At 35.2% G+C, this 72,089-nt stretch overlaps 1 protein-coding gene and 5 pseudogenes across 1 annotated transcript; all 6 read left to right on the forward strand.

Moving 5' to 3' along the window:
• Positions 1 to 36,132: 36,132 nt before the first annotated feature.
• LOC149261759 (uncharacterized) lies at positions 36,133 to 36,941 on the forward strand. The gene is made up of 2 exons (XM_089370882.1): positions 36,133 to 36,518; positions 36,682 to 36,941. Exons 1-2 carry the CDS (start codon positions 36,353 to 36,355, stop codon positions 36,939 to 36,941), a joined length of 426 nt encoding a protein of 141 aa, XP_089227008.1. The 5' UTR covers positions 36,133 to 36,352.
• A 489-nt stretch (positions 36,942 to 37,430) lies between these two features.
• Positions 37,431 to 38,637, forward strand: LOC149261760 (B2 protein pseudogene; annotated as a pseudogene).
• Positions 38,638 to 38,998: 361 nt separating this feature from the next.
• Positions 38,999 to 40,257, forward strand: LOC149261761 (B2 protein pseudogene; annotated as a pseudogene).
• Positions 40,258 to 40,860: 603 nt separating this feature from the next.
• On the forward strand, positions 40,861 to 41,671 carry LOC149261762 (B2 protein pseudogene; annotated as a pseudogene).
• A 675-nt stretch (positions 41,672 to 42,346) lies between these two features.
• Positions 42,347 to 43,234, forward strand: LOC149261763 (B2 protein pseudogene; annotated as a pseudogene).
• A 679-nt stretch (positions 43,235 to 43,913) lies between these two features.
• Positions 43,914 to 45,033, forward strand: LOC149261764 (B2 protein pseudogene; annotated as a pseudogene).
• The last annotated feature ends 27,056 nt before the right edge of the window (positions 45,034 to 72,089 follow it).

A 72,089-nucleotide genomic window follows, 5' to 3' on the forward strand; every position in this document is an offset into this window, starting at 1 on the left:
GCTGAGGATGATATGGTGAGCCTTGTTATTTTGGGACTCCCAAGAGTTGGCATAGTTATTAGGGCTCTGTCAATGGTTGGGAGAAGCTACCAAATTGGGAACGATTATGGTTGGATTTGATGCAGGAGGATATCAAGAGGAACACTAGGGATGGCTCTTCATCAAAGACTTATGATCAAGAGATATTGACTTAGCAACTAAGGCGAATAAAGGGAAAGGGAAAACTTCCCATTCCAAATCATAATCTTGCCATGGAGGTGAGAAGAAATACATGAAAAATTTAAGTGCTTTCATTGTCATGAGCTAGGCCATGTTGCTACAAATTGTCGACTCAAGAAGTCCAAGAAGAAGTCCTTAGGAGGAGCGGCGAGTGAGGCTTTGGCCTCTCAATTGAAATTGGATTTTTCCCTCATTGCATGGATGGTGTCTTCAATGATGGGAAGTGTATGTTACTTAGAATATGGAGATTCATTCTGCATGACTGGTGACAAGGAATTATTCAGTGACCTGGAGGAGAAAGATCTCCAGATGCATATATATATGGGTGACGACGACAAGTATAGTGCTACTGGATTGGGAAAGATTACTCTTTAGAGGGTGCATGGGGCTCCAATCACCTTCAAGAATATTATGTATGTGTCGGGGCTGAAGAAGAACTTGGTAACTTTTTCCATGATTGAGGATAGAGGCTATGATGTGGTCTTCTCGAAAGGAAAGAGGTTCCTTCGACACATAGCCATGGGTCAAGTGAAGAAGATATGGATTTGGGTGAAGAATCTATATAAGCTGGAGGTAGAGGATTGGTTTTCCCTAAGCATGAAAGCAGAGATGGTGCAGAGCCGAGACATTTGCGAGTTGTGACATAGGTGATTGGGCCACTTGCATCATGGGGCTTTGAGATCATGCAACAGATATCCACTAGTTTTCCCAAAGGTACGCTAGAGCAAGTTGATACATGCAAGGGGTGTAATTTGGGTAAATACACCAAGTCTTCCTTTCAAGACGAAGACAGTCAATGAGAGGCTATTCTAGAGAGAGTCCATGCAGATGTGTGTGGACCATTCTCGACAACATCCATGACCAAACATAGGTATTATGTTATATTTGTTGACGACTTTTCTCGAAAATGCTTGATACTTTTTATGCGGAAAAATGATCAAACCTTCACAAAGTTTTGTGAGTTTAAAGCATTGGTGGAGAAAGAGTCGGGCAAGAAGGTTAAATCTCTACAGAGTGATAACGATGCTGAGTATGTCTCAAACAAGTTTAATAACTTCTGTGCAACAGAAGGGATTAAATGGGAGTTGATGGCACTCGATAACCCTCAGCAGAACTAGGTGGCCGAGAGGAATAAGAAAAGAATAGTAGGGGCAGCAAGGGCGATGTTGCTTGATCAGGGTCTCCCATTATACTTGTGGGCTGAGGCATGCAACATAGTGGTTTATGTTCAAAACCATAGCTCACATCGAATACTTGGGATGCAGACACCAGAGGAGGCTTATTCCGGTAAGGGGCTAGATGTTGGTAACTTCAGGATTTTGGGGTCATCGGTATATTTTCATGTGACCAAAGATGCACAGAAGAAGCTTGCGATGGGAGAAAAGTTGGGGATATTTGTGGGGTACACTGATACAACTCAAAACTATTGGGTGTACTTGCCGACCAGTGGGATGGAAATGGTTCACAGTGATGTCATATTCGATGAAGAGAAGGCCATGCAAGTTTCCCTTGAAAGGGAGCTTCAACTACATGTGGTTGAGGAGATTTTGGTTCCTAAGGTTGAGGAGCCTTAGATTGATGTGGGGTAGCCACATGAAAAGGATCTATGAGTGGAGACATCCACTTAGGCAGAGTCTTCTAGAGATGGGAGAAAGTGCACCATAGAGGTAGATAGATTGTTTTTGGATGCTAGAGAGAATGTGGGAGCACCCACATCAAAACGCAGATAGAGGAGGTCACCTGACAAGTACATTGGATACATGGCTCTTATGAGAGGATGTGTTGTGATAGAGCCATCTTCCTTTGAGGAAGCAATGCAATAATTGATTTAGGTTGATCCCATGGTGGAGGAGTATGACTCCATAGTTCATAAAAATGTTTGAGATGTGGTCCCAAGACTAGAGGTTAAGTTTATGGTGAGCTCCCGTTGGCTTTACAAGGTAAACCTACAGATGGTGGTGTGGGGAAGTATAAGGCTAGATTTGTGTCCCATGGCTTTTCACAGGTAGAGGGGATTGTTTATGATGAGACCTTTGCTCCCGTTGCAAGGTACTCATCGATCAGATCTATATTAGCACTATCAGTACAAATGGGGTGGAAGATACATCATTTGGATATAAAGACAACCTTCCTTAATGGCACAATTGAGGAAGAAGTGTACATTGAGCAGCCTGAAGGTTTTGAAACCTTCGATCGTGAGTCACATGTGTGCCGACTCCATAGAGCGTTGTAAGGGTTGAAGCAAGCACCTTGTGCTTGGTACACCAAGATAGAAAACTACTTCACTGGGTAGGGCTTCACGAAGAGTGAAGCGGATACGAACTTGTACCACATAGTGGTGGAAGGTAGATTGTTGATCATTGTACTTTATGTTGATGATCTAATACTAACAGGTGATGATCAGTTGATCAAATCTTGCAAGGAGGACCTTGTAAGAGAGTTTGATATGCTCATGCATTGCTTTTTGGGCATGGAAGTATGATAGGGTGATGGGGAGTTGTTTTTTTCTCAAGGAAAGTATGCCAATGAGATACTCAAGAGGTTCGACATTGATAGATGCAAGCCTATGGAGACTCCTCTAACTGGTAACTGGAGGAAGGAGGATGCTACTTTGGGAGAGGTAGTGTAAGATACTGTTTATAGACAGTTTGTGGGTGCACTTGCTTACTTGCTGAACACATGACCAGATTTATGCTATATAGTTAACCAGCTTAATCAAGTGATGGTTAGGCCTACCAAATTGTATTGGAAGGCGATACAGCATGTACTGAGATACCTCAAGGGAACTACTCAATATGGATTATGGTACAGACAGAAAAAGGGAGTGAAGCTTCAAGGCTTCACCGATGCAGATTGGGCAAGGAGTCCTTCTGATAGGAAGAGCACTTCAAGAGGGATCTTTAGTATTGGGTCAGCAGTAGTTTCTTGGTACAACAGGAAACAAAGATCGGTTGCACTCATTTCGGTAGAGGCAGAGTACATGGATGCAAGTCAGGAAACATGTGAGGCCATTTGGATAAGGAAGATCTTGGTTGGTCTGTTTGGTCAGCAGATGGATCCAACAGTGTTTTACGACGATAATTAGAGTTGTATCAAACTCTCTGAAAATTCAGTTTTTCATGATTGATCCAAGCATGCTGATATTCATTATCATCATCTCATAGATTGTGTATTGTGTATAGATTGTGTATTGAGGTATATGCTACAGAGATAAGATCAGGGTAGCTGATAATCCCTTTATTGTTGAGAAGGAGTGTTGAGAAATGGAAATAAGAAATTCGAGTTTAATTTGTCCTTGAATTAAACTGTGAATTAAAATCAAATTATATTCTCATAGTAACTTGTAAATAGTTAATTAAGTTTAATTAACTTAATTGGCATAGGAATTTAGAGTTGGAAGTCTTTTAGAAGTCATGCATATGTTCTCCCTAAATTTTAGGGGTCTAGTATGAGTTTAAATTGAGTTGTAATTAGATAACTTAGTCTACCGAGTTATCGTCACTTAAATTAGTTCTAACTATTTGTGGAACTAATAGAGGACTAACAATCGGTTGGTGCATTGGTGCATCCACAAGTGTTACACCAATTAAATGAAGATTCCCTCATGAGAAACTCATGCATGTCAGTTAAGAGAAAGACCCAATTGAGACTAGATGCAGGGATAATGTACTATCAATTGTATGATTTACTGAGTTGTAAATATCATGCATGCAGTTAGGAAGAGGACCTAATTAGTATTTCACAGTTTTGGAAGCATGAATTCCATTTAAATATGGGCTATTCATCCTAGGAATTGTGCAAGGAAATAGGGGCTTGGCAGGGAGTGGAAATTGGCAGGAAATAGGGGCTTGGTAGGGAGTGGAAATTGGCTAAGTGTGGGATAATAGTGGGCTTGTGAGGTAGAGAGTTGAGAATACTTGTGTGGAATTGTTCTTGTGAGAATAAGATTTGTATCTTAACTCATATTTCTAATTTAATGCAATATAGATAGGCATGGTTTTGAGCTATGCCTTTCCCTAGGAAAAAATGTTGAGTTATGTGCCATTACTTTGTCTTCTTGTTGTTCATATTGTTTTCATCGATCTATTGGCTTCTGTTGGTTGAATGTAGAAGTAGATTCCTATTGTGTGCTTTAGTAAATTGCACGAGCTTGTGAATCTACAAGAAATTCTACAATTTAGTCCTAAAATAGTTTGTACTATGTTCCACTTCAAATATTGATACCTATCTTGTGTCATTGATGCGGGATACATCAAGGCCCTCCTGTGATAGATGACTTCCTATCAACTTCAGTACATTATCTGGGAAGTTGATTTAGAGACCATTTAATACCTTGGAACTTGCATGCCTCAATGGAAAATTTTCCTTTCTTTTGAGGACAAGTTTATATTATTGGCCTTTGATCGAATGATTCTATGAGTGATTGACTTCAAATCATTTATTTCCACTTTCTAGAATGTACTTGAGTACCTTAAGGGTCATTATCATTATTGGTGGTTCATTTTGTGTTTGTTAACAATTTTCATAATTGACTAGTAATTATATTATTTCTATCATGTTTGGCCTCAACACACTCATTCACATGGTTATATTCATATTATGGATAGATAGATATGAAGACCCAAAATCTTGTTTGTATTTCTAGGTTGTGATGGAGTTGATTATTTATTATTGTTAAATAGATCCATGATGTATGTTTGGTAGCTATGTTCATTTTGAGTCATGCAAACATGGATCCACGATGTATTTCTAGTGGCCATGATATTTTCATTCGGCGTGGACCTTTGCATGTCCCCTATTATACTTTGAGTCATTTATATTTTGACTATGGGGATGCCTATCTCATAGATGATCATATGATATTATTTTATTGTAACTGTTTGATTTTTGATGATATGTCCAACTGGTCTACTCTTTATTTCGAAACCTTTGCATGATAAAGTACTGCAGTCATCGCCCTTTTCTGACTTCATACTTTAAGGGGGAAATCTATTACACATTATTTTGTTGCAGTCATGAAAATGATGTCATATCCCTATCCTTTGCTATATGAAGCATTATTTTCATCAATCCATAAATAATATGGAAGAAACAACTTATTGTGAAAGATAATAATATTGGTTGAATACCTTAAAAAGCTATATTTTCAAAGAATGTCACATGTTACACTATAGACACCCTTTGATAAATCATAATATTACAGGTTGGATAACCAATAACATGTGATAATATCACACTTTTCTCCATTACAGGGTATGAAACTATTTTAACATGGGTATAAATAAAAAAAATCAAGAGAAGTTTCCATTTTAGAAGCCTCATAATGGTATTTACTCCAAATGGTGGGGATTTGGCTCTACAAATTTTTACAATGTTCTATGTTGGAACAATCACGTAAAAATTGTATTCTTTGAGTAGCAGTCACATTTCAAATTTATTTTTAATCGTCCAATAATAGTAAGTAATTGTAGTTAGAACGGTAAATAATATGCACAATAAAAGACAACCAAGATCAATGAGGCACAAAGATTTGGGTCAAAGACCAGGGAAAAACCCCACAAGGGGGAAACCTAACTAGATTCTTATTCTATTACATAATCAATTGTTCAAAAATGATACATAGTCCAAGTACATCCATCAACAAGTCAAAGGTAAACCCTTGACTATCCAAGTCAACAATTTAATAAACAATCAATGATGAGCAATAATGTCAAATCTGGTCAAAGTACTAGTCTACAATTTTTGGCCTTGTACAAGTAAAATTAATAGTAGTAAATGACAGTCTTAACCAGTCAAAGTCAATGTTCAACAGTGCTGAGAAAATTTCGGTCAAAGAGATAATAAATTCAGCCTCTATTATTCCGTCAAACCAAGTCAAAACAGTCAACAAATCTGCCATCAATTTCAGTCAACTCACAAAGTCAACTTGTGGTCAAACCCTAGCTTCATATTTATAGCCAAAGATGGTGAAAGTGCCTAGAACATTTTGGTCAACACCTTAGTCAATGAAGCCTTCCAAAATAGACCAAAATTTGGTCGAACCAAGTCAAAATAACCCAAGTGAACATTGGTCAAAGAAAACCCAAAAAAATACTCAATGTTAGTCAACATAGCTTCTCTCTCCCTCCTTCATACATGTGAACTCGACCCTAGAATTTCATAAGTGTATGAATCGATGGATGATTGGTGTCATGTGTGATGATGGTCTCCAAGTGAGGTCAATGAACTTGTAATTATATGGTGACTTGGATGGTCAATTTCTCTCTTTAGGCCGACTTGTACTTTTCATGTTGACTTGGACCGACAATATAATAATTATTTTCCATGTGCAAATTTGAATTTTCCCAAGTGGAAGATGGGTCTTTTTATGGTTTGTTGGGCTTCTCTAATGGGGAAATTCATCTCTATGCTTCCAATTTTCCATAGGCTTGCATCCTCTATATTGGATATAATCCCTACCTTAGTGGATCTCATCCCTTCCTTAATGGTTCTTAACTCCCATTTCTTATCCTCCACTCACCCTTCCTTGGCCTATAAATACAATGGTTTTTCATGAGGAAGGGGTTGGATTTTTTACTAAGAAATACCCATAATTTTTTATAATCTCATTGCTCAAAATATCCAGCCTATGGTCTATATTATTTTGAAGGAAAGGTTTTTGGAATGAAGGTAGCTGGAAGGAGGTCACAACATCAAGGCTTTGGTTGTAACTCACTTCCTCTTTTTGAATACAATTGCATATTTTCCTTCTCACATCCATTTGTTCAAATCTACATGGTGTTTGTTATGAGTTTCCTTGATCATTCATATAGCTTTCATTTAATCATATCAGTATTATATGCTTGTTGTTTTGTTTATTTGTGTCACTTTATATCCTTCCATCGGAGCATCAAGGACGATATCAAAGACAACAAACAACAACAAGGACAAACATCACTAAACAAGGTAAGGTCTATCCATCATTCCCTTTATATTTATGGTTTAATGATAATTAACGCTAGAGGAAGTTGTATGCTTTTGACCGTTTTGTTCTAGATATGGATTCCATATATAGGGAGATCTCTCTTGTCCATAGGAGTGATTAATTTGTTAAAACCCATTTAGAATCCTATATATACCAAGGAGGTATTGTCATTTGAATCATCGAAGAATTGTTCATTTATGTGAAGTAAAAGGATGTTGCCCCCTCGAAGTGGCTTATTATCGAGTCATTGATGTATATTTCCTTATGTTTCCACATCATTTTGATTTCGATAAATAAGGATCTAGATTATATATTTAGCATAAAGTCTTAGTATTGTAACTTTGGTTATGCTTGAGAGTTTTGGGCCTTGATGTGAAATTACTCTACTTATCAAAGTCTCATCTGACCTAGTAAAATAAACCATATTTTGAGTTGTAAGAAAAACTCATACCATGGGGCTATTAATCAATCTCAACTATGATTGAGGACCATATTTTTTTGGATAAAAAGGACAAATTTCCTTTAAAAAAATTTAAGGAAATAAATCCCACATGTAAAAGAAATCCAATTTTGAGGGCACATTTAATAGGTACAAAATGCATATGGAATAGACTAGATTTCAAGACTCCACACAACCCAATTGTGAGACTTGTTCCCCATTTAAGGGAGTAATTCATAGTTCTCAAAATGTTGCTAGAAGTCTCCACTTTCTAGGAGATACCAATTCCAAGGAGTATCCATGGAGTTAGTTGTGATCACAGGTACATTCAACAACTTGTTGAAGTTTCTAACAAGTGTATGTCTGAAAAAGGAATCATATATACAATTTAATGCCTCCAAGTGATGTCCCAAATTTGTGTCACAATGTCGGTGATGCTCAGGCATTGGCATATTTAATATATTAAATTGAACCCATGCAAAATCATGGTCAACTAGTGGTGAATTTGAATGATAAAATCATCATACCCCATTGGAAATTGGGAAAGTTATGTATACTTGGCTACTGCCAACCAACACACATTATGTTTAGGCGCAATTCCACATTGTGGTGTGCATATAGGACCCTAGATGAGTAAATCAATTTAGGCTATGATAATTGGTTCTTACAACCAAATACGTAACCCCCTCGAAGCTCGAAATTGAAGTATCCATATTGTTGGAGCTTGGGGTTGATGCTGCCTCATTTATAGAAAATTTGGTAGAAGTCATCATCTTATTGATAGATGAAACCAACACCCATGCATATTGGGAACTAAAATATTACTCTTATCTTTTTCATTACATTGACATGTGGCTTAACGTAGGAAAGTCAGGTTGATGCTCATTGATGTGAATCTTCAATGAATTAGACAATTGTCTGATGGTGTGGTTCCTCATAAGATTGGGTTGATGACCAATGGAACTAGACATCATGATTTAGCTAATAATTCCTTACATTAGACTTTAGGGCTGATGGATGATGACATGCTCTACGCAAAGAGATGAGCCATCGATGTTTTGGGAAAAAACCTAATGGAATGTTGTCAATTCTTAAGGTTTAAGAGCCCTTGCTCATTGATCTTTTGGCTAAATGAGTAAGTCTTTCGACACTTGGATGGATTCCCCTACCCTCTAGCATGTTAGGGATGAAAACACTTTGACATGGGAGACTAGGTTGAGTTCCATCATCACAAAAGTGTGGGAGTTGATAACCATTTCCATTTTCCCACATTTATCTCTCTTGATGTTTGACTTGAGTTTCACATTGATGCTTGTTGATCTATGCATTGGTCCACCTATGTTAGAAATTAATCTCACTCCTTGGCCTATCCTCACAGTATCGAAGGAGGAATAATAAATATGTGTCACTCCATAAATTCTTTATTAGAGTAAAATTTAATTATATAATAAGTAATATCATAGATAGGTTCATCGAGGAATCAAATACTGTAAAAGGAAATGTAGCTAGTTGCATAAAAGAGTGAGTGTGTGTATATATATAACTTTAAATATCCATGTGAAATGGGGTGTTAATCCTTAAGTGATGAAGTGTAGGTTGAGTCTATAGTATTAGGTTTCACTTTGTTGACCAATACCTTATCATGTTCATTGATAATGGGGGTTTTAAAATTATGAAAACTAGAGTCGATATATTGTAGGTATTGGGAGTGGGGGATGTTGGTTAGGGGGTTTTACAGATATTGCGGGGTATAAGAATCAGTATTCGGTAGAAATAGTGAATATCTATTAAAAATATGGGTTACTTTTATTAGAAATATGTATTGAGAGGGGGTACAACCAAAGGTTTTTGGGAGGTTTTCATTAATATCTAGTGAGATTAGAGGTATTCTTTAATATCCCATGAATGCAGGTGTTATGATACAAGTTAACTGTGTGGATACCCCATGGTCTATAGTCAGGTCATGCCACATCTATAATGGTAGGTGCATTAAAAGCAGAAGCCTATGGGATGGATCCTTATAATCATTTTGTCATCTAAAGTAGATGTTTCCTTGTGGGAAACTATGATAACTATATATGGGTGAGTTGGTTCCTATATTTGAACCTCATCACCTTAGTTTAAATTGTTAGAGTCATTAAATTGAATTGGAAAATGTGAAAATTTAATACCCCATATCCTGAAATCTACTAAGAAAAAATTGGGTGTGCTATGGGTGGTATTAGATATGTTACAACACTTGGAACTACATGGGCTCAAGGAAAATAAATTAAAATGGGGTGGAAACAAGCATATCCTCTTTAATTTGAGGACATTAGTTATGGTTTATAAACTTAGGCCATAAGAAGCTAGTGAAATCACAATTTATTGAATGGGGAGTTTTCCAATTTAGGAGATCAATGATGAAATCCATGACCAAGTTTATTGGGAATCAATAATATCAGTGTTTTGACACTTATTCAGGAGTATTTACCATTGATGACATAAATTAAATTATGCTTAAAATGGCATGTTTAGAAACCAAAATCCTAAAATGATCTACATGAATTTTATGACCTTGTACTTGATGTCATTCATTAGAGCTTTAATTTTTTTTGATAAGAGTCATAGTATAAATAAATGGCCACTAAATTATAATCTCAAGGTGATATTTTTTTCTTCAAAAGTCGATATACTTGAAATATACTACAGTAGTGCAAATCAAGCCTTTTTTACTATCTATGTCTATCTTTATGTTGGAAGCTTAACCTCACCTCACTTTGTGAATAGTTGGTAATAAGCATGACCCTATTACATATATTTTATTACCATTTTTCTCAATTATTCCTATAATAATATGTCTTTCTTTCAAATAGTATTGTAAGGGATATCAACCATGCTCAACAAAGTAGCTTAAGAAATGACTTCAAACTTGGATTGATTGTAGTATCCATTGATCTTGCTCACAAATTTGTTTCATCCTAGCCCTTTGCATGGAGCTAATGATGTTCAAAACATGAAAATTTTCATCAGAATATATTGGTTTTAAAACCACATGGGATTGATTTCTTGAATCAACATAAGTTACAATTATGCATGGAAGTAGATAATTTTTATCTTGCAAAATTTTTATCATACAAATATTCTAAAGAAACCAGAGTTGGGATAGAGACCCAACTTTGGATTGATATTGATCATTAAATGAATTATAAACGAAAATAATGTTGTGCAGGAATTACAATTTATTGCAAATAAAGATGATATTTTTTATTTCAACATTGACGAAGACCAAATTGAAGTGACAGGTAAGCCGAGAATTCAGCAACTAAGAAAGATGGTGCAACATACTATAGAGGAAACCTACTCTTTTAGATATGAAGAATCAAAGTAAAGGAGGAACATAGAAACTCCTTCGTATCTTGCAAAAATAATGAGGAGCCTACAGAAAGGGATTCAAAATTATTATAGGGGATATAATGAAAGGCACAAAAAGGTAGATGAAAAGAAGACATATTCAAATGTTGTGATGCTGCAGAGTCTGCGAAAGATACACCAATATTTGTAGCAAGGACCGATTTCAAAAAATGTAGAGAGAAATCAATTTAGTAATATAGACATATTGTATGAAATCCATAAGCATATACCAACTATTAATGATGTAGAGAAAATCTTTTCTAAACAAAGCCACCAAAGTACTAAGTCAAATGATTCTAGTGAAATCTCATCAATGAATTCCTTCAATGGAAGAGTAGATACCGCATATGATGTATCAAGCAATGGTAGAAAATTAGCTTCCCATAAGAATAGGAAGATGAAACATCCTAAGAATTCCTTACCAGAGGATTTTAAGAAGGCTAAACCACCTAATTTTTATGGTGGAATCAAGAAAGGTGATGAAGCCAAATTACGACTTTTGGGATTTAAGAATTACTTTTAGGTACATGATTACTTAGTAAACATGAAGGGTGGAGTTATTCAATTTGAATGAAATGGCTTCCATATGGTGGAAAGTCCTTAAAATTGACAAAGGTGTCAATGAAAGGAAGCTAACATGGAAATAGTTTAAGAAATTTTTCCAAAACAAGTACTTGTATGAAAAGTATTATGATTGTAAAATATGAGAGTTCCATGAAATCAAGTTGGGGAAATTGACCTTCGATGACCACCTAAACAAATTTATGAAGATATTGAGGTATGTAGCATATATCAAGGATGATAAAGTGAAGTTATATTGCTTTATTAATGGGCTACCACAGTCTTGTCAAGATAGGATCGAGTTTGATGAACACAAGACACTTGAAAACACCATTCAAAAGGATAAATATTTCTATGAACATTCAAAGCATAAAAAAAAGTTCCAAAAGTCTTGAAAGAAGAAAGATAAGACTATATTGAGGAGGAAAGTATTCAATTCATGGTGATATAAGAATCCAGGGAAGAGTGTAAAGGTTATTCTTCCAATTAAAAGTGTGTACTAACAGAACTATCCAACAAAGAGTGGAAATAAGCCAATATAAGTAGCAGAAAGAAGCCAAGAGATTAGAAGAAAGGACATTTAAGTGCCATGATTATGAGAAAGAGCATATAAAATGAGATTTCCCCAATAGGTAGGAATATAATAGGAGGATCTAAAATTTTTAGGATGCTACTACCATTAACAACATAATTAAAATTGTCCCTCAAATTTATTCACTTGTAGGAAACAGATAAGATGACCACGAAGCAATGTAATACATATGGAAGGTATGCTTGTGAAACTTTTTAAAATTTTGATTGACCCTTGTTCTAACCTTAGTTATTTTTCAGCATAAATTGTTGAGGCATGGGTTTTACAAAGAAATAAGCATAAGAAATCATTGTTGGTTCATCTGACCACTAGAAAAAAGAGAGGAAGGTAACTAAGATGATAAAATCAAACCCATTTGAAATGAATGGGATACACACATAAGAAACATTGATCGTATATCGCTTTGGGTCATATAATATGATACTCAACATAGGTTGGTTAGAATTGTGTATGGTCAAATTGGATTTATTTCATAAGACTTTACATTGTGAGGATGATGAAGGAAACCCTATGAAAATCAAGGGCATATCCAAATCAATTTCAATAAGGAAAATTTTACTATTACAGTTGAAGAAGTATTTTAGGAAGAGATGCCAATTATATGCAATGCATGTAATTGATTCAAGAGAAAATAAAAAAGTGAAAATTGAATTCCATCAAGTACTATATGAGTATAGGGAAGTATTTCCAGAGGAAATACTTAGACTACCTCCTAAGAGAGATATTGGCTTCTCCATAAAGCTCATGCCAGAATCTAGTGTCTGTGTCTAAAATAAATTATAGGATGAGAACACCTGTGCTGGTGAAGATAAAAATAGAGTTGGAAATGTTGGATAAGGGGTATAATAGACCCAATGAGTCTCCTTGAGGTTCACTCACAATGTTTGTTAAGAAGAAAAATGGTAGCCTTATCAAATTATTGAAAATTAACAAAATGACTAAAAGAAAGACCATTATCCAAGATCGATGATATCTTCAATCAACTAAGAGGAACCATCATGTTCTCAAAAATAGATTTCAGGTCCAAATATTGTTATCACCAAAAAACGATCACCTAGCCACTTCTAACTAGGTGGATCGAAATATACCATGTAGATTTAAATTTACCATAGTAAAATCACTTTCACTGTGGAAAATAATTTAGCGAACCAATTTCATTAAATTATTTTCTGATTTAAATAAAAAAACCAAATGAGAATAATTAGATAATTCATTATTTATTTCCTTTCTCTAGCAATCATTATTAAATAATTATTCCTTGCCACATTTGACTAAATCCCTTAGGAATATTTAAATAAATCACTATTTATTTAATTTTCCTTATTTTTGTTATTAGAAGAATTATTGAATCAATATTTAATAATTATTTTGATTTCAAACCACTCTTAATTCTCGCAAAAAAATTAATAAATCATTTTGTTTGTTAATTATTTCTAAATAAAAATATCTAACCATTTAAAATATCTTTTCCCTCTCCAATAAATATAATGAAGTATTCCAAGTGGTTAGATCTGAATTTGGTTAATATTGTTTTATTATTCTCCATTTTCAAGATTAACTCAATACTTTGTTATAAATAGGAGGGTTTTTCATTCATTCTTCACCATGATCATAATCATCGTCACCATTATCGTCTTTTTTCTTTGAGCTCCCATTTCGAGTTCTCCACATTTTGTTTGGGTTTTTCACATATTGAGAGAGAATATCATCTTCTAAAGCATCAATGACATCAAAGGACACATCCCACGGAAGTGGGATTTACAGACTAATCTGTAGATCTCCTTAACTAGGTGTTTTTAATAAAAGTGTATTCAATTAAAGTATTTCCATTTGGGTTATTGCATTGGATATTTTTACTGTTGCTTTCTATTCTGGATCGTTTATATTTTTGTTGCAGGTTTTCCATTTTTATTGCAGATCTGAATTGCAAGCAACCATAAACTTGTTGTTAGGGTCACTTGTCACCTAGTGACTTAAGTGAAGTGTTTTTGGTACACCTGCCAACAAATTTCACACTAACAACTTTCATCAGGTTAAGATCAAGGATAAGCACATTTAGAAAACTGCATTCTAGACCACGTATGGGGCATTATGAGTTTGTGGTGGTTTCAATTTAGTTTATCAATGGATCAAATAAATTTATGTGCCTAACAAATATTGTTTTTAGTGAGTACTTCGATAAATTTGTGCTGGTTTGATGACATCTTGGTTTATACAAAGACCAAGGAAGAACATAAGAATTGTGAGCTCAGGTTAGTATTGCAGGTACTAACAGAACACTAGCTATATTCTAAGTACAATATGTAGAAAATTTGATGGTAGGTTAACCCGATAATGCAATATAAATCAAAGCAGAATACTATAACCTACTTCTACTATCAATTTGCGGAAGCTTAAAGATCGAGCTGAACAATATGACTAGAAGAAGAAGAATCAATGGCATAATACACATGAAAATACTTTGGGGAAAGCCCAGCTACAAACCCCACATTATTGTATTATCATACATGGTGGAAATACATAGGAATTATACAAAGCCTTAGCTCTCACAGCTAGTCGGCTCTCAGTACAATCCTCACAGATGCTCATAGGCAATCTTGGCTTCTCTCCAGCCTTCCTCTCTACCCTCCAAGCTCCTATTTCCTTGCACTTTTCCTTGTGGATGATTTTCCTTTACCAAGTGGAAAACTCATCCTTCAAAACTCCGCAATCCTCAAGGATAAATCCTTGACAACATGCATGAGTTTTCTTCATGAGAAAACACATAAAATTGATAGTACACTGTCCTTGAACATTAATCTCAGTTGGGTCTTTCTCAGAATAGACATGCATGAGTTTCTGATGAGGGAATCTTCAGTTAACTGGAGTAGCACTAGTTGAGTGCATTAATGCATCAACTCACTGTTAACTCACTATTAGTTCCTCAAACAGTTTGGAACTAATTTAACTGGACTTAACTCAGTAAATTGAGTTAACTAATTACAACTCAAATATAACTCAATCTTATCTCCTTAATTTAAGGGATAACTCTTGCATGGCTTCAGAAAGACTTCTAACTTGAATTTCTCCAACTAATTAATTTAAAATTAATTAATTAATTATTTCCAAGTAGTTGTTAAGAATAAATTCGATTTTAATTCAAAATTTAATTCAAGGACAAATTAAATTGGAATATTCTTGTTGCCATATTTCAACACTCCCTCTCAACAAGAAAAGGATTATCTGCCACCCGATCGTGTCTCTATGGAACTCGAATTTATACTTTGACAATGCCTTTGTCAAAATGTCAATATCTTGCTCCTCTGTCGAAATATAATGCAACAACATGATCCTCTCGGCCTGTGAAAAGCCACGGGAAACAAATCTTGCCTTATACTTCTCCACACTACCATCAACAACTTGCTTTACCTTGTAAATCCAATAGGAAATCACAATTGACTTGTTCTCTGGTCTCGGAACCACATCCCAAACACTGTTACGAACTATGGAGTCATACTCCTCCACCATAACATCAACCCAAATTGGCTGCTGCACTGCTTCCTCAAAGGAAGATGGCTCAGTCTCAACACATTCCCAGCAAGGGCCATGTATCTAGTGTACCTCTTAGGTGACCTCCTTTGTCTGCGCTGAGAAGATGGTGCTCCCACATTCTCTCTCTCATCCTCCAACAATCTGCCAGCTTCTCTTGTGTTCTTCCGTCCATCTCTAGAAGGTTCTGCTTGAGTGGATGCCTCCACTCTTGGAACCTCTGCATGTGGCTTCTCCACATCACTCTGAGGCTCCTCCTCCTTAGGAACCAATAGTCCCTCCATAACCTGTAGTTGGAGCTCCCTCTCAAGGGAAACTCGCATGGCCTTCTACTCATCAAACTTGAGATCTTTGCGAACCACTGTCCTCTGACTAGTAAGCAAGTACACTCGATAGTTGTGAAGTGTATCAGTGTACCCCACAAATATCCCCAACTCTGCTGTCGGCTCAAGCTTCTTCTGTGCATCCTTTGTCACATGGAAATATACCGATGAGCCAAAGATCCTGAAGTGACCCACATCTAGTCTCTTATGGAAGAAAGCTTCCTCTAGTGTCTTCATCCCAAGTATGCGATGCAGGCTTCTATTCTGCAAATAGACCACTATATTGCATGCCTCAGCCCACAAGTGAAGTGATAGGCCTTGGTCATGTAACATTTCCCATGTTGCCCCTACAATAGTTCTGTTCTTCCTCTCGGCCACCCCATTCTGCTGTGGGTTATGAGGTGCCGTCAACTCTCGTTTAATTCCTTCCGCTGCATAGAAGTCCTTAAACTCTTGAGAGACATATTCTCCATTGTTGTCACTTCTCAAGGCCTTGATATTCTTCCCTGACTCTTTCTCAACCAAAGTTTGAACTCACAAAACTTTGTGAAAGGTTGGTCCTTCTTTTGCATGAAATAAATCAATAATTTACGAGAATAGTCATCAATGGAAATCACATAATACCTTTGCTTCACTGTGGATGCCGTCGAGAATGGTCCACACAAATAAGTATGAACTCGCTCTAAGATAGCCTCTGCTTGACTGTCTCGATCATGAAAGGAAGACTTGGTGTACTTTCCCAAGGTACAACCTTTTCATGTGTAAACTTGCTCAAGTTTACCTTTCGGAAGTCCTGTAGATATCTACTGCATTATCTTCAAAGCCCCATGATGAAAATGGCCCAACCGCCTGTGCCACAACTCACCAATGTCTTGGCTTTGCACCAATTCTTCTTTCATACTCAATGTTGTACAATCATCTACCTCTAGTTTATAGAGATTCTTCACCTGAATCCCTATCCTCTTGGTCTGACCGTGGCTATGTGTCTTAGGAATGCCTTTCCTTTACTGAAGACAACATCATAGCCTTTGTCCTCCAACATCGCAACTGAAACCAAGTTCTTCTTCAGTCTAGGCACATACATCACATTTGTTAAGGTGAGAGGAGCTCCATTCTCTCTTTGAAAAGCAACCGTGCCCACTCTTGAAACACTATACCTTCTGTCGTCACCTATCTCTATGCGCATCTTGAGGTCTTTCTCCACCAAGGCACTGAATAAATTTTTATCACTGGTCATGTGGAATGAGGCTCCACTGTCAAGATACCAGGAACAACTCATCATCGATGACACCATGCATGTGATGAGGGTAAAGTCCATTTCAAATTGAGAGGCTAATGCCTCACCTTTTGATCATCCTTCTAAGGATCCCTTCTTGGAATTCTTCGATGGGCAATTAGTCGCATAATGTCCCATCTTGTGACAATTAAAGCATCTTACTTTATACATGTCACCCTTCTTTCCTCCATGAGAAGAATTCGATCTGAAATGGGAAGCCTTCCCTTTCCCTTTCCTTGCCTTACTTGCTAAGGCCAGATTTTCTTCATCATCATTCTTGGATGAAGAACCATCTCATGTGCTCCGACTGATCTCCTCTTGCATAAGATTTGACCACAATCATTCCTAATTTGGAAGTTTCTCCCTTCCATTCACAGAGTCCTGGTAGCTATTCCAACTCTTTGGAAGTCCAAGGAGAGTGAGGCTCACCATATCATCATCGACAATAGTTATTCCCACATTGCCAAGCTCATCTCTGTAGGTGGTGAGCTTGTTCAGATATGTGGAAATAGTATCGCCCTTCTCCATCTTGAGTCTTTGAAGCTTATCATTGAGTGCCAATTTCCTCTGGTCGCTACTGTTATGATAGAGGTCCTTTAATGTCTTTCACATTGAAAATGGAGTATCCTTCCCATGGAGACTTGAGACAATATGGTCTCTAACTCCCTCAAGGATGATCCATCTCACCTTTGCCACACACTTCTTCCACTCAACCAACTCTTGTGCATTAGTTGAAGCTGGCTTTGGGATTTCTTCATCAATGAATTCCTTCAAGCCATTGTCTTCTAATACAACCTCCATTCTATCTTCCCATGCTATGTAATTCGAGCTACCTTCCAAGGCATACTCGAGTCTCAAGCCATAGAATGCCATTGGCCAACCTTGAAGTATGATATGAATTCGATTTGCACCTCCAACCCTGAACTTCAAGCTTCAAATTCTCTTCTCATTATATTGTTCACAACTTTGATACCATGTATAAAATCTGATGGTAGGTTAACCTGATAATGCAATATAAATCAAAGAAGAATACTATAACCTACTTCTACTATCAATTTGCGGAAACTTAAAGATCAAGTTGAACAATATAACCTGAAGAAGAAGAATCAATGGCACAATACACATGAAAATACTTTGGGGAAAGCCTCAGCTAAAAACCCCACACCATTGTATTATCATACATGGTGGAAATACATAGGAATTAGACAAAGTCTTAGCTCTCACAGCTAGCCAGCTCTCAGTACAATCCTCATAGATGCTCACAGGCAATCTTGGCTTCTCTCCAACCTTCCTCTCTGCCCTCCAATCTCCTATTTCCTTGCGTTGTTCCTTGTGGATGATTTTCCTTTACTAAGTGGAAAACTCATCCTTCAAAACTGCACAATCCTCAAGGATAAATCCTTGAATGCATGCATGAGTTTTCTCCATGAGAAAACACATGCAACTGATAGTACATTGTCCTTGAACATTAATCTTAACTGGGTCTTTCTCAAAATAGACATGCATGAGTTTCTGATGAGGGAATATTCAGTTAACTAGAGTAGCACTACTTGAGTGCATTAATGCATCAACTCACTGTTAACTCACTATTAGTTCCTCAAATAGTTTGGAACTAATTTAACTGGACTTAACTCAGTAAACTGAGTTAACTAATTACAACCCAAATATAACTCAATATTATCTCCTTAATTTAAGGGATAACTCTTGCATGACTTCAGAAAGACTTCTAACTTGAATTTCTCCAACTAATTAATTTAAAATAAATAAATAAATTATTTCCTAGTAGCTGTTAAGACTAAATTCGATTTGAATTCACAATTTAATTCAAGGACAAATTAAATTGGAATATTCTTGTTTCGATATTTCAACACAATAAGTGTGATTTATTATATATATAGATTCATCACTTTTGCCATGTGATTGCAGAAACGGGACTTGTAGTAAACCCTTAGAAGATCAAGGAAATCATAGATTGGCCTACTCCTCAAAATATGAAAAAATAAGATCATTTATGGGGTTGGTTAGATATTATAGAAGGTTCATTCAAGGATTTTCAATTATTGGCCATCCAATCACTTTGCAATAGATAAACGGAGTGAGGTTTGTGTAGTTAGCAAAATCTGAAGCAAGTTTCCAACAACTGAAACATATTTTGACAAATTCACCCAATTTGAAGATTACAAATATAGATGTGGATTTTTTTATTTTGTATAGATGATTGCAAGGAAGGACTGAACGGATTCATTATGCAGTATGGATACGTGATCATTTATTAATCCAAGAAACTAAATGGACATAAAATGCACTATGTTACACATGACCTGGAGTTGTTAACTATTGCATGTGGTTTGAATATGTGGAGAAACTACTTACTTGGAAAGAAGGTTTGTGTTGGTGACATATTTGATCAACTTTGATTAAATGTAAAGAAGATATATTAATGGTCCCCACTCTTGAGTTTGATTCCAAAATATAGCACATCAAGGAAAAATAAAATCTAGTAGATGCACTTAGCTAGAGTGTGCAAACCATTCACCTAGTAATAGCTAGTGTGTGAGAGTAAGATATAAAGAACAAGATTAGAGACATCCTACAAATCAATGATGAACATGTTAAGAACATAAATAAATTCTTTGAAATAGATCCCAAGAGGGGAAAATGTGAAGGATATCAACCAACAGGGGATAACTTATTGATGTACACAAATAGATTGTATATACCATATATTGCAAACTTGAAAAGACTCATTATGATTAAAATCCATAAGAGGCCTTATTTAGGTCATCCAAGTTATCAGAAAATAAAACAACAACATGAACGCTATGTTATTGGTCTAGGATAAAGAAAGAGATTACAGAGTATATTGCAAAATGTCTAGAATGCCAACAAGTCAAGGTTGAACATAGGTATTTGACAAGATTATTTCTGCAATTACAAATTCTAGAGTGGAAGTGGGAGATTATATTAATGGATTTCATCATCATAGTATTGAAGATAGGAAAATATCATGATATAATCATGATGGTGGTGGATTAGTTGATTTTAAAGTATCTCACTTCAATCCTATGAATCCACCTATAAAATAATTGATATTACTAATATATTTATAAAAAGACATTTTTAGATTGCATGGGATTCCCATGACAATCATATCGGATTAGGATGCCAAATTTACTTCAAATTTATGGAATGCCATGTTTTAGGCTTTGGAATCCAATTGGATTTCGCAGGTACCTGTAAACCTAAAAAAAATGGGAAAATAGAGTAAGTAAATAGGATGTTGGAGGACATGTTAAATATATATGCTATGCATCAACCCAAGAAGTGTGAAGATTAGCTACCCTTGGTATACTTTGCCTACAATAATGGCTACCAAAAATCACTGGAAATGAGTCCTTTTGAGGCATTATATGGAACACAATGCAATATTCCAATTAGTTGGGATAATCTAGACAAGTTGAAATAAATGGACTAATAAGTGGTTAAGATAAAACACAATCTAAAAGTAGCATATGATAGACAAAATATATACACCAACAAGAACATAACTCACATGGAGTTCAAAATAGGAGATCATGTATATCTCATAATTAATCCTAAAATAGTTTCTCTAAGAATTAGAACCTATGCCAAGTTGGCACCTTGATACTATGGACCATTCAATATCTTAGAGATATTGGGACTAGTGGACATGCTTGCATTACTTCCTACCATTAAACCATATAATGTATTCTATGTAACTTTACTTAATAAATATGTGCATAATTCTAACTAGATAATTCACTGAACTATGATCTAAGTGCAACCTGAAGGAGAATTCCATATAGATCCTCAATGCATACTAGATAGGAAGGAGACATTGCTTTAGAACTCATCCATTGCATAGGTCAAGGTGCAGTGGAATAGTTTGGAGCAGATGAGGAAATTTTTGAGCTAAAGGATTCCATGAGAGTGGCATACCAATTGTTTTTCCTACATAAGACATTAGAGTTGAGCACAAACGATTGTGTTCCTTTAAGGAGGTGGGGATTTTTACAACACCAATTTGGTTCATAGAATTATTATACTTGATTATGTTGTTATCCTCTGTATTGACATTTATATGTCGTCATCATGATGAAATAACTAGAAAATAAAAAATAATGTGAATGTATTAATTTATCATTAATGTAAATATGTTGAACAACTAATTGGGAATGTGAGCACTCATATAGAATCTGATACCACGAGGGAACTTGTGAGGGGGTTGCGTGAATTATACTTGCTTTCTCTTTCCAGAAAATACCTCACCTACATTTTTATGCTACAATTTTAATTTGAGATTGTTGTCTTACCTTTCCCACTAGCACACAATTCATTGAATGAAGCAAAGGGTAGTTGAAGCAACCATATACAACAATTGAGGGGGAAAAGCAGTGGTTGTGGGATAATTTCATAATTCAGTGGGTAGCATGGGAAAGAACCATATTAATTTTCAGGATTTGACCCATGATTGGTGTGAGGGAATGGGATAAATAATGTTTAAAAGTCACCCATAGGGTAATTTAGAAATATAAATAGAGTGAAGGGTGCATGAGTGCCTAGAGTAGTGAATCACAAATGGAATGTTTCTATTCCTGAGTGGAATGTTCATTGGGACATCCCAAGAAAATAGGTTGCATTTTGGGTGCCCAAACACACCCAGAGAAGTTCCAATCATGGATTGGATTATTGTTGGTATGTTCTGCAATCACCAAAAATGAATTTTTCTTGCTAAATGTTTGTATAAGAGCCTTGCAACCTAGATGGGTAGAGAAATGTGTTTTGATTTGTGCTAGGTAAACATGATAAGCAAGGGGTAAGGAAATAACTCAGGGAATGTAGAGTAGTGAAGGGATTTCCATATTCACTTTGCTAGCTAGTTGAGAGGCATTTAGAGAACGTTGATATTGCAGGCTAAGTAGGTTGAGGAGTTCTCTTAGTATCTCTTGTTTATGAAGGAGAGTTTCCTTCACCTAAACCATTTACCAAAGAGTTTACAATTTTCCCCTCGTGGTATCATGGCTTGGCTAGGGGGTGACAAATTGTAGAAAGGTGATGTGCAATTAAGACTATGGTTGGGTAGAAAAGGTTCTTTGTCGAATCGATTGCTAACATGGATACAACTTAGATAAAAATTATTTATTATTTTTATATTGGTTTCTTAATTGTAGCTTGAATGATTTTGTAGTGATAAATGAAAATGATGTATTGAACTATATTAAGCTTTGATATGCAATATCATATGTGAAATTGGTATATTCCTTTTATTTTGAAGTAAAATATTTTGTATACAATTAATTACACACACACACATGAGAAAGGGCCTTTGTGGATGATTAGATTGTGTGGTTTGTGGGAATGATATTTTATACATAGTGAAATGATAACTATTCTTGAAATTTCCATGATATTGTAAAGGTGATGCTTGATGTATGAAATTCCATTGTCAAGATTTGAGTTAATTTCTCCATTTTTCCCTTGAATCACAGTGGGAGTTGTGTAATAAGAGACTCCTTTAGGTTCCTAGTGACAACCTTAAGATGTTGGTAGGCCATGAAAACTTCATGTTTCCATGTACGTAGGTTGGTTATTCATCCTCATCTATATTTTGGAATCAAATTATTCATAACTAAAATCCTTTAAATGTGTATGGAAAACCTAGTGAATGTGGTCTTCATAAAACATCTAAAAATTAAGTTTAAACATCTTCACTTAAGAGATACTTCAATTTTGCAAATTCTTACATTTGAATGATACCGAGAGGCAAGTAGCCTATAACTAGAACCAGTGTGAATGGTTCTCATGGGTTAAGGGGAAAACTACTAGGTAACATGGGGATGTATTACATCTGTTGAACTCGTTTCCTTGACTACTATAATTATGGTTGAAGAAGAGAGGGAAATTTACCTGAGAGTGCATGTCCAATTGTTTTATCAAGTCCTTGATCTATATCATTATATTTGGAATCAAGTCTGAACTTTGCAATTTTAATTCTTCTTGAGTCTTGTACTTTTTGTGAAATTACTCTATTTATCAAAATCTTGCCTTCCCTACTAAAACAAACGATATTTTTAGCTGTAAGAACAGATCATATCATTGAGTTCTTAATCAATCTCAGCTCTGATTGAACCTCATATTGTATGGAAGAAATTTCCTTAAAAAGAACTCCAAGGAAAAAAATCCAATTTTGAAGATGTGTTAAAGTAAAAATAATGAGTAGAGAAGCCCTAGGGAAGAGAGAAAATTTCAAGACTCCACATAGCCTAGATGAGAGACTTGTTCCCAATTTTTAATGCATGGAGTACTTTTAGAACTATTGATACCTCTCATGATGTAGTTAGAAGTCTCCACATTGCAAGAGATACCAATTCCATGGAGCCTCCATGAAGTTAGCTATGGTCACGAGTATGTGGAACAACTTGTTGAAATTTCTGACAAGTGTGTGTCCAAGAACGACATTGGTTCTACAAATCATTTCCAATGTACCAAATCTTATTCATGATGTCACTACTGCTCAGGTGTTAGAATATTGAACCCATGAAAAATCATAGTAAGCTAACAGTGAATTTTAATGATAAAGTTATCATACCCCATCAGTAATTGGGCATGTTCTCCATCTTTGGTGATTATCGATTCACCCCTAGCTAGTTAGGAAGATATTAAGCACCATGCACTGAGCCAATCATTGGCTAAATGCTTTTTCATCTTGTCTATTGAATATCATTTTATTCTCATCCAATGAACAAGATGTAAAGACACTTAGCCAATCATTAACTTAGGGCATCATGCTTAATATTTGTTTAGTGGATTAAGCCCAGTTCCCATCATCTCAATGTGTGTATAAAACAATCCATTGGTAAACAAGTTGAGGCTATTCTCATTGATTCTTTAGAGAAAAAAAATCATCACTTTCCTATCACCCAAAATTGAAGTGTTTAGATTACCATATCTTGGGGTCGATGGTCTCTCATTTTTGGTGAGTTTGGATGAAGTTATCATTTGTCGATAGATCAAGCTAATGCTCACACATATTCAGTGCTCATAGCCTACTATTATCTCTCCATTGCTGTCAGCATGTGACTTGAGACATAGTCCATCAAGTAGGTGATTTTGATTGAGTCCATATGATGTGTATCTTTAGTGGATTGGGATTATGTTCAATGATGCAATGCCTCATCATATTAGGTGAAATAGCCAATGGCACCATCCCTCACGATTTGTCTGAGATTTCCTTAAATCAACATTTGTGTCCAATGGTAGAGGACATTATAATATCCCTCCCCTTAATAATAAATAATAAATAATAAAAATAATAAATAATAAATAATAATATAATAATAAATAATAAATAATAAAAATAATACAAAATACAAAAATAATAAATAATAATATAAATAATAATAAATAAATCACTTAATAATAAATAATAAAAATAATAAATAATAAATGTTAAATAATAAATGATATTAAAAATATATACAAGAAAATAAATAAAAATAGTAATAACCATACTAAAGCTCTAAATAAGAATAAATAGAAATAAAACAAGAAAACTATCAAAAAGAAGAAAATAAAACAAGAAAGCTAAAAATCAAAAGAAAGTCGCATGTAGACACATGGAGTGTGTACATGTGGTTTCCCATCCAATGTTTGTTCTATTTATTAGATGGTGAGGAAGATGAGAGGCATTCCTGCATTCCATCATTCCAAGATTCTATCTTTCATTCTCTTGGGAGAATGGTGTTCTAAGACATAGGAGTCACTGGCAGTAGTACGTTGATTGAGGGCTCGGGGGTTTAGTTTGAATACTGGCTCTTTCCTCTATGATTCTCTGCTCTCATTAGAATCTCATTACATGGTGAAACCACTATCTCATTTTCTTGAGTTGTTTGTATCATTTCCTAAATGCTATTTCATAAGATGAAAAGTGCTATAATCAACTACAACGATTAAAGGTGTGACATAGCTCTCTCCATTACAACCATATAACAAAGAGAAATTCTAAATGAGTCACATAATTAAAGGTATATAGTTTTGTTATGACTCATTAATTCATTGGAAAAGTATATAATCTTGTAATCTTGGATCGCGATAATCTACCCATAATTGACGATGTATAATTCTCTGAAAGATTGCACGATTGATATGGTATACTGGCATGCTTTTGTGGAGGAACAAATCTTTAATGCTGGTGTAACTACTCACCATTAGTTCATTTTAGTTTACATAGCACTTGAAGTATTTTCATGATTTGTCACCAATTAAAGTGCTCTTAAATAATGAAATCTGTCCCAATTCACAATGGATAAACTCTGATATCTTATTACCTTTAGATGCTTGTTGTTCACTTGCATCTGTTCACTATTCAATCTGATCTAACAGCCATTGAATGCTGATCATATTATTCACTAAATATCTAGGATGGATAACTGTTCTCATTGTCGTTTAGCAATAGCAGTGGCTTGGTATCTCTCTGGTCTATTATTACAAGAACACAACTCTCTCAATATGATCTTGATGATTAAGATGTTGTGAACCCATTTGGAGTGCTTACTTAGCTAAGACAGACTAATTCATGTTTTATGGCTTGAACGTTATCATACATCTAAATTGTACCCTATGATTTCAGTTTAGTTTTGAGTATAAGTTACATGAGGTTTCGTGATTCAAGGTTAATTGCATATAGTGGATAAAAGTTGTCTAAGGAGAAATGGAAAGGAGAAACTTGCAATTTTTTAAGGATGATAACTAATGATAGCTCATGTGATTATGGCCAACATGGATCAGATGCTTAAGGTGGTAGAGAAGAAGTATCACAACAAGGGTAAGAAACCAGTAAGAAGAGGCAACCTATTTTGGAACATAATGGAAGAAACATAACTTGGTACTCTAAAGGTATCAATATAAGGTCTATCTAAGGATGATGCACATAAAGAAGAAAATATTGGCAATCAACTAATGAAGTTGAATAATCATGGTAATAATGAAGGACATTTTTACGGAACCTGGACGGTATGATAATATAGAATGATTGGAGAAGATAAGTTGTGTGCATAACAACATCTATAACAATGGGAGAGGCACATGGTAAATTTTTTCATAGGTGACTAACTATATGAATGAATTATGGATAACAAGATGTAGGAACATGCAATTTTATAAGCATATTACATTTGGTAGCTATCTTAATGAATTTATTACCCAAGTTGGGAAATAGTAACAACATTTCCAAGGTATATCCGTGCTATAGGAGAGGAGGAGAAGAAACTACAATGACTGGAGGTGAGAAATTAAAGTTAATTTAATAAAATAGAATGAAGTGAAGAAACTTCCATTTTTGAAGCTAGTAGACATGGAATAGTAGGAAATCAAGACAAGGAGAAAAATAAAAATATATCTATGAATATCGGGTAGGAGGAAATGAAGGGATGTTCTATCAAGAAGAAAGTTCTTTTAAGGGTATTAGAGTCTTTTATGATAAAGCAATCAAATGGTATTGAGATACGAACTTGACAAACTCAACGAGATAAGAAAATATTTCTGTGGATGAAGTGCTAATTGTTAAATAAGTCAACATGGATCAACAAATCCTCGTGCAAGTAAATTAAGCATGATATAACATTAAATCATGATGAAATAATGTTTATATGCAATTGCATATATCAGTATTGGAATCAGTAAGCCAAAGGGTAAATGGATGTAAATCAAGGAATTTTAATTTTGAGATAGATGATGATGGAATAACTAGTAATATCTTAAACAATGAATTTCATGAGAATTTCCTCGGGGAAGGAAGAAAATATAACGAGAGATTAAGACCCATGATGATGAGGCTCATGTGAAATTTAACGATGTACTTAGATGATTATACCGTTGGTGTAAATGATCAACTACCTAGTAGAAAGAAGTGGAAATGACTATTGAAAAGTAATTGACAACTTGATGAAAACATATTGACGATGTTTCATGACATCATGGTAGCAAGATAAAGATGTACATATGGTTCTTATAGTGTTAATGTATCCATACGATGATAGCGATATGCATAAGTATTATCACATTATGTCAAGGTATATTGACATATTCATTTACTACGTGATGATAAATATTTAATGTTGAATACTCATGATGGATATGATATGCATACATAAGAGTTATGATGCTGTAATATGAGGTTTACTGACATGTGGTTCATTTATGTGAAGTCATGATATGTCTTTGATATAATTATGTTGATGGTATAACTGAAGCATGTGATAGTTGCGTACAAATTTATGACATGCATAAGCATGCAATGCGTTATTACTCTTAATGTTGCGATTAACAATGATGAATGTTTTCTTGATGACATGCATGACTTGGCATGTGGATTATTTTCTATGATACTAAGATGGTATGGTTAATGCATTGGATGCATGTTGAGGTGTGATGATTCACAAGACTCCACAAATGGGCTGAGAGGGTCAGTTTATTTGATGATCTCATGCGAGCCCATACACACAAGGGAGAAAAAATAACACCATATGGGCTGGGGACAAAACTCAATCAACACTACATATGCCAGTGGTTCCTTTGTCTTGTGTATAGCTCTCGATGGATAGCTCTTGAAGGGCTATGGGACCATCTTGAGGAGGCCAAGTGCGTGATGTTCTAGGCTAGGAGCCTGTTATTGGATGGGATGCCGAAGTCTGGTGGGGATGTAAGGACTTCGATGCCTGGGGCTGTGCACCTTAGTAGTTGTGGAGGGAGTGGGCCAGCCTTGCGAGATGCCCTGAGTCATTGAGTACCATACCGGATGCTTGCCTTGGGGCAGATGAGGTCTGAGTGAGGCACGAGCCTTGGGGCCAGCCTTGGACTAGGATATAGACCAGGTCAGGCTTATGCCTGTTGTTGAAAGTGGGAAAAAGGACAAAGATTCCTTGAGATTTCCCGGGTGTTGTGGAACTTTCGATGCCTGCTGGTTATACTAGTTCAGCAGAGGGTGTTGGAAACATGAAGTAAATAAAATAATAAATAATAAATCATTCAACTTAACTTCGGGACGAAGTTCCTTAAAGTGGGAGAGTATGTAATATCCCCCCCCCTAATAATAAATAATAAATAATAAAAATAATAAATAATAATATAATAATAAATAACAAATAATACAAAAATAATAAATAATAATATAAATAATAAATAATAATAAATAAATCACTTAATAATAAATAATAAAAATAATACATCATAAATGTTAAATAATAAATGATATTAAAAATATATACAAGAAAATAAATAAAAATAATAAAAACAAAAGTAGTAATAACCATACTAAAGCTCTAAATAAGAATAAATAGAAATAAAACAAGAAAACTATCAAAAAGAAGAAAATAAAACAAGAAAGCTAAAAATCAAAAGAAAGTCACGTGTAGACACATGGAGTGTGTATATGAGGTTTCCCATCCAATGTTTGTTCTATTTATTAGATGGTGAGGAAGATGAGAGGCATTCCCGCATTCCATCATTCGAAGATTCTATCTTTCATTCTCTTGGGAGAATGGTTTTCTAAGACATAGGAGTCATTGGCAATAGTATGTTGATTGAGGGCTCGGGGGTGGCTAGTTGTAGCAAATCCTTGTGCAATTGAGCCTACGGTTGGGTGTAGAGTCGTCCCCAAAACCTTGTCGCCGTTAGCAGACGTCAACCACATGTAACACAGGTAAGTGCCACTCTGATTTAAATTTAATGTTAATTAGAAAGTTAATTACATATTTATTTTGGGCTGTTACAGACATGCTCTATCCTAAGAGATGACCCATCAATCATTAGGGGATTTTTGAGGTCTAAAATGGGCCTCATAAGAAAATTATAAAATAATAGTGGAAATAATAAAATAAGATTAGATGACATCATCAAATTTTACAGGGAAAAAAGAAAAACTATTTTTTCAACTCGTATTTTCAACTTATCTCCCTATGAGTTTACTCAAATTTCTAGCAAAAACACTTGTTGGATGCATAATTTGATTCCTCAACCAAGGAGTACCCATGTTGCATACTTTAAATGGACCTTGCTACACTAAAATTGAGAAATACATGAAAAACATGATTGCAATCACATTTTTTCATGTATTTCTCATTTTTCATGTAGTAAGGTCCATCGAAAGTTTGCAACATGGGTACTCTTTGGATGATGAATTAAAATTTTCACCCAACGAGTACTCCTGCTGAAAATTTGAGTAGAACCTTAGGGAAATAAGTTGAAAATACGAGTTGGAAAAGTAGTTTTATTATTTTATTATTTTTTAATCTTTTTACTTTTTTACTCCAAAAATGGTGAATCATCCCCCATGGTTGACATCATAATCTTGAATCCTATTGGTTCTTATAAAGTTTATTTTGGTTGTACATTTTTCTTATAATCATTAAATTAATGGCAAAAGTGAAAATTTAATATCCTATACCCTCAAAGCTACTGAGAGAGAGTTGTCTCATCTAGAAAGCATCAAGAAAGTATTAAGTACTGTTAAACACACATATGGCAGAAAGAGTATGTAATATAAACCATGAGAGTATGTTTTTTATTAACAATTGATATACATTTATAGTACATGGTATGACCGTTGGGTTCCACATCCCAAGGTCTCTTGGACTTTCTTAGTCTATTCCGCTTCCACACTAACCCATAGAGGATTAGGTGTCCAACATTCCCCCCCTTAATCTGAAGGGTTATGTATGAGTCCAAGAAGAGAGCTGTAATACAAAATGTGCAAAAATGCATGGCAACACTAGGCTGAATGTGCTCTCTGAAATGTTGGTATAAAGGGCAGTGGTTTAAGGATGACCACCAACACTAGAACGCTTAGTGCAGTCCCCAGAACTCTTCCAATTCTAGCATGAAGCTCAAGTCTTCTACTATAGGAAGTGTTCATGATGTTTTGAAGAGGGAAACCTTCACCCATGAAAGGGAGGTCTCACTCTGCATAAAAGGGATAACTTCAACCTGAAAAGGGAAGTCTCAACCTGTGATGGTTTAACGATGACCAACAATGTTGGAATGCTTAATGCAATTCCTGGAACTCTTCCAAGTCTAGAAAGAAGATGAAGTCTTCTGATAGAGGAAGTGCCCCACACTCTATTCCTAGAATTCTTCCGAAACTGGTAAGAAGCTGAAGTCTTCTGCTAGAGGAAGTGTCCTAGATTACCAACTGAAGGCATGCTCAGGGCCATCTTTGTCTTTGGCTACAACTCTGAAACTAGTGTGGCAGGTTGTGGCTCAAGCTCACTTGATGTGACTTTGAAGCTTGTAGATGACCATCATTTCCCCCTTGTCAGATACAAGGTGAGATGATGGAGAAACCTCAACTGCAAGACCGTTCAATACTCTAGAAATTTTTTTGACATGTGACTAGAATATCTTCTTGGTTGTTGATGCCCATTTCCAAGAAGCGATCCATCCAAGATGAATCTTTGTTCTTGCAGGAGGTTTGTTTCTGAAGCATCTATTTGAAGAATGACTGGTTTTATGACAGTGCTTGCATGGATGAATATCAAAACAGTGATCTTTCAGATGGCCAACTCGGTCACAGTGTTGGCATTTCACAATCTGTTTTTGTTGCTGTTGCTGTGGAGGAGGGGCAGAATCTGGAACAACTAAAGGTGAACTGTCATGAAGTAATCCAACACTCTGAAATTAGTTGGGATTTGAGTAATCTGGAATATGAAAGGACATGTCCTTGTCATATCCAAGACCAGTTCTGTGCTTGTTGTGGACAAGCTATTCCCAAGGTCTGATGATGGGCTTGGGAAGTGAAAACTGAACTTTTGCATCTGCATGTACAACTGCTGCTTTATTGGGCACTGGCTCTGAATCAATTGTAACATTATTTTCTTTCTATTTATGGGAGTCTGTTTCATTGTTCTGAACAGAAACAGGTTCAAAATGATGACTCCATTGTTGTAATTCTGCTTGCTGTAGTTGAGATTCAAGCTGCAAAAAATCAATCTGTTCTTGTGCATATTGTAGACATGTCTGAATTTCAAAGAGAGAGTCTTTGTTGATTTTGACTATGTTTTTGACACTAGAATGTATTAGTGTATTCAGTAACTCTAATACTCCATAAATTCTTCCCATTTTATCAACAAATCAAACTCTGTTAAATACACTTATTTTAACTTATTTCAAAGATATTAGAAGTTGCTCCAATTTCGATTTGCACCAGGTTTTGGCTGAATGGTGAAATCATACAACTTTTGGAATAAGGGGATAACTTCTATATACTTTAATACTCTACGGGAACTTCAACACTAAACACAAAAACCATAATGAGTTTTAAAAACAATGCCACAACTGGGGCAACAGCAACTGCAAACTTGCTTGGATCCTTCAAATACTCCTTCACTTTCTCTGCCAGTGGAAAAGGATAGTCAAGTTCAATAGCAACTGCTGTCACACTAGAAATACCATGTTAAAACAAAGAAGCTTTCAATAGTCTCCAATCTCCAAATTAGTTCAAATATCGAAAACCCCACATGTTATAACTCTTGGTCATGATGATCGAGATCTAGTGGAGAAACTGTTGCGTTATTCACTATTTCACTTTATATAGAGCTGTCAAAATAGATATGGCCTGGGTTCAACAATATGAACTTCATATGAATGATATTGTATAGTTCAGCTGACATGTCTCTTGATTATTATTTCAATCAAGGCCATTTTATTCTATATATTTTACATGAAAGCCATCCCACGATTATTTAGGGCTACATCCTTAACCAGCAAATTAATCTTCATCCTTCCATGTGCACTGCAATGGCCATTACAAACCATTCCAAACACACTATAGATACAAAACTATAACGTCTAACTTCATCTTTCTGTGATACAGTGATCAATGTATCTTTTAGAAATGTGTGAGATATATATGTTGAATTGATGAGCAATGGATAAATATATTGAAGAAACCAACCATCTTTAAAGATGATGAGAAGTCAATATAACATTCTATATTAACTTCCAGTACATCAATCTGCTGAAGCTCAATCTAGTATTTCATTCGCTAACAATAATGTTGGTATGCACTGGGAGTAGCTAATGACAAACGTCTTTGCTATTAAAATTTGGGAAGGTGAAAAGGAATGAAACATATTTCTAGTGATTATGGGGGATACATTTTTCCCAAACTGCCTCCTTGATCTTCTAAGCTTAGCCTTCACGACGATGGGTTGTGAGGGCAATATTAACGATAGGACAATGATAATGGTTCCTTAGTGAGTATTCACGGTCTTCCTTTTCTTTTCTTTTTTTAATCCATAGTGATTCAAATTATGACCAGAGGAAAAACACAACATATATAAACAAAATATTATACCAGTAGTTTAACGTATAGGATGACAGGACCAATGCATACTAGGAATTTAATGCACCAGTCTCTACATCGATTCTTCAACCGATTCAAACTTTTCAATGCACCATATTGCAATGTAATGCCTCAACGTAGTAGAAATATGACCAGAATTAATGCCTTTTCAATGCTTGATGCAGAGCAGTAATACACAAACAGGATGTTGCTCCCTCCATCGCATACGACCCATACACTCCAACCATTCCAAGCTCACAACACCAAGAGTCACGACATGGTTAAGATTTCCACCATATACTCAATGCACAGTATTTTCAATGCTTCAAAAACCAGTTCTCACAGTGGACATTCAACACAATTCCACATGTTTTGAATGCATAAAATCTTAACACGGCAGTGTAGATCCTCGCTTCTCTTTGACAGCTTAACACGGAGCCCTTAGAGACAAGTCTCAGAAAATCAACAGAAAATAGGTTGATATTTTTCTATTTACTGGACTATGTATGCAACCATTCAACCATTTTAAAAAAACCCTTAATGCAACATCAATTTGGATTTACATACCATGATTAGTCTCCATATATAATGTATGGCATGACCTCAAATAATGCAAAACATCATGTGAATGAAGGTTGAATGCACCACTCACCAGTCTCCAGCCATGCAAACGCAATGAAACATGTTCAACGCATATATATATGCCGATCGTCTCAGCATTAGGCAACGTTCATTTCTTCACCTCATTCAGTATTCCAACACACAACAATATGCATAATTTAGATTAACATTCACCACGACAATGATTTCGACCAACATATTCAACGCAAAGTCCATCAGTCTTCCAGCACTGAGAAAATGAGTAACAATGTTCAGTCATAATCTAGCATTCAGGCTAACATTTTTTTTTAAACCAATGTATGAGTTTCTCACGGACATCAGGACTTAGGCTTTTAAAGAGTTCAACAAAAAGACACACAACACATCTTTATATTGCAAGCACTGACTATTCCTTGACTATGTCACTCTGATACCAATGTGATGGTTGCAAGGAATCCGGCTATGGATTCAAATACAGCTATCGTCGACCATTATGTAAATTCAACCTTCATGAGTCTTGCGCAACATCACCCAACATTGTTAATGGAGCTCCCGATGATCATCCACACCCACTTCAATTACCGATATGATTTCCGGTGAAACCCATTACTGTATGACTGTGAGCTTTGTGGCAAGAAAGTAGCAGGATTTGTTAAAATTGACAAGGAATTCCAGAGGAAGGAGGAAACTTCTGGAACTACGGTTACATTTGTTTTGCTTGATGGATGGGTGAAACAAAACGCTTCAATTCCAAAGTATGAGGGGCGTATGGACGCAGAGCAAAGGGGCGTTTAAACACAAGCGTAAGAGAAGGCTTCATAAGCATTTAGACAACAGACAATGGTATATAACCAAACACTGAGGGAGACATTCATTCATGCATAGAGAATCACCATTGTTTAGAGTCAGGAATTTGTGTTGGCAGAAGGCAGATGTGTCAGGAGTGCAGGTGCATTCTTTTTTCTATTTGAGACAGTGGATAGAGAACCCAACACAAATCTAGCTAAGAGAGGTTAGCCAGACACTTTGTAGCATGCACAAAATAATGACAGTTCTATCCGCAGGAATGCAGAACTGACATGCATAGAGAGGCCACAACTAGCAGCGCAATTTTGAGCAGGGCAGAAATTCGCCTACAGCTCTGATACCATGTTAAACATACACATGGCAGAAAGAGTATGAAAGATAAAACATGAGAGTACGTTTTTTATTTACAAATGATATATATTTATAGTACATGGTGTGACCATTGGGTTCCACATCCCAAGGTCTCTTGGACTTTATTAGTCTATTTCGCTTCCACACTAACCCATAGAGGATTAGGTGTCCAACAACTACAATTTATTTCGATATTTTATTTAATATCCTTAATTTCATCAATGCCATGTAGATCTACATGTCTGAAAATTCTATTTATATTAGTTATCTTTTCCATGGAAATATCTATTTCATTTGAACGATTTCCTAACACTTTACTAAAATGGGTATTATTGCTAGTAAGTGTTACCTTTATCCCTTGTACATATAAGCTGAGTGATTTTAGACTAATGCCCATAGGAAAATGACTATTTACAAAATATTCGCATGGAAGGATATTTGATTCAGTGCCAAAATAATAAATATTGACAATGGTTTTCTTCCCTTGTATCATAATGTGAAATTCATGAGGAAATCCCTTTATGGGGACTTTGGTGCTATTTATAGATATGAAAATAATGTTGAATAGGTTGCTAATAATAAGTAGGAATGACACCATACTTTCCACATGATTTCATTTCAGCTATGTTAATCTATGCATCAAGAAAATATTGTTTGTATCCAACCACCTTAATATAACAAAGATAATTAATATATCATCTAGGCCATTGCATTGATTTTTAAATATCATGTCGTTTTGATATATAGGGATGTATGTACCAACTTATTATTTATCCATTTGAGACTAAGAGAAATCACCAAATAACTAACTAAACATGGCTTTAGTTTCTTCACTATAGTTCATTTCTAACTCTAACAACATTTGTGAGAGTTGATGTTTGTCTTCATTAACAACCTTTATAAGTTCTTTTACCATCTCTTTCTTTTGTTCGATTCTCTCCTCATTTTATATTATTTTTTTATTGAATAGAAGACTTGGACAAACTATTTGATATTGGATGATCAATAGCAAGTGTTAAATGCTTATTAGAAAAGGTTTTCCTTTGGTGGAGGAACAATGGTTCTAGCTCAAATATTCTTATATGTCTACTAGTATAGTTTCTAGAACTAGGAGTGGGTTTTGTTATAGAGAATGATTTTGAGAACTTGACATCCATAGGATAATAATGTCCTATGTACATCATGTTGGGCTATGTGAGGGATTGATAGTGAGCTTGAAATTCAAAAAGTTGAAACTAGAGATGGTGTTGTTGGTGGAATTCATCAAATGTGAGTTTGAAAATCTTGATTTGTAATAATTTTATTTGTGCTTTGAGTTTGGAAGGGAATATATATAAACAAAGCGTTTTATGGATTGAACATTAAGAAGAGATAGGAAATCAAATTCATTATTAGAAGAAAATTCAAAGTGATTAAGATTTAAGCCATGAAGGGCATGCATAGGAGAAACATCACCTTCTACATTTAATGAATCCGTAGCAAATAAATATTCACCATCTAGCTGAGGATAGAAGAATGGGAGTCAATCAGTTGGAGCATATGAAAAATTGAAAAGATACATAACTTTTGACGAGTGTCTACTCTTCCTCACATAGGACACTAGTTTTCCCATTGGTTAGGCTTGTGACAAATGAAACACATTATATCAGCCTAAAAGTGCCCATGGAATTTTCATTTAATTTCATTTAATTACGCCGTAAGGCGTTTCCCTCTGGAAACAACTCCCCTGGCTGTTGCGCTGGCACAATCTGCACCCTATAATTGATTGTTAGACGATTAAAACATTTTACACCGTTGGATCTGGACCGAACTGACTCCTTAGTTTATGCCTGGCCACTGCTAGGGAAAACGCCCATATAAACCTTCCCAAATCCCCTGGCGTAATACATTTTCGTGCCTAAATCCACTGGTGGCGATGCGGAGTTCCTTGTAAATGAATCTATGGGGCCAAAAAAATCTTGCTCCCATTCTTCGATCTTTTCTCTGTATTTCGTTTTTTTGAGAAACACAGCGGCAAACGCCAGCGAGAAGAAAACCAAATCTGCCACTGTAATGCCTGGTATGAGCCCTACGCGCGGACGCCTGGAATTCCTTTTAGCGAATGATGGTAAACTTGAGATATTGGCTTTCCTTGCCTTTCCCACATTTGCAATAATATCTGCTCTGAGTATTTTACTGGATTTTGGTACACCCATTCTGTACATTTAGATAGAATTGTTTTGCACTGGGGATTCAAGCTAGGTTTGTGGATCATCCTATTTTTGTTACAGATCATGGCTGCCGTTGTTGGAAGGTTTATGGGTGCTCAGGGGACTTCGTTCTTGAGAAACGGAGAGAAGAAAAATTCGCCAGCCAGGAGGAATGTAGCAGTGATGGCCTCTGTTGGTCTGATGGAGGTGTTTTCTTGATTTGGGCAGGCGATGTGCTATCTGGAACATCATCAAATGGCATGCATCATGCTGGTATCTCTGTGTTTTTTTTAGATCCAATTTCAATTGAGATAACTATAAATAATTTTAGAGCGCTTTAGGCTCTCAAATACTGAATCTCCATTTGTACCAGAAAAGTTTCTGCAGGAAGAAGTTGAACAGATTTAAGTGAACCAGGTTGTTTTGTCCTTTATTTAAAATTTTCTGCAAGTGACATCCATAGATTGAATTGTTGGCTTCGGGGCTTTGGAATTGGAGAGAAGAAAAATTCGCCAGCCAGGAGGAATGTAGCAGTGATGGCCTCTGTTGGTCTGATGGAGGTGTTTTCTTGATTTGGGCAGGAGATGTGCTATCTGGAACATCATCAAATGGCGTGCATCATGCTGGTATCTCTGTGTTTTTATTAGATCCAATTTCAATTGAGATAACTATAAATAATTTTAGAGCACTTTAGGCTCTCAAATACTGAATCTCCATTTGTACCAGAAAAGTTTCTGCAGGAAGAAGTTGAACAGATTTAAGTGAACGAGGTTGTTTTGTCCTTTATTTAAAATTTTCTGCAAGTGACATCCACAGATTGAATTGTTGGCTTCGGGGCTTTGGAATTTCTATATCGTAATTGCGGTGGCTGGAATCTAACAGTAGAAATTAAGTCGGTTAAGTTTTGGAAAATGGACTCTTTTGTGTTCGGGAAGTTCGAGGAGGACCTTCGGGGTCGGAGCTCAGAGGATCAGGATTGGACGTTGGCTGCCTCAAAGCTCTCTATATTCGAACAAACGAGAGGAAAAAGTGACAGGATTAAGAGTCTGGAGCCTAAAACTTTATACTCACAAGTGAAACAGGGGGGAATTAAATAGGAAGCTTGAGGAAGTTAACGACGACCAATTTAACTTGATTCAGAAACCATTTGAATCTGGCACCAGAGTTGGAATTGTACACGGCGGTTATAACATAAGCCATGGCATTAAGTATAACAGCAATAGTCATAGCAACGGAAACAACAACTAAAAAAATAATAGCTTTGAAAAGCGGTTCAAGACATTACCATCCTAAAAAATTCTCCCTAGAAATGAGATTTTCAGTGGCTACAACTTTGTATGCAACAACAACACTATGCAAAAATATCTCAAGCGAATGTTGTTCGGTTTGCCTCAACGATATCAGGATTTTTTTCGTGCCATAACACCAGGTCTGCCATTCTTTTTGTATAATTATACAATCCATCAGTTGCATGGAATATATCAGGCCATCAGCTTTGGAGGATCCAATATTGATCCAACAGCTTGGGAAGACAAAAAATGCAAAGATGAATCAAGGTTTCCAGCACAGGTGAGGATTCGTGTTAAAAAGGTGTTCAAACCACTTGAAGAGGATGCTTTTAGACCTATCTTGCATCACTATGATGTTCCCAAGTTCTGTCTACCACTCTATGTCCCAAGGATTTTGGCCTTGCTAGACCTGTTTGAGGAGAACAGCATATGATACATACATCCTAGGATAATTTTAGGATAGTTTCTTCCCATGTAGAGGGATTGGCTTGTATTGGCCGGTATATCTTAATATTTTCAAGCCTAGTCTTCAAAGTTCAAACTTTTGCAGATGCTTTATGTGCAGGGTTGTCTAATGTCCAGGTTTCATGCTATTCCTCGGCAGATCTATGGTTTTGGTCATTGTTGGTCAATATTGCACAAAATGGCTTTCCTTGTTCTTGATTGTGGAAGAAGACACCATAATCAAATTCACCATGAAGTCACTGTTCTCTTAAAATACACTTAAAAATGTCTATTATCTGCCGAAACTGGTGATGTGGATGGATTAGAGTACATGCATCACTTCAGAGTAATAGTGTAGCAATCCTCATTTCATACTTCAGAAGATAACTGCTCCCTATCATCTCTTTCACTATCCGGCCACAAGATTAATCTTGTGAATAAACATCTCTATATAACATGAGAGGATTAATCTTCTAAACAATAAACATCTCTGTATAATACAAGATATCACATAGTAAATCATAAAGGGTTTGCTTTATCTACCTTCCTTAAATTGTCTTTGATTGAATCTACTGAACCTCCCCAAAGTTTAATCGATCTTTAGCTTGTGAAGCCTGTATTTATGGGTAAAACCAGCGATATACTAATTGCGAAGCCTCGGAAGAATGTTAGTAAAGAGTAGATTTGGAATTACAGGTAAATAACTCTCTGTCCCAGTGAGTCCTATACGTGATAAACATAAGAATTAGAGTCTGCAGTACTGTTCCTCCAATCATGCCACCCAAAATACCTCTATACTCACTAGGGATGGGCATTGCCTGCGAGGTAGGCATCAATCCCATGGAATCACAATATAACCCAAACAATTTTACATAGAGAGGAAGCAGTTTGGGGATGGGACTCTTGGATCATATGCCCATTTCATATGGAACGTCTACTAAGTTAACGACGACCAATTTAACTTGATTCAGAAACCATTTGAATATGGCACCAGAGTTGGAATTGTACACGACGGTAATAACATAAACCATGGCATTAAGTATAACAGCAATAGTCGTAGCAACGGAAACAACAACTAAAAAAATAATAGCTTTGAAAAGCGGTTCAAGACATTACCATCCTCAAAAATTCTCCCTAGAAATGAGATTTTCAGTGGCTACAACTTTGTATGCAACAACGACACTATGCAAAAATATCTCAAGCGAATGTTGTTTGGTTTGCCTCAACGATATCAGGATTTTGTTCGTGCCATAACACCAGGTCTACCACTCTTTTTGTATAATTATACAATCCATCAGTTGCATGGAATATATTAGGCCATCAGCTTTGGAGGATCCAATATTGATCCAACAGCTTGGGAAGACAAAAAATGCAAAGATGAATCAAGGTTTCTAGCACAGGTGAGGATTCGTGTTAAAAAGGTGTTCAAACCACTTGAAGAGGATGCTTTTAGACCTATCTTGCATCACTATGATGTTCCCAAGTTCCGTCTACCACTCTATGTCCCAAGGATTTTGGCCTTGCTAGACCTGTTTGAGGAGAACAGCATATGATACATACATCCTAGGATAATTTTAGGATAGTTTCTTCCCATGTAGAGGGATTGGCTTGTATTGGCCGGTATATCTTAATATTTTCAAGCCTAGTCTTCAAAGTTCAAACTTTTGCAGATGCTTTATGTGCAGGGTTGTCTAATGTCCAGGTTTCATGCTATTCCTCGGCAGATCTATGGTTTTGGTCATTGTTGGTCAATATTGCACAAAATGGCTTTCCTTGTTCTTGATTGTGGAAGAAGACACCATAATCAAATTCACCATGAAGTCACTGTTCTCTTAAAATACACTTAAAAATGTCTATTATCTGCCGAAACTGGTGATGTGGATGGATTAGAGTACATGCATCACTTCAGAGTAACAGTGTAGCAATCCTCATTTCATACTTCAGAAGATAACTGCTCCCTGTCATCTCTTTCACTATCCTGCCACAAGATTAATCTTGTGAATAAACATCTCTATATAACATGAGAGGATTAATCTTCTAAACAATAAACATCTCTATATAATACAAGATATCACATAGTAAATCATAAAGGGTTTGCTTTATCTACCTTCCTTAAACTGTCTTTTATTGAATCTACTGAACCTCCCCAAAGTTTAATTGATCTTTAGCTTGTGAAGCCTGCAATTTATGGGTGCAGGCGATGTGCTATCTGGAACATCATCAAATGGCATGCATCATGCTGGTATCTCTGTGTTTTTTTTAGATCAAATTTCAATTGAGATAACTATAAATAATTTTAGAGCGCTTTAGGCTCTCAAATACTGAATCTCCATTTGTACCAGAAAAGTTTCTGTAGGAAGAAGTTGAACAGATTTAAGTGAACGAGGTTGTTTTGTCCTTTATTTAAAATTTTCTGCAAGTGACATCCACAGATTGAATTGTTGGCTTCAGGGCTTTGGAATTTCTATATCGTAATTGCGGTGGTTGGAATCTAACAGTAGAAATTAAGTCGGTTAAGTTTTGGAAAATGGACTCTTTTGTGTTCGGGAAGTTCGAGGAGGACCTTCGGGGTCGGAGCTCAGAGGATCAGGATTGGACGTTGGCTGCGTCAAAGCTCTCTATATTCGAACAAACGAGAGGAAAAAGTGACAGGATTAAGAGTCTGGAGCCTAAAACTTTATACTCACAAGTGAAACAGGGGGGAATTAAATAGGAAGCTTGAGGAAGTTAACGACGACCAATTTAACTTGATTCGGAAACCATTTGAATCTGGCACCAGAGTTGGAATTGTACACGGCGGTTATAACATAAGCCATGGCATTAAGTATAACAGCAATAGTCGTAGCAACGGAAACAACAACTAAAAAAATAATAGCTTTGAAAAGCGGTTCAAGACATTACCATCCTCAAAAATTCTCCCTAGAAATGAGATTCTCAGTGGCTACAACTTTGTATGCAACAACGACACTATGCAAAAATATCTCAAGCGAATGTTGTTTGGTTTGCCTCAACGATATCGGGATTTTGTTCGTGCCATAACACCAGGTCTGCCACTCTTTTTGTATAATTATACAATCCATCAGTTGCATGGAATATATCAGGCCATCAGCTTTGGAGGATCCAATATTGATCCAACAGCTTGGGAAGACAAAAAATGCAAAGATGAATCAAGGTTTCCAGCACAGGTGAGGATTCGTGTTAAAAAGGTGTTCAAACCACTTGAAGAGGATGCTTTTAGACCTATCTTGCGTCACTATGATGTTCCCAAGTTCCGTCTACCACTCTATGTCCCAAGAATTTTGGCCTTGCTAGACCTGTTTGAGGAGAACAGCATATGATACATACATCCTAGGATAATTTTAGGATAGTTTCTTCCCATGTAGAGGGATTGGCTTGTATTGGCCAGTATATCTTAATATTTTCAAGCCTAGTCTTCAAAGTTCAAACTTTTTCAGATGCTTTATGTGCAGGGTTGTCTAATGTCTAGGTTTCATGCTATTCCTCGGCAGATCTATGGTTTTGGTCATTGTTTGTCAATATTGCACAAAATGGCTTTCCTTGTTCTTGACTGTGGAAGACACCATAATCAAATTCACCATGAAGTCACTGTTCTCTTAAAATACACTTAAAAATGTCTATTATCTGCCGAAACTGGTGATGTGGATGGATTAGAGTACATGCATCACGTCAGAGTAACAGTGTAGCAATCCTCATTTCATACTTTAGAAGATAACTGCTCCCTGTCATCTCTTTCACTATCCTGCCACAAGATTAATCTTGTGAATAAACATCTCTATATAACATGAGAGGATTAGTCTTCTAAATAATAAACATCTCTGTATAATACAAGATATCACATAGTAAATCATAAAGGGTTTGCTTTATCTACCTTCCTTAAACTGTCTTTGATTGAATCTACTGAACCTCCCTAAAGTTTAATTGATCTTTAGCTTGTGAAGCCTGCAATTTATGGGTAAAACCAGCGATATACTAAATTATGAAGCCCTGGAAGAATGTTAGTAAAGAGTATATTTGGAATTACAGGTAAATAACTCTCTGTCCCAGTGAGTCCTATACGTGATAAACATAAGAATTAGAGTCTGCAGTACTGTTCCTCCAATCATGCCACCCAAAATACCTCTATACTCACTAGGGATGGGCATTGCCTACGAGGTAGGCATCAATCCCATGGAATCACAATATAACCCAAACAATTTTACATAGAGAGGAAGCAGTTTGGGGATGGGACTCTTGGATCATATGCCCATTTCATATGGAACGTCTACTAAGTTAACGACGACCAATTTAACTTGATTCAGAAACCATTTGAATCTGGCACTAGAGTTGGAATTGTACACGGCGGTTATAACATAAGCCATGGCATTAAGTATAACAGCAATAGTCGTAGCAACGGAAACAACAACTAAAAAAATAATAGCTTTGAAATGCGGTTCAAGACATTACCATCCTCAAAAATTCTCCCTAGAAATGAGATTTTCAGTGGCTACAACTTTGTATGCAACAACGACACTATGCAAAAATATCTCAAGCGAATGTTGTTTGGTTTGCCTCAACGATATCAGGATTTTGTTCATGCCATAACACCAGGTCTGCCACTCTTTTTGTATAATTATACAATCCATCAGTTGCATGGAATATATCAGGACATCAGCTTTGGAGGATCCAATATTGATCCAACAGCTTGGGAAGACAAAAAAAGAAAAGATGAATCAAGGTTTCTAGCACAGGTTAGGATTCGTGTTAAAAAGGTGTTCAAACCACTTGAAGAGGATGCTTTTAGACCTATCTTGCATCACTATGATGTTCCCAAGTTCCGTCTACCACTCTATGTCCCAAGGATTTTGGCCTTGCTAGACCTGTTTGAGGAGAACAACATATGATACATACATCCTAGGATAATTTTAAGATAGTTTCTTCCCATGTAGAGGGATTGGTTTGTATTGGCCGGTATATCTTACTATTTTCAAGCCTAGTCTTCAAAGTTCAAACTTTTGCAGATGCTTTATGTGCAGGGTTGTCTAATGTCTAGGTTTCATGCTATTCCTTGGTAGATCTATGGTTTTGGTCATTGTTGGTCAATATTGCACAAAATGGCTTTCCTTGTTCTTGATTGTGGAAGAAGACACCATAATCAAATTCACCATGAAGTCACTGTTCTCTTAAAATACACTTAAAAATGTCTATTATCTGCCGAAACTGGTGATGTGGATGGATTAGAGTACATGCATCACTTCAGAGTAACAGTGTAGCAATCCTCATTTCATACTTCAGAAGATAACTGCTCCCTGTCATCTCTTTCACTATCCTACCACAAGATTAATCTTGTGAATAAACATCTCTATATAACATGAGAAGATTAATCTTCTAAATAATAAACATCTCTGTATAATACAAGATATCACATAGTAAATCATAAAGGGTTTGCTTTATCTACCTTCCTTAAACTGTCTTTGATTGAATCTACTGAACCTCCCCAAAGTTTAATCCGATCTTTAGCTTGTGAAGCCTGCAATTTATGGGTAAAACCAGCGATATACTAAATTACGAAGCCCCGGAAGAATGTTAGTAAAGAGTAGATTTGGAATTACAGGTAAAAAACTCTATATCCCAGTGAGTCCTATACGTGATAAACATAAGAATTAGAGTCTGTTGTACTGTTCCTCCAATCATGCCACCCAAAATACCTCTATACTCACTAGGGATGGGAATTGCCTGCGAGGTAGGCATCAATCCCATGGAATCACAATATAACCCAAACAATTTTACATAGAGAGGAAGTAGTTTGGGGATGGGACTCTTGGATCATATGCCCATTTCATATGGAACGTGTACTAAGTGGTTTCAGTTAATGGGGCATTGATTTCAGTGTTCAATATATTTTTATTCTTTATCAAAGTATTTTTTTGTTCTATTTGCTTTTTTCAATTTGACGACCAATTTAACTTGATTCAGAAACCATTTGAATCTGGCACCAGAGTTGGAATTGTACACGGCGGTTATAACATAAGCCATGGCATTAAGTATAACAGCAATAGTCGTAGCAACGGAAACAACAACTAAAAAAATAATAGCTTTGAAAAGCGGTTCAAGACATTACCATCCTCAAAAATTCTCCCTAGAAATGAGATTTTCAGTGGCTACAACTTTGTATGCAACAACGACACTATGCAAAAATATCTCAAGCAAATGTTGTTTGGTTTGCCTCAACGATATCAGGATTTTGTTCGTGCCATAACACCAGGTCTGCCACTCTTTTTGTATAAGTATACAATCCATTAGTTGCATGGAATATATCAGGCCATCAGCTTTGGAGGATCCAATATTGATCCAACAGCTTGGGAAGACAAACAAATGCAAAGATGAATCAAGGTTTCCAGCACAGGTGAGGATTCGTGTTAAAAAGGTGTTCAAACCACTTGAAGAGGATGCTTTTAGACCTATCTTGCATCACTATGATGTTCCCAAGTTCCGTCTACCACTCTATGTCCCAAGGATTTTGGCCTTGCTAGACCTGTTTGAGGAGAACAGCATATGATACATACATCCTAGGATAATTTTAGGATAGTTTCTTCCCATGTAGAGGGATTGGCTTGTATTGGCCGGTATATCTTAATATTTTCAAGCCTAGTCTTCAAAGTTCAAACTTTTGCAGATGCTTTATGTGCAGGGTTGTCTAATGTCCAGGTTTCATGCTATTCCTTGGCAGATCTATGGTTTTGGTCATTGTTGGTCAATATTGCACAAAATGGCTTTCCTTGTTCTTGATTTTGGAAGAAGACACCATAATCAAATTCACCATGAAGTCACTGTTCTCTTAAAATACACTTAAAAATGTCTATTGTCTGTCGAAACTGGTGATGTGGATGGATTAGAGTACATGCATCACTTCAGAGTAATAGTGTAGATATCCTCATTTCATACTTCAGAAGATAACTACTCCCTGTCATCTCTTTCACTATCCTACCACAAGATTAATCTTGTGAATAAACATCTCTATATAACATGAGAGGATTAATCTTCTAAACAATAAACATCTCTGTATAATACAAGATATCACATAGTAAATCATAAAGGGTTTGCTTTATCTACCTTCCTTAAACTGTCTTTGATTGAATCTACTGAACCTCCCCAAAGTTTAATCAATCTTTAGCTTGTGAAGCCTGCAATTTATGGGTAAAACCAGCGATATACTAAATTACGAAGCCCCGAAAGAATGTTAGTAAAGAGTAGATTTGGAATTACAGGTAAATAACTCTCTGTCCCAGTGAGTCCTATACGTGATAAACATAAGAATTAGAGTCTGCAGTATTGTTCCTCCAATCATGCCACCCAAAATACCTCTATACTCACTAGGGATGGGCATTGTCTGCGAGGTAGGCATCAATCCCATGGAATCACAATATAACGCAAACAATTTTACATAGAGAGGAAGCAGTTTGGGGATGGGACTCTTGGATCAAATGCCCATTTCATATGGAACGTCTACTAAGTGGTTTCAGTTAATGGGACATTGATTTCAGTGTTCAATATATTTTTATTTTTTATCAAAGTATTTTTTTGTTCTATTTGCTTTTTTTCAATTTATGCCTTACGGCGTTTCCTTTGCAACATCTGGTGCAAATGCTAGTAATATGTAAACTAATAAAAATCCTTTAAATTTAAAAAGAGGCACATGTAAATATTTTTGAGAGAAAAGAAAAAAAATACTTTTCTTAATTGTATTTTTTGGCTTATCTCCTTAGAGGTTTACTCAAATTTCAAGTCTAGATGGTCGTTGGATGCGGAATTAAATTCCACATCCGACGAGTACCCATTATTCATACTTTTGGGAAGACCCACATTGATAAAAATTGAAGATACATTAAAAAATCATGTTGAAATTTCAAGTGTAAGTGCTTGTTGGATGTGGATTTAAATTCCACATCCAACGAGTACCCATTATGCATGCTTTTGAGAAGACCCACATTGATAAAAAATGAAGATACATTAAAAAAACATGTTAATGTATCTTCAATCATTATCAATATGGGTCTTCTTAAAAGTATGCATAATGGGTACACGTTGGATGTGGAATTTAATTCAACATCTAATGAGTGTCTACACTTAAAAGCAGTTTTCTTATTTTTCCTCCAAAATTCATAACTCTTATTTTATTATTTTTCCTTAGGAGGCCACTTTAGGATGAAATTTCCTCTAATGAGAAGCTTTGGTGGAAGGCGAAGATATATTCTTGAAGTAAGAATTTTCTGGTTTTTGAAATGGATGAGAATGTTTTATATACCTCTTGTGTTTATTGTAATGTTGGTAGCTTGAGCTTTGGCATTTACTGCAAGAACATTTTGGACCATAAGGTGATCTCTTTTTTCTTGTGATTATTGCAACCAAATTGATATGTTTTAGCATAAATGTCATTTTTTTCATAATATAATTGAAACCCATTTGTTTTTTTAACAAACTTATTAATTTTTATTAACACACTCCTTTTGGAGAGGTTTCCATTTATTCTTGCAATTCCGCTAAGGATAGGTCTTCTATATCTATTTCTTTCAGATTCAAATATTCATTTGATAAGGTTAGGCATGCAAACATGAAAAACAAATAGATATTTTTGTAAATAGGAAATGTTATAAAGATTATGAGTCACTATACAATAGATCCTACATTGTGCAATAAAATTCAGGGAGTTCTCTCAACGAGCACAAACTCCATGTCAGAAACAAGTTTATATATATTTGGGCATTTACGTGGTCCTTGCTATAGAATTCGTGGATGATAGATTTAAAAAATTCTTCAAGGGGATTTTCATTATTTGTGATGGAAAACTTATCAAATCCATCCAATTTATGCCACCATAGTTCAAGATTATCTATAACCACATGTTCCTTAACGTGATATCACCCCAAGGAACTTTGTTTTTATCGACCATTTCTAAATCATCACCATTATTTCGATTGTGGATTTGCAATTAAAATTTGTAACTAGGTTGGATCAATATTTTCCATATTAAGGCAAGGGAAATATTTATAATTTGATGGGTCATATGGAACCCTTTTACTGGAACCATATTTGGCATTGCACCATTTTTCCCATGGCAACTGAAAAGGAGCGCCACCACTATCATCATCAACATTGTAGATTATTTCATGTTCATTGGTCCTAGAACTTTCATGGTCTTGTTTGATAATTTTTTAGCTTAGGAATTCAAATTTTTACCATGACCAATTTTCTTGAGCTAGTTGGACTACTATTCCAATTTTCAAGATTATGGGAGAGCTCCTTTCTAAACCTTGAGTAGTAATGTCCTTAAACTTGATTATTTTTTTATATAGACTAGCCTTCAAGTCTTTTACAACTTTTGCTATGATATCCAATTTGGAATTGACATCATGTAATTCTTTAGCTTGGATATGATATTTACTATCAAGCTCATCTATATTAGTATGAAGGTTGGTCAGTTGATTTTTGGCTTGAAGTATATCTTGAGAAATGTTGTCAAGGTTTTTTGTTATATATATTTTCATTAGACACCTTTCTATAATGAATTAAATCTAAATATGCAACTAAGGAACCATATTTTAATTTCAAAGCATATTTTCCTAGTCCTAGTAATCTTTCCTTGAACATATTTTTCTATTTTCTAGTTAAGGATTCTTTTTCTTGAGTAGGAGGATACCTCATTAGCTTTATTTCTCGAGGAGTATTAATCTATAGGTATTCAGGGAAATCTAAATACAGATCTATATGTTCTTCACTAGAGATGTTTGTTAGAAATATTTTACCTTTAATCTTCTCCAAAGACTCTAATTTAGGGATTGTTGCAGGAGTATTGTCACACTATTGGAAAAATGAGTGTTGAAATTATCAATCTTCTCAAAAGACTCTAATTCATGGATTGTTGCATGAATATTGTCACAATATTTATGAATGAGTGTTTGAACTTATGGTGTGCTAGATTCATATCACAATATTTAAACTTGGGAGGGATAACAATTGTTCTCTTTGAATTGTATCTATATTGGCATTGGGATATTCTACTCATGTACATTGAGATCCTCCAAATCTTAGTACAAGACCTCTGGTCATTTATTGGATAGTGTGTTGTTGCAGTTCTATAGGAGAATTATATTTTTGGCTAAGAGTTGTATTTTGTGCATTCCATTATTCATGAATTGTGAGTGCAGAGTGATAAGGGTGACATTTCCTAGTCCAACCACCATACCTTCATGAGTGGCACATAAAATAAATTGAGGATTGAGAGCTGGAAAGAGTGGTTGATATGAAGCGAAGGAAGATAGTTGTATGTAACTGAGAAACATTTGAATGAAAAAAATTGTTGAAACCTAAGAGACGTACATAGTCATGAAATAATTCATTAATATGGGCACATATGATTGACACTTGATACATTAGTAAGAAAGATGATTGGACTAGGCCATTATGTAGAGGTGCCTAGAAGCCACCTAATAGAGCATCCTAAAATTCATTTTACCTTGAATCTATCACAAAACAAAAGCATGAAACATTTAACCCTGGTCTAACTAGTGGGTTGATTCCAAATTGAATTAATACTAGAAGGCATATATAAACCCATGTTCTAAATCCCACATGATATCATCAAAATTTGATAGTGAAATTTAATATACAGGTTGGGACATACTTACTGGGACATTAACTAGTGTGTGTGTGTGTGTGTGTGTGTGTGTGTGTGAATTACTTGTTTTATATTTCTCATGAGATAACTCATTAACATAAAAACCACATTACTAATATTTCTCCTATAACTTTTTTATTATTCAATGCTTTCACAAGAAAATTATATACTTCACTACTAGAGACAAACCTCAACACACTATGAAAAAAATCCTTTTTCATTATGTTAAGACCTTGAATCATCACACCATTGCACCATTGCTTGACATACTAATTTTAGGGTTCCTTAAATTTATTCATTGAAAATAAATGTTAAACAATTCTAATTTATTTTGTGAAAATAACACTTGGCTATTTTCCTTTACCTTTACATGTATGTCAATTTTCATATATGATTTCATCATTTAGGTACTCAAACATTTCACCAACACAAACATATAGCTTATACTCTCTACTTAATTTGGCTCTAGTTGTCTCTTATATCTACCCAATTAACGTAACCAACTTGATCTAGAACTAATCTAGTTTTAAAGTTGAGTTGCACATAGTTATAGGAGTGTGACTTGGGTACCTTGCACAATTACTAAATCCACATAGATTTTACTAGAGACACACTTTGAGCTACAATTTTTTGTTAAAATAATGGAATGAAAATCAAGGGAAATAAAACCCCAAATGAACCAATCATTATGTTGTGTACCATGGTTTTGATAAGCTAGTTGGTTTTTCATATCCCAAATCTATGATCATATTTCCCACATGAACTCATGACTAATAATATGTTAAATGTCTTACAATTTGACAATTTTCTTTGTTGTTTTCTTTCAAGATTTTTAAATTCAAGATAAATTATTATTTTAATTCATCTAAAGTTCTCACAACACCTTGCACTATACTTTTGACAAATATCATGTACCATTAAAACAATCAATCTCTCAATATTGTTTGGAATTAAACCATATTTGCATTCATTATTGATTTGTAAACTATTGACCCGCTACAATAGTTTGTCACGATGGATTGTGTAATATTCTAAAATCGTTTATTATGTAATTTATTTCCTTAGAATATTAATTTATTATAGCTCGATTAATTCTCAAATTTATGAAATGATTTAAATTTAAAAATGAAAAAACAAAAAAATGAAAACACCATCCACACAAATGAACATAAAAAGTGATATAGGAAACCCAATATTGTAGAAAGCCCAACTAGAAGGTTTGGACTATGCACTCTCTCTTTCTTCATTTAGGAAATGCAAGTACAAAGAAAGGGGCACTCACAATGGAGTTCCCTTTAACATTGTGAATTGAATGACTATTATATAATATTCTACATCCTCTATTATGTTCACCAGTTTCATTCCTAAATTCTATTTTCAACTATGTAGCAAGTACAATAATAAAAGAACAAAACCCTTTCTTAGCCTAAGGGCATAGTATTTAACATAGCCCAATAGTTGTCTAGAGTTAGTGTTTTTTCATGCCTTGTCCCTTAATCAGTGTTATGGTTTTGGACCCCTTAGAATCTTCCTAAAATTCCATACCATTAATATCTCCCCATTATTGGGGGTTGACTTGGCTTGTACCTAGTACCATGGTGGTCAATAAGGCAAGCCAACTTGTGGCAGGCATAAATTTCACATATTATCTTTGATTAATGTGATTTTCTAATTGTTGGAAAATTATCAATGTGTAGAGTAGTGTTGAATGATTAAAGGTATTCTCATAAAAGTTTTGGCCTCAAAATTTACTATTTGATGCCTCAAATTGGACCTATAGTTAGTGTTTTTTCATGCCTCATCCATTAATCAGTGTTATGGTTTTGGACTGTTGTGTGTGGAGCATGATTGTTCAGAGGTCTTTGTTTCATCCGGATGTATACCCCAGGAAGTTTGTACACCCCTCCACGCAGGGGGGGGGGGGGGGGGGGGGGGGGGTGCGGGGGGGACTTGTCCCCCCTGCGGGGGTCCGAGGGGGACGATCCCCCCCGGCTGGGGGGTCCGGGGGCCAGCGGTCCCCCGGCGGGGGCTCGAGGGCAGCGCCCCCGAAGCTAAAAATAAATGTAAAATTGCCTTGTAAAAGTATAGTAATTTCTAGTCAATCTGGGCCGTTCATTAGGCAGATGATCTGACGGTAGAACTTATGTTTAGTTTAGGGTTTTTTGCCCTAGAAGGCAACCCCTCTCTTTGTATGAGGGCATTGTATTGGAGGCTGAGATATAGATGTGTATTCTGTGAGCGAGAAACAGAGAGGTGAGATTGTGAGAGAAAACATAGGATATTACAGCGAATTTGCTGTAAGTTGTGTCTCTTCATTTTGCTGGATAATAGAAAGGAAGGACTGGCTGTTCGGGGTGGACGTAGCCCAAACTGGGTGAACCACGTATATCTGTGTCTCTCTTGTTTTGTGCGTTTTCTGTGTTTATATTTCTGCAATATTTTATGTGTTCCATTGTTACGTAATATATAATTTTCTAACAACTGGTATCAGAGCCAAAGGTCTATTTGGCTGATAAACTCGCAGGAAAGAAGGGTTCCTGGTTCGAGTGGGAGCAATGGCGGAAGATGGTAAGTTTAGGGTCGAGAAATTTAACGGCCAAAACTTCTCACTGTGGAAGATGCAGATGGAATATTATCTGTATCAGAAAGATCTATACCTACCATTGGGCAGAAAAACAAAGATGCCGATGGGTATGAAAGACGAAGAATGGAACCTTCTCGATAGAAAGGCACTCGGAACAATACGGTTGTGCCTTGCTGCGTCAGTCGCCTTCAACATTTCAAAGGAAACCACGACAGAGGGTTTGATGCAGACGTTGTCGAAACTATATGAAAAACCCTCGGCCTCAAACAAGGTATTTCTTATGAAACGGTTATTTAATATGAATATGTCGGAAGGTGGATCTGTTGCAAACCATTTAAATGATTTTAATACAGTTACAAGTCAGTGAAGTTCTGTAGGGGTAAAATTTTACGATGAAGTTAGAGCTCTGTTATTCTTGTGCTCATTACCAGAAAGTTGGAATGGTTTGGTAATGGCCATTAGTAACTCCGTTTCTGGATCTAGTACTTTAAAGTTTGATGATGTTGTTGGTGCTATCCTTAGTGAGGAAATGCGACGGAAAAGCTCCGGCGAGACATCGAGAAATGCTTTGAGTGCAGAGTCTAGAGGAAGAAAAATGGAAAGAGGAAAGAGCTGAGGATATCGCAATAAATCAAGGAAAGGCAGATCCAAGTCCAGATCGGGGATAGTGTGCTGGAAATGTGGAAAGAAAGGACACCTAAAGAAAGACTGTAGATCTCGGAAGGGAAAAGAAGGAGATGCACAGCAAGAAAACAATCATGAAGCAAATGTGACAGGTGAGGTGTTACAAGATGCTTTGATTCTTTCTTTCGAAAATATTACTGATTCCTGGGTGGTAGATTTAGGGGCTTCATTCCATGCCACACCTGATAAGAAATACTTTCATGACTATGTTCAAGGAGATTTTGGACAAGTTCGTCTGGGTGATGGTAAACCCTGTAAAATCGTTGGAATGGGTAAGGTTCTTGTAAAACAGCAGAATGGAAACCAATGGCTATTAAAGGAGGTAAGGCATGTTCCAGATCTAAAGAAAAATCTGATTTCAACAGGGCAGTTAGGTGGTGAAGTTTGTGTGACAACTTTCACAGATAAAGCTTGGAAGGTCACCAAAGGAGCCCTGGTAATAGCAAAAGGCGAAAAGGTTGGTACATTGTATTTATGCAATGGTATTTCTAACTTTGTTAATGCTTTAACTTCCAAAGGAGCAGATGCAGCATTATGGCATCATAGGCTCGGACACATGAGTGAAAATGGGATGAAGATTCTTCACTCAAGGAATTTGTTGCCAGGTTTGAAGAATGTTGATTTGGACTTCTGTGAGAATTGCATTTATGGAAAACAGAAGAGAGTCAGATTTCTCAGAGTTGGGAAAGAAAAGAAGAATGGAAAATTAGAGCTTGTGCATACAGATGTATGGGGACTTGCTCAGGTATCATCTCTCGGTGGCTCTCGTTATTATGTTACTTTTATTGATGATGCAACTAGAAAAGCTTGGATTTATTGTATTAAGAATAAATCTAATGTATTTGATACTTTCAAGAAATGGAAAGCTTTGGTTGAGATTGAGACAGGAAAGAAATTGAAGTGTCTTAGATCAGACAATGGAGGTGAATATTGCAGCAAAGAGTTTGATAGGTACTGTTCAGAGCATGGAATTCGCAGAGAGAAGACAGTTCCAAGAACACCACAAGAACATGGTGTATCAAAAAGGATGAACAGAACAATCATGGAGCGTGCAAGGTGCATGAGATTGCATGCAGGATTGCCTTTACAGTTTTGGGTAGATGCTGTAGATACTGCTGTTTATCTAATAAACAGAGGGCCTTCAAGTTCCTTGGATGGTGGTGTTCCGAAGGAAGCATGGACAGGTAAAAAGGTAAACTACTCCTTTTTAAAGCCTTTTGGTTGTGAGGCCTTTGTCCATATTGATAAAGAAAATAGAACAAAGCTTGAGGCAAAGTCAAAGAAATGTACCTTTATTGGATATGGTGTTAATTATTTTGGTTATCGCTTATATGATTACGAAAATCACAAAATCATTAGGAGCAGAGATGTAATATTCAATGAAAAGGTCTTGTATAAGAATCAGTTGCAGGAAAAGAAACAGGAAAAGGAAAACAAGGAATACGCAGTTCTTGATGAAATCACTGAAAAGGTAAAGGTGCCTGAAAATAATAATAATCAACAACAACAACCACCACAGTAGCAACAGGCACCCCAAACACCTGAAAGTGGTGTTAGAAGATCTACCAGGATAAGTAGACCCCCTGAACGATACTCTCCTTCATTATATTATTTATTGTTGACTGATTCTGGTGAACCCGAATGTTATGAAGAAGCAATGCAGGTTGAAAGCAGGAAGAAGTGGGAGGTAGCCATGGAAGAGGAGATGGACTCCTTAATGCATAACCAGACTTTGGATTTAGTCAAGTTTCCTGCAGGAAAAACTACATTGAAGAATAAATGGGTTTATAGGCTGAAGGAAGAAGATGGAGGAAAACAGAGGTACAAAGCTAGACTTGTGGTGAAGGGGTTTGCACGGAAGAAAGGTATTGATTTTGATGAAATATTTTCTCCTGTTGTTAAAATGATTTCAATCAGAACTATTTTAAGTCTTGTAGCAGCTGAAGATTTACATCTTGAGCAGTTAGATGTAAAGACAACCTTTCTCCATGGGGATTTGGAGGAAGAGATATATATGCAGCAGCCACAAGGATATGAGGTGAAAGGGAAGGAGAAACTAGTGTACAGGTTGAAGAAGAGCTTGTATGGCTTAAAACAGGCTCCAAGGCAGTGGTATCTAAAATTTGACAAGTTTATGTCTAAACAAGGTTATACTAGATGTCACTCTGATCATTGTGTTTATTTGAAAAAGCAAAATGATGACAACTATATTATATTGTTATTGTATGTAGATGACATGCTTGTTGTAGGATCTAACATGCAGGAAATAAATGTTCTCAAAAGAAAATTGGCAAATTCATTTGCAATGAAGGATTTGGGAGCTGCAAAACAAATCCTTGGTATGAGAATAACTAGAGATAGGAAAAATCCTAAATTAACATTGTCTTAGAATGAGTACATACAAAAGGTGTTGAAAATATTTAACATGCACAATGCAAAACCAGTTAGTACACCTTTTGCTAGCCATTTCAAACTTAGCAAGGAAATGTGCCCAAAGACCCAAGAAGACATGGATTATATGTCTAAAGTTCCATATGCATCAGAAGTTGGAAGCTTAATGTATGCAATGGTCTGCACAAGGCCTGATATTGCACATGTAGTGGGAGTTGTAAGCAGGTACATGAAAAATCCAGGAAAGGAACATTGGATGGCAGTGAAATGGATTCTCAGATATTTGAAAGGTACCACAAATCAAGCATTATGCTATGGTGGTTCAAACATATCCCTACAAGGATATGTTGATGCAGATATGGCAGGTGATAGAGATAACAGGAGGAGCACTACAGGATATGTATTTACTGTTGGAGGAACAACTGTCAGTTGGGTTTCAAAAATCCAAAGTGTTGTTGCACTTTCAACAACAGAAGCAGAGTATGTTGCTGCTACAGAGGCTAGTAAAGAAATGATTTGGTTACAAAGGTTTATGGGTGAATTGGGTAAGGTGCATGATATGGGCACGTTATACAGTGATAGTCAAAGTGCCATTCATTTTGCAAAGAACTCAGCATTTCATTCCAGGACTAAACACATACAGCTCAAGTACCATTTCATACGATCAATGTTGGAAGATGGAGAGTTGAAGCTGGAAAAGGTACACACTAGCCAGAATCCTGCAGATATGCTAACAAAAGTTGTAACCAGGGAGAAACTGAGAATATGCTTAGTTTCAATTGGTCTTCAAGGATGATGATGAAGATGAGAAACAGCCAGGTCCAAAGAGGAGTCATTGTCCAGCAAATGAAGCAGCGGTGGAGTTTCAACAATCATTCTCCAAGTGGGAGATTGTTGTGTGTGGAGCATGATTGTTCAGAGGTCTTTGTTTCAGCCGGATGTATACCCCAGGAAGTTTGTACACCCCTCCACGCGGGGGGGTGCGGGGGGGACTTGTCCCCCCCGCGGGGGTCCGGGGGCCAGCGGTCCCCCGGCGGGGGCTTGTGGGCAGCGCCCACAAAGCTAAAAATAAATGTAAAATTGCCTTGTAAAAGTATAGTAATTTCTAGTCAATCTGGGCCGTTCATTAGGTAGATGATCTGACGGTAGAACTTATGTTTAGTTTAGGGTTTTTTGCCCTAGAAGGCAACCCCTCTCTTTGTATGAGGGCATTGTATTGGAGGCTGAGATATAGATGTGTATTATGTGAGCGAGAAACAGAGAGGTGAGACTGTGAGAGAAAACAAAGGATATTACAGCGGATTTGCTGTAAGTTGTGTCTCTTCATTTTGCTGGATAATAGAAAGGAAGGACTGGCTGTTCGGGGTGGACGTAGCCCAAACTGGGTGAACCACGTATATCTGTGTATCTCTTGTTTTGTGCATTTTCTGTGTTTATATTTCTGCAATATTTTATGTGTTCCATTGCTACGTAATATATAATTTTCTAACATGGACCCCTTAGAATCTTCCTAAAATTCCATGTCATTAATATCTCCCCATTATTGGGGGTTGACTTGGCTTGTACCTAGTACCATGGTGGTCAATAAGGCAAGTCAACTTGTGGCAGGCATAAATTTCACATATTATCTTTGATTAATGTGATTTTCTAATTGTTGGAAAATTCTCAATGTGTAGAGTAGTGTTGAATGATTAAAGGTATTCTCATAAAAGATTTGGCCTCAAAATTTACTATTTGATGCCTCAAATTGGACCTAGAAGGTATCCAACCACAAATCTTCAGTCCATGGCTGATAACTAAAATGGGCCCCACAAAGCAACTCCAATTTTTTCACTCAAAAAGTACAAAGATAGATGAGAAATTATATATTTTATTATATATCATACTTTTCCATTTAGAGAGGAATTTGGTCCTCAAAATATTTCAATAAATGAGGTGATAATTTTTTTCCTCTACCTTCTCACATAGAGCACCTTTTTTCCTTGTGTATAAGTTTTCATTTCAAACCTATTTTCAAAGGTCATACTACCCTTTTCTGGTAGTTCTATAATTATTTTGTAAAACTAAATATTCTTCCAACATTTCCTAAGCTTCTAGTTAGGTTGGGTCTTCTTCTTGGTTTCCTAATCCAGCATGGAATGCTCATAGAGTTTAAGATTTTCCATATTCATTACTGAGTAATTTCACATATATGGGGTAGATTATGTGTACAGAAATTATCACCCACCTTACCCAATAACTTAAAAGGGACATGCCACAAAGTCTTGATATTCTTACCTAGACCCTCTAGCCTTTCTTTCTTAAGATTCAACCAAATTGTAACTCCCACCTGAAAAGTTTTCTCATTTTTATGTTGATCATGTCAAGTATTTTAACCTTCCCATGACTTCTTCAATGTCTCTTGCACTTGAAAATGCATTTTCCTACATTTTCAACAAATTTCTAAACTTTTAACACTTTTACTATGACGTCTTCCCTCACTCTTATTTTCTATCCATGTACACCATATAATGATGAAGGAAACATATACCCAAAGCAAGCTTCAAAAGGGGACCTATTGGTAAAAGTGTCGATTTCCCTATTATATTGGGTGTTGAATGTAGATAAGTTTTTTATCATATATCTTTGGATGTTTCTAATTATAAATAGTCAAAAGCTAAACCCACTTCTTATTCAGTACTTTTATCTCCTCATCTATCTATGGATGGAAAATTATAGGTCTCCTTAACTTGGTGTTCATCTTCTTCTAAAGTGTAGAACCATAGGCATTGAGAAATATAGTATCCCTCTGTAAGATGATGCTCTGTAGTATCTCAAAGTACACCTAGACCTATTCAAAGAACATGTTTTCTATGTCTTATTCTTTTATGGTCTTTTTAAAAGGCATATAAATGCAAATCTTGTTTAACCTATCAACTACCACAAATATATTGTCATGTCCATTCCCATTTACTAAATAACCACCCACAAATCCATGGTAATTCTTTCTCAAGGTTGAATGGGTACATGTAAGGGATGGAATAAACCTTGATTTTATTACTGGACTTGCTAGTATAACAAAGTATACATTTTATAATATTCAATGCTACATCTTCCTATATTTTGGGCCAACACATACCTTCATAAATTAGCATTTGTCTTCCCAACAACAACATTCCAATAAGAGTTAAGGAATATTTTATGAGATACCATATTTAACCTTTAGGAACACAAATTCTCTCTCTCACTTATATAAAAAGTCATTCTAGAGATGATATAAAGCTTAAAGTTACCTTCTTCTACACCAATTTGGCCATGTAGTTTCTAAATCAGGTCTTTGAAGTCCTTATATTCCATTTATGCGGCTTTGAATGCATCATGGGTAAAAGGTTCCATGTGCATAAGAGGTACGAAAGATGTAATCTTGAATGTGGGTGGATTTGAAAGAATGTATACCAACATTCCCATCAAATAGTTTCCTTTCCCATGAAATAGTGCTTCCACTTCCTAACATATCAATCTAGGCATGGATTTCCTTATCATATGTGGGGTAGTTCAGTAACCCCCCCATGATTTTTTAAAATTATGGCATATTGGCTTACCTCCTTGTATCAAGATTTCTCCCATAACATATTCACTTCCATCTATCTCTACTTCAAAATATTTTCATACGTTAGTAATTCAAGAGTTAGTGCTTGACTAATTTTCTATTTCAGCTCATCAAAATATTTCCACTGATTATTTCCGCACTAAAAAATCTTACCATTAGCTAGTGTAGCACAGAGTGGAATAGTTATCACTAAAAAGGATGTTATGACATTCCATAGGTACTATACCACCCCAACAAAGATCCTAACGTTAGATCCATTAGTAGGAATTATCCACATGAGGACGACCTCCATATTTGAAGGATCTATCTTTAGTTTCTCTCCACCAATCATGTTCCCTAAATACACCAAGGACTATCATGCAAACTCATATTTTTTAGAGTATCTAACACTTGCATGAGATATGAGATGCGCTCTTCCCAGGTAGATCTATAAAATAATATGGCATCTAAATACACTATTACAAATGAACGTAAATAAGGGATGCAATGCATCATTCATTTAATGTATAATTCTAATTGGTGCATTATGTAAACCAAAAATCATTACCAAACAATCATATAAACCTTACCTTGCCTTGAAGGTGGTATTTTAATTGTGTTCTTCTTTAACTCATACTCGTTGGTATCCCTATTTGATATCCAACTTGGCGAAGTACTTGGCATTTTACAACTGATGTAAAAAATCTATAACAAAGACTATTGATTCTCGAGCATGATATTTTTCAAATATGTGTAATTAATACAAATTTTCCAAGTCTCATATGTCTTGGGTACTATGATGATATGTGATTTGCAAGGTGATATACTTGTTTGAATTACTCCCTAATCTTGCAGCTAACATAATTGTTTCTTCACTATATTTACTTCCATAGAAAACTATTTATACAACCCAATCTTTGGTAATCAGAGTTAGACAACAAATGTATCTCATGAATCTTGAAAACATCTTTGTGGTATTTCTATCTAAAAACACTTGGTTGTCCTTTCTTATGGCATATATTCTCTATGTATTATGATTTCACTAGGCCTCATCAATGGTAAAAGGTTTGAAGAGAATCACTTTATTCCATATATGGCTACGTAGACCCCTTAGATACTTAAGGAGTTCATTTTGGTTCTTGGGAGATATACCTAACATAATCACCATTTTGATGAACTCGATGGTGTACTCTTAAACACTCTACCCTTGTCCCTACCAAAAGTGATGGCAATTGATCCATTGGTCATGCACATACATAGTGGGTTAGAATTGGGACTTGATGAGGGTTTTAAATACCTCCTAATTAGTTACAAGTGGATTTCCCTCTAGCCCAGTTGTCTCCATGTGGTTTTTGATAAGGTCAATGCACGGTCCTCCAATTTTAGTTTGGAAAATGAAATATTTTACTCTTCATCTATAGTATTGACATTTAAATACACTTTAAACTATTGCAATAAATGATTCAACTTAACAAAATCAACCTTAGCCTGGTAGGGTTTGAAGTCCAATTTCGCTTTAATTTTAAATAGGGATTGTGAAGGAGTGATGGAATTCTAAATTGGTTTCTCTTTCTCAGCTCATACTTTGATTCCTTTTTTGGGCCTTCACTATCTCTAAATTTATCATATGAACCAAATTTAAATTTATATCCACAAAACTCCTTGAAAGGTTTGAACTTATTCATTAGGGCCACCATGAGGAGGGCCATGTTGAGAGAGATATTAATTAATTGCTAATCCAACTTCACAAATTTATTTTCTGATGCATTTTAGGGGTTGTTATAACTATACTCATCTACCATAGTTAAGGTTCAGTGACTTCCTTCTTAAGCCAATTCTTGGATCTTTCAACTTCCCACAAAACCCCAAATACAATTACTATGTTATAAATATAATTTCTATACTACCATGGATATCCATTGGAATAGTTAATCACAACATATCTTGCAATATTTTGGAATCTTTTATTATGCAATTTATTTCCTTAGATCCCATATTTATTATTGCTAGCTTAATGCTCATTTTTTTTATATAACTAAAATGTAAAAATGAAAAAAATAGGATAATGAACACAAGATGTGACTTTGTAAATCTAATATGGGGGGAAACCTAGGTAGAAGGTGAAGCCTATGCTCTATTCTCTTTTCTTCAGTAATGAAATGCAAGTACAAGGAGAGGGTCACTCACTATAGATTTAGATTTGACATTGTGGTGATAATGGCTATTGCAAAATATTCTACTTCCTTTTTTATGCTCTTAAATACCACTTCTAGCTTCTTTGCTCAACAATGGAGCGAGTACAATAATAAAATAAGGGAGTCTCTTCCTAGAAAACCATTATTAGACATAGCTTGATAGTGATCTAATGTCAGAATTAAGTTTTTTTCATGCCTTAACCGCCAATTAATGTTATGGTTTTTGACCCTATGTAATCTTCTTGAAATCCCACATATTACTAATCCTACATATATGAGTAATGGAGGATGATGTGGCATCCACTTGGTATTGTGGTGTTCAACAAGGTAGGTCAACTTGCAAGAGACATATTTTCCACATAATAGTTTTGATTCTAGGGTGATTTTCAATCCAATTGACAGATCTTGGTGTGTAGAGTATCATTAAGTGGTTAGATCTATGCTCACAAATTTTTGACTGCCAAAATTTCCATTTGATGCCTCAAGCTAGATTTAGAATGTTTTATACCCGAAATCTCCAAATTGGGATCTACCACGCCCTAAAAACCAATGCCTCTAATTTTTCCACCTAAACAAGATAGATGAAAAATTGTATAATGAACCACTATAGATTAGTTGTAGTACATTTTACATTATAGATGATGTCATATGATAACTCATGTTTTTCCACATCTCCATTTCCCTTCCTTGAAAGTTTAGATAGTCACAATGTGTCATTTTCTTGTACACCCACCATATTATTATTAGAAGTATAAATTAACATCAATCCCTTTGGAATGTGTTCAATTACATAATTTCAACATATTCTTTCCAACCCACTCAAGTTTGGAACTATGCTACTAACAATGTTCAAACTTGCATTATTAAAAATACTATATCCACTATTTTCTATTAGTTCTATAGAATTAGGTTGTCTACTAGGTGGGATATAGTTATTATGAATTAATTATTGTATTGTTACATGATTATATGCAATGAGAAGAATGGGTAGGTTTAGTACTTGATTGGATCAAGTGTTCTTTAGTTGTACAATGTATATTGCTTGGATTTTTTCCTCTCCAAACAATTAGTATACATGAATTAATGCTTCATATTATGCTTCCATTTCAATATCTTGGTGCATTGGAATATATAAATCTTGGATGAATGCAACTTTATTTGACATTTTATCTAACCAATCTATTTGTAATCCCCGTTGGAAAAAATATTGCCAACTATTTAATTCCAACTAGGGCTTGTAAGTTTGTGAGATGCAATCAAAGTATATGTATAATTAGGGCCTATTATAGCCTATGCTAACAACTAACTCCAACGGAACGCAATAAATGAAATCAAATGACAAATCACCACAAGACATATCATTGGGAGATCAAACATCTTAATTTTATAAGGGTTTTGTGTCACAATCTTTCATGCTTTGATATTCATGCAATCCATGGTGAATAGCTTGTTAAGGTTTCAATGTCCTTCAATGAATTACTTTAATGAGTGACAAAGCTACAAGAAATGAAAGCAAGCAAACTAAGGGATGAAACCTACAAGAAACTTGGTATTTGGGTAGAAAAACACAATGTACCCTGTTGGTATAGGCTACAATCTTTAACTCAAGGAATTCCTGAGTCTTCGTGTAAGTGACTTTAAGAGCAATATTGTTCCCTCCTTCAAACAACACCGCTCTTGCAATGTAAACATGTAAAGAGAAAACATTAAGCATTTAAATATGGGCTAATGTCATTAAGGCTTATCCAAGGGTACCAATCCCAATCCTTCACCTACTCTAGTGGTAGGTGTTCAAGGGATTCGAAAGAGGAAATTCACTCATGAAATTGAGCTTCTACAAACAAAAACTAAATCATAAGAAATAGAAAAAATCATTGAACTAAATAATACGCACACTAATCTAGCAGATTTCAATCTGAACTATCGTTGCTAGCTATGTTATGTTAAAGAGAAATGGGGGAATGTGGGATGAGTTGGTGGGTCCTCCCAAATATTGCCACGCTATCTAAGAAATTATATAGCTAAAAGAAAAATGAAAGCTTCAAGTTGATCTTGAACAACAACATTAACTTTTTATTTAGAACAAATCTTAAGAATTTTTAATGATTGTCTAGTAACTTATTGATATAGATACCAAGCTACAAGAATACTCTATGATTTAAAGATGAACTACAGAACTTATAAACCTATGAAAACCATCATTTCTCTGTGTTCTTTAGTCACATATTGGTACAAAGAGGTGATGATGTAGATTGAACCCAATTCCCCTAAATTATAAATTGTTAAACAACTTTTTATCTCATTCAAGTGGATATGGATTATGAAGATAACTCCACGTCTAATTATGAGCCATTTTCTCAGTAATATAATAATTTAGATTCATCTGCATTCATTTTCTTTGTTGGTTGTGCTCTTAATTTGGCTAGTGTGTTTGGAAACTAGTTGTAGTTGGTGAATCTAGGCAAACCCACATTAGAAAACTAGCATTATGTCCCATATCGTGCCTTTTCTGAAAAATCCAACTGCTTTGTATGAAAAATAGGACCTTCTAGTCAAAACCCATGTCTTAGATTTCTCAAATTCATCTTCATATTCTTGAAATCACACCTGAAATTTGTTGTTTGGTACTTGTTAATTTTGGGCTGAAACTTGATCACGACCTAGAGGTTAACATGTGTGACCTAGGTGCATTAGGAGTCATGTAGAAGCATATTAACATTGCTTCTAACAAAACCCATGTTTTGGTTTTCCTCCAAGTTGGTTGCTGATGTATCAACTATTGATGTGTCATTTGTAGATGTTACAAAAACTTGAACTAGGTAAAACCACTATTAGTGATAAAACAATTTTTAACCTCTCTAATTTATCAAAAGCAATGGAATCAGACATTATATGAGCAACATGATTACCTTAGCCTAGGATGACATCAAATAATATAAAAAAATCCTGTTGGGGATGTAGAAATACAAGATAAGATAAAATATCAAAGGTGTAAAGAGGTGGTAAAAATAACGTCATTTTGGAGGCCCGAAAATCCCATCCTTGCTCATAATTTTGGTTTTTCCATCAAATCCCATCAATATTTCTTCACAAATACTACTTTTTGGACCCTCATTTTGGATTAATCTTATATATCTTAATCATTAACTAACCAACTTATCTTTTCTCTTCGACTTCTACAAGTCTTGCAACCTCACTTTGTTGTTTCCATATTCTCTAATTTCTTTATTTAACTCCTTGCTACATTTTTTAATTGTTTGTATATGGTTTACAAACCACTAGTAGGTTATTTCTACCCTTGCCAAAGCTTGTTCAACTTTACCATTATTAGGTAAGGAAATAACTTCATGATATACAATGCATTACTAAAAATAGTGTTATATCCATGGAAGAGTATCAGTGTAGATTGACTTTTACATTTTTTCAATGTTGAAAACATTGATGAACTCACTTAAAAATGCATTTGGTCATACCATTTAGACCTAGGTTGAGATGTACAATTTATATTTGTTTTCTAACGTTAACTATGCAACCAAATACTCAGTTAATGCCTAAAATGAACATTCTAATTGATGTTTCTATGGGTCTTTTTATGGAATCCCTTCATAATGGTAGGCCTACAAATGCTTCATTTCCTAAAGCTTTAATAGAATATTCTTGTGGATGAAACTTGTCATATCCATGTTGATACATATTCTAGATGTGTTTCCATTTCCCCCTCCGAGGTTTTTAGAAAGAGTTGATGTATCATCCTATCCCATCCCCATATGAGATAAAATAAATAATTATTCCAAAACTCAAAAGGGAGAAACTATAGTGGTATCCATAATATAGTACTAAAAGGGGATTCAATCCAAGTCTCAAATTGTATCAACCAACATCTCTTAAAAAGATCAACTTTTCTCATAAATTGTAGTCCTAAATAAAACATATACTTATTTTATACTACATTCACATGCATGAAATAACCGTGACCCAAAAGAGATACTTCCTAACTCCCTTTTTGCTTCTAGTTTGCAATGATTTATGCATTTATATTTTTTATGATATTAAAAGCCCCATGAAGTTGTAGATTGACCCCCAAGATTTTATCTTTGTGACATATCTTAAAAATATCAAATTTGATCATAAATTGTAGTTGTAAATAAAAATATCTCTCTCTTTTATTACTATATTCATGGCTATGAAATAAACATAAAGAGAAAGAGATAGTTCCTAACTCCTTTTTGGATTCTTGTTTGCAATGATTTATCCATTTATATTGTTTATGATGGTCAAAGCCCCATGAACTTGTATATTAACCCCTAGGTTTTCATCTTTGTGATATCGCTTAAACATATTAAATTTTCTCATATATCTTAATCCTAAATAAAATCATATATCTCTTTTAGTACTACATTAATCATAGCCATGACTTGAAAGAGATAGTTCCTAGCTCCCTTTTGGCTTATAGTTTGGAATGATATATGAATTTATATTTTTTTATGATGGTCAAAGCCTCATGAACTTGTAGATTGAACCCCAAGTTTATATCTTTGTAAGGGGGGATTCAATTCTCTGGGATTAGAAAATATTTCAAAATTGGACATAACATTTTCCAAAAAACCATTGGGGGCTTCAAATCTTAGATCCCTATTAGGCTTCATCTATGATATATGCCTTTACATCCTCTAACAAGGGCAACAATATCTCATGTGTAATAGTTTCCCTAAATCTCTTCAAAGTATCCATACCTACTGCTTTACCCATCTTTGCTCCACCTCCCTCTTCTCCCTTTCTAAAAATGGTTAAGGTTGTTAAACAACACAAATGGAATGGACCATATGTGAAAGATAAACATGAATGCATTTACTATTGACAAGATATACATTAATAATACATTGTTATGACTGTTGGATTCATATTCCAAGGTCACTTGGACTCCCTTTAGACTTTTCAACTTCCAAACCATAACCCTTAGTAGATTAGGTGTCCAACAATCCCCCCCTTAATATGAAGGGATATATACGAGTCCAAGAAGAGAGATCTAACACTTATTTAAAATAATGCATTACAAAAATTGGCTGATGGTGCTCTATAAAATGAAGGTATAAGGTTGAAGAACTTGAGGTCTCAAACTGATGGTGGTTTAAGGATGACCACCAAAACTAGAACGCTTAGTTCAATTTTTGGAACACTTCCAAATCTGGCTAGAAGTTGAAGTTGTCTCCTAGAGGAAGTGCTCCCATTTTTTTTGTGAAAAGGGAGACCTTTCGATCTCAACCTAGAACAATTTGTGTAGTTCCTGGAACTCTTCCAAATCTAGCAAGAAGCTAAAGTGTTATGCTAGAGGAAGTGCTCCTTAATTTTTTGAGGAGGGAGGCCTTCAACCTAGAAAAAGGGAGGTCATCAACCTATGGTGGTTTAAGTAAAGCCACCAACCAAAGGCATGCTTAAGGGCTTTTGTGTCTCTGTCTACAACTCTAAATCTAGGTATGGTTGTCTCTAGCTATAGGCTCAAGTAGCAGGTTCAGGTTGTGGCTCAAGATCACTTGATTTATCTTTGAAACTTGTAGATGACCATCAATTCCCCCCTTTTCAGATACAAGGTGAGAATATGAAGAGATCCCAACTGAAAGACTTTTTAATAATTGATAACAAATATTGTGGTATGAGAGAAATATCTTCTTAGTTGTTGAAGCCCATTGCCAAGAAGTGATCCATCCAAGATGAATCTTCATTCTTGTAGGAGACTTGTTTATGAAGCATTTGTTTGAATGGTGAGTGTGTTGACCATGATTCTTACCAGGGTGAATATCAAAACAATGATCTTTCACATGGCCAACTCGATTACAATGTTGGCATTTTACAATTTGTGGCTACGAATGAGGAGTAGGAACATGTGATGATGAGTTGTTTTGAAGAAATCCAACACTATGAAACTGAATAGGCTTAGATTAGTCTAGAGTATGAATAAACACCTCCTTGTCATATCCAAGACTGGTTTTGTTCCTGTTGTTGACAAGCTCTTCCCAATATCTGATGATGGACTTGGGAAGTGCAAATTGAACCTCTACATTTGCATGACAAATCTGATCTAGAATAGGGCACTAAATCAACCTCAACTTCATATTCTTGTTGTGAATGGGAGTTTGTCTCAATCTTGAACATAGGATTGTTCTGAACATAAAACCATTCAAAATGACAACCATTTTTTTGAAGCTCATATCGTTGTAACTATGACTCGGGTTGCAAAAAATCAATCTTTCTTGTGCATTTTGCAAATAGATTCTAGTGTCAAAAAGAGTGTCCTTGCTGATATTAATTGTGCTTTTAATAGTAGATATGATTAGAGTTCTCAATAATTCTAATAAATTGTCAATTTTAGCCATTTAGAAAAGCACTGTTTGTTGATAATGATTCCAAAGAGATTTTAGTTTCCAAAACAATCAATGCCTTACTCTCTCTGCCTTCAACAACCAATGTGCAAATAAATCAAGGTATATGGAGAGAAGTATACAATATACTCGATGCAATGCTTCATATTTAGTTAAACGCACCATAGTTCATGATATATGCATATAATGACCACCACACATGGTTTCCAATTAACATAAAACCAACACATACCTTAACATATGCCATCCAACATATAAATGAACCATTGCATGACCATATGACCCAACATATACCAACGTACAACATAAATCTAATTCATTGCCCAATGCACCAATGCATGAACCAACTCAAAGCATAATACAACCAAAGAACCGTTAGAAGGGAACCATGCACGATCTTAATATATTTTAAAACACATACCAGGAATTAACATAGGGTTTGAACGCACATTCCAAAGCATCGATTTCTAGCTTCCAACCAATGCTCATGAAATTCAACCAATTTCATTCCAACACACTAGCTTCTAGGTTCCAACCTATCCTCACGACGTTAAACCAATTTTAATGCAGAGCTTTGACCATAATTTTAACGCAACCAACCAATATACACTGGTGCAGTTAGCACATAACTTAATGCAACATAGATAGCACAAAGAATAAACCATGGAGGTCAGCAATCGACTTCATAATATGCATACACAATCTAGTGTTATGGCTAGATTTCTAATCAGCGTAGGAGCTACTCACAGACTTCAACACCGAGAATAGAGAGGCATTCCCATGCACGAGTTACACTCCATTCAATGATTAAAATGATCCATTCATCGCATGGCCTTCAAGGCTCAATGCACAGAACTCAACGATGGTGTATATCTTGAATGTGTTACGTCACATTGAATAATAAAAGCTTCCCCTTCAAAAAAATATTTATTAGACAGATTCACTAAGGTGGCCATTCTTTGAATCAAAATCAAATAACCGAAAATTGTAAAATGGAGAACGACATTGTGGTGGTGTTGACCGTTTGAAAATATTGGGTATACACCACCTCAAAGTCCTCTCTAAGTGTTGGATTATTTTTCTTTTGTCTTTCCAGAATGAGATATTATATATTTGCACACAAAAAATCAACAACATTTGTTTTTCCATATCACATGATTGTGTACGCACAACCAGAATATGTGTGCAAAAAAACTTGACCCTAAAAGACTTGTTACTCATCATCTACAGTTTGGGAAGATCAACGCTTTGACAATCACTCTTGGAAGTTATACAAGAAAATTCTATTGAAAGAAAAATGCAATGGTGATATTGTGCCTCTAGAGTTTTTATTTTTCGGTCACATTTCAGCTGCAGGAACTGATGAGAAGGAATATTATAGTGTGATGTAAAGAACATTTTGATTTCACAATGACATAATTGATTGGAATTATGGATAATTAATGAGCGAACGTTTTATTTTTTTAGTTTTTGAGCTAAACTAGCGACCTGTGCATAGACAAACATATTTTTAAAAAATTGTGCAGGGAAGGGGTGCAGAAAATAGGCAGAGGATGGAACAAAAATAGTTAAGGGGAGGTAGGACATGAAGATGATAATTATGACAGGTGCAGAGTTGAGAGGGTTATTACAAAGCTTAGGTTTGGACAAAAACTTGCAGAGGAAGGCCACAAAACCAATGACTCATATTTGAGCAGGGTAAAAATACACCTGCTTGGATACCATGTTAAACAACACAAATGGAATGGACCAGATGTGAAAGAGAAATGTGAATGAATTTACTATTCACAATATATACATTTATAATACATTTTTATGAACATTATATTCATATTCCAAGGTCTCTTGGACTCCCTTTAGACAGTTCAACTTTCGCACCATAACCCTTAGCAGATTAGGTGTGCAACAAAAGTAAAAAAATGTTATAACATAAATAAAATGGAATACAATAAAAATAGAAAATAATATTAGTTTTTTTTTTTTTTTAATTATGTATTTGAAATCTACTTGGTTAATTATATATGTGTCTATAGTTTCATCAACAATTTATTTTTTTGGCCTATAAAAAAATAACATAAAAATTAGTGATATCTAGAAGTGTACTAAAATATGGAAGTTTTGATGTATTCGTAGCCCAAACCACCTTGTTTGACCTCCTGAGCCTATATCCATGGAAAACAACTTAGAAAACGTGTATTCTAAAGTTATCACTACCACCCAAAAAATAAAAATGAAAAGAATATGCACATGTTCTTAAAACCATGCATGTTATAAAGTGCACACATTCTTAAAAGTGTGTGGATTCTTAAAGCACATGCGCTTTTATGAGTGCATTCTTTTAATAACACATGCATGTCATAGGAATGTGGATGCACTTTTGTTCCTAAAGTATTTTTCCTAATGTATTGTTGGGTAATTTAATTGTGCTTTAAATTAATTTACATTACATTATCAATCTAAGATCGTAAACTTGAGAACTATACGATACCATATATGCTAGGAGTTTAGTTTTCAATTAAAAAAAAAATTGCAATGAAGGAAATTTCTACTCTATAAAAACAAATAAATGACATGAAATGAAATATTAATCTAGAAAAGCATTGAAGAATTAATCTAGGAAAACATTGAAAAATTAATCTAGGAAAGCATGTAAACTTAATCTATGAAAGCATGGAAATCTCTAATCTATAAAAGTGAGTAAATTTAATCTATGAAAGCTTGTAAATTTAATCTAGAAAACATTTGAAATCTATTTCTATGAAAGAAAACAACTCTAATCACAAATGAGAATGTTTTAGATTTTTTTTTTTTTTTTTGTATTTTTATATTTCTCAAGCGCTTGATTGCAATATGGAAAAGAATGAAGTGACAATTAGAAACTTGAAAATAAAGCATCTAAAATAAATAAATAAATCAAATCCTAAGTGATCATTGAAATGTAAATTATTTCTTAATTAAAAGATTAGAGAATTGTGATGACTTAAAAAACTAGATTGATTTAGGTTCAAAATGAGTGATCTCTTTCTTAATTTGATGGACAGTTCAAATTCTTTTTTTCTATTGATATATTTGCTGGCCACAACATGAAATCTGAAAAATTACATTTTAAAGATCCTTGAATATCTTCAAAACTGTACAATGTTTTGAAGAAATTTTCTCACTGCAACTAAATTGGCTTATTTTGCACAAAACCCATTTTTAGTTTTTTAAGATATGTCTTTGTTTGATGAGAAAATGCATCAGAAATTGGATACTCGAAAATTATTGTTAATCTAATTCACCATTTTTGATCAAGTGTTGAAAGCTCACAATTGCAACATTAAACAAAGTGCTACTGTTGATCTGCAAAAGAAGTTAAATTAAAACATAATAAAACTAATATAAACAACATATATTATGAAACTACATGAATTATAAAACTAGATCTTACAACAAAATAAGAATATAAAACTTTAAAATAAATAACACAAAACTTATTAAATGTATTTTAGTCCATCATAGTTTAGAATTATACTCCAAGAGTATCTCCGTTGAATGGAGAAACCACTCTTATTTATAAAAAAAGATGTGATAACTAATTAATAAATGTAGATCCACAAATCTCTCCTAGATTCACAAATATCTCCTAGATCAAAAAATATTTCATGTAATTACAACCATGTGTTATCATCTAGCAAGTAACATCTCTACATATCCTTTTACAAATCTCTAAAATATTTGATAATAAATCTTATCAAAACTTTTATGTTTTTTATCCTCAAATGTGCTTGAATGATTATCTCAAATATTCCTCAAATCTTCCAGAATTTGAAGAGGAAATTCGAATTTGAGACTTAAAGTCCAAATATGACTTTACTGGAATCTTCAAGTATGCCTACACACATCACAAAACTCATCCAACTTTTATATATAAGTGAATACATGTTATTTTTCTAATATTTAACTATAAATTCACTCAAAATACTAAAATAATGCTTTGGAAAATAATAATGATAAACCCATATATGATAATGAAAATGGTCTTAGTGTAAAGTTATAATATAGTGGAATATGGTTAAAAGTGAAAGAAAAGGTGATGAAAAAGATGACATTTTGGAGACCCAACATGTATATAAAGGAATTTTAGAGGAAAAACTTCACTAATTCGTTATTTTCTTCACCATTTTTTGGGAAAAAATATTCACCAATTTGGTTAAAAATTCACCTATTCTTTATTTATATGTGATTAAATTGGTAATATTTGTCAAAATTTTACAAGTTTTAACAATTGATTACATATTTATTTATTGAATATTCACCTATATTTTATATGTATGATTTTTGAATCTAGAATAGTCACTTAGAATATTATATATAGGTTTAATATTTGAATCCTTAAAGTATACCTTGATGTATACATGTCATATCCAGCTACTTGGATATCAATGGAATTAGAGGATTTGATAATTAAGTATGGGTACTAAGGTCCTTAACATGGAAAGGGGAGGAAACCTTGGCCTTAGGCCATAGAGATTTCTTCTAAGTGTCAAGATCCTTGGAGCAACACCTCAATCCACCACACTTGAAATCATGAGGGAATCCTTGTTTTTCTTGGGATATGTGCGTCATTAGAATATTTTGAGCACTAATTATGAGTCTCTCTTCTCTTGACATGGGCATGGGAGGAAACATGGCGATTGGAACATAAAGAACTATTTTTTAGAATGAAAGGCTATGAATGTAACAACCCTTGGTTAAAATTTCATGTAATAAATTTAATAAAGGAAAAATAAGACCAAGGTCATGAGACACATATTCCAAGTTGAATTTTGGGAAAAACATCCTAGAGAGCATCACTTGTTGTTCATTATGGCTAAGGAAAAATTGGCAAAGACATTCACAAAGACATTAAAAAGGAAAAAAGGCATTACTGGAATTTTATTTATGAAAACAATGGAAAATATGAGAAAAGGAAGGTGAAAGGTCACAGGTTGCATGTGAGGAAGAAATTGAAGTAAAATACAGGAAAAATGAAGAAATTGAAGGCATCAATAATAAAAAGGCTTTTAAGGATCATTTCACGGATTTTGTAATTTTTTTGTTAGTTTAATTTTGGAATTAGTCTTAGAGAGGAGAAGAGCACCAAGAGGAGAAGGAGAGAAAGCAAGCAAAGGAAGGACAAGGAAAGAAAGTGAAAGCAAAGGAAAGAAAGGATGAAACAAGGAAAGGTTGGATCAAGCAGCTTCAACAAGAATACTTGTGGGTAACAGGTTTCATGTATGATTTCCTAGCTAGTTTTAGCATGC

Source organism: Pinus tabuliformis, chromosome 6 (genome assembly GCF_031772625.1).
Source record: "Pinus tabuliformis cultivar Carrire ecotype Pingquan chromosome 6, CPIR1, whole genome shotgun sequence".
In the NCBI taxonomy this organism is placed as follows: Eukaryota; Viridiplantae; Streptophyta; class Pinopsida; order Pinales; family Pinaceae; genus Pinus; species Pinus tabuliformis.

Coding starts and splice junctions, on each gene's coding strand:
- LOC149261759 (XM_089370882.1), top strand. CDS start 36,353: ATGGGGCCAAAAAAATCTTGCTCCCATTCTTCGATCTTTTCTCTGTAT. Junction 36,519..36,681: donor ATTCCTTTTAGCGAATGATG/GTAAACTTGAGA, acceptor TTTTTGTTACAG/ATCATGGCTGCCGTTGTTGG.